The sequence below is a fragment of the Ammodytes marinus genome (genome assembly GCF_949987685.1).
Source record: "Ammodytes marinus genome assembly, chromosome: 14".
Classification (NCBI taxonomy): domain Eukaryota; kingdom Metazoa; phylum Chordata; class Actinopteri; order Uranoscopiformes; family Ammodytidae; genus Ammodytes; species Ammodytes marinus.
This window is the reverse complement of record NC_137218.1, coordinates 7,688,692-7,760,780: the sequence shown is the minus strand read 5'-3', so window position 1 is coordinate 7,760,780 and position 72,089 is coordinate 7,688,692.

The following is a 72,089-nucleotide window of genomic DNA, read 5'->3' as shown; positions in this document are numbered from 1 at the left end:
GAGTTGGTGGAAACTCTGGGTTTTCCGTTTCAGGTAGCAGGTTCAGTGCAACCGAGAGTCAGTTACTGCGGCAACATACGCCGTGGGTCTAACCTGCTGGATAGGTGGTTAGACCTACCCTGAGTTTGTTTTCACTTTACGCTGCAGCTCCGACTGAAGAAAGAGTCTCACTGTCACACGCGTCCCTGTACAGTTTGAAGCAAAATCACTCTATAGAAATCTCCATCGGGATGTTTTTATCATTTCCTGATGATTTTACGTTTGACCAATCATTTATCTGATCAGTAGCCTTGTTCTCAGCCCTCGGTCCATTCATAGGCGGCCACCTTACACATCGTGACATGCTCTACATTCAGATTAATAAACCTATTTGTAGCCTATTGTATGTTTTTTAACGTCTGTGCCACTGAACAGATTTATGTCAGGTGGATTCATGTAACGCTGCGGCTGCACGCGATCGTTGTAGTTCACTTGTGCGATCCTAAAGTCACAGACAAGCCTCGTTAAATAGCCTAATATGAATATAAAAATGATATAATAATTTAAACTGTGATCACTTGAGGAAAATGGATCTGGTAATAAATCAATCAGGCTCTTCAATGGAAACTGTCACCTAATGTGTCTTGACGTTAATGTATTTCACTCCCCATTTAAAAGAAGCGACAGTCTGTTCTGTTTACTGCACAGTAGGCTTTAGGCACTGTCAGTAATGCTGTGCCGCGCCAGCTTTATTACTTTACAGCTGATATGCGTAACTTTTTAAGATAGACTATGGCTTCTCATACGGAAGCGAAATGATTATCTTGACAAAAAATGTTTGCTCTGTTTTTTTCTGAATTGCCGAGGAGATTAGATCAGAGTTATGAGACAATATCCCGTTAATTCTTCTCCATAGGCTACTATAAGCTCATTCGTTAATATTTCTAACTCTAGTGGGAGGAGCGGAGATTTCTTTTTTTCTTTTTTGAGAAGTGGAGAAGTGGGAGGATCAATCATTTGTTTCTTCTGTTTCCATGGTGAATCATGTTATCAGCGATCCATTGACGATGGCTTTTATGCACACGCTCCACCCAGAGTGAACACGCTCAGAGTTGATTAACCCAACGCTGATCCACTGTTCTGAAACCGAAAACCCAGAGTTGCTTATCAACCCTGCGCTCTGAGTTTACCAACTCAGAGCGCAGGGTTAAACCCAGAGTATGTAAAACCAGCTACCTGAAACAGGCCCCAGATGTACGAACAGGCTCACATCTCTCAACCTCGAGAACTTTTAAAAATCTATAGCAGCAGTGTTAAAATAAACTGAATGCTGCACTGTACACCCACAAGGGATGCACCTCACCGCATTGTTCCTGCTATTCCTGAATTGAAGCACTTTAAAAATGGTTATGATAGTGGTGCAAAACAGCACTCATAGCTGGACTTAAGTGTTTTTTTTACTTTTACTTACATAGAACGGACCAACATTGTCAAAACTTGAGAAACCCCTGTACCATATGATGGAATATGAGTAGAAATAGATCCTGTTCAATACTGACTGTAAGATCAATTTCTTGATTTAAAACAGATCTGGGGCTTAACATTCTATTAAACTGCTTTATTTTAGGGGTACATCTGAAGGCAGGTCATTGTTTGACCCTCAGGATTAGGGGAGTATGCAAGAAATAAGGACTAAACAAAATTGTTAATAAAAACAGACCAATTGTAGCTTTAACAAATGTGCCAGTGTCTACTGTTTATTGTGTTTTTTTGTTTTGCATAACATGGTAAAAAGACACACCGTCTTTTTCACTGTATCACAAGAAATCTGACACCTGGACTGTTGTTGAATGTCATCCTGTCGCCCTCATACCTCCTGACAATTTCTCCTGCAAGCTATTTGATCTAACAGAAAGGTCATTGAAGTAATGTTAAAAAATGATCTTGGAAAAGAGGCTCCCTGCTCCATAGGGCCTCCACAAAGTCTTTGATGACTTTCATAGAAAGTTTTTGTTGGCAAGTGGAGGGAAACAATTAAAGTGGCGCCTGGGTGGTACGTTTAAAGGTCATGATTAGATATCAGTGCACTGCTGTGCTGAGCGGCAACAAAGTGGCAAAGAGGAACTTCAATTAAGCGTTCATCGGAGATTTCTTCTTTTTATAACTGCTAGAGACGGAAGAGGAGAAAGAGGAAATGGAGGAAAGTACGGTGGCCCTGAGAGCTCACGGCACTGTAACATCAGAAAACACATGCAAGAAGAGAAAACGCAAGCAAATTAAGAAAACATCTTCATCAATTTGACAACACTTGCGCACCATTTAGAAAACACATGCAAGAAGAGAAAACGCAAGCAAATTAAGAAACGTCCAGACAGGCTTGTTGTTTATGCAGATTTTGAAAACACAACGGAAGTGCTTCTGTAAGTGTTTCCAGAGGACACTTAAAAGTGATGCACATGTCCTACAGCAGATCACTTCAATAGGCTAATATCTGAATCATGCGATCACAATGTTAAAATAAATCAAAAACACTTTTATGTAATTTTATTTAACTTTTAAGTGTCCTCTGGAAACACTTACAGAAGCACTTCCGTTGTGTTTTCTTAATTTGCTTGCGTTTTGACTTCTTGCATGTGTTTTCCAAATGGTGCGCATGTGTTGTCAAATTGATGAAGATGTTTTCTTAATTTGCTTGCATTTTGTGTTCTTGCATGTGTTTTCTGATGTTACAGTGCCGTGAGCTCTCAGGGCCACCGTACTTTCCTCCATTTCCTCTTTCTCCTCTTCTGTCTCTAGCAGTTATAAAAAGAAGAAATCTCCGATGAAGACAGAGATTGAGATAAAACTGACAACATATTTTGGGGGTGAAAGTGAGAGACTTAGTCAATTCATTCACTGAAGCTGGTGGTGCATGAGGTTGCCATAAATATGCTAACTTTGCCTAACGAAGTAGAGTAGTTGTAAATATTCCCTTTAGGCAGAGCGGGGCAAACTGGGAAAAACCAGCAGCTGCCGAGTTATACTGTGTCTCTCCAAAGGGCTGCTGCCCATAATGAGAACTTGCATGAGTGAAGAGGTTTTTACTAAAGCAGGTTTGATTAGCCGAAAAAATAAATGCTCAGGGAAATATAAACGACGTTAGCTTCAAAACCTGTGCTGATGGATTGAGAAGGGAAAGAGAGCATTTTTAGGCATGAAAAAGCTCACGCATCTGTTCAGTGTTTTACCCACACTGGTCTTAATTAGGATTTGAGGTAGACCGAAGCAGAAGCACATTTTCCAGCTGGGGTAATACATTTATGATCGCCTATTTAACCTTTTGAACTCCAGTGTAAAACATATAATAAAAATAAGAGAAATAACTGGAGTCAATTTCCTTGTATGTGTTGACATACTTGGACATAAAGCTGATTCAGATTTTCTATTTACTTCCCATTGACGTTGTATGCCATCCCTCAACTTTCTACTCCTTCTCAAGATCTTGAAGTAGGTTGTGGAACGAAGGACACAGTATGTCAAGTGTTTCTTGTGACAAAACTACATTTCTGTGTATGTGTATGTGTGTGTGTGTGTGTGTGTGTGTGTGTGTGTGTGTGTGTGTGTGTGTGTGTGTGTGTGTGTGTGTGTTGCACCTACATTTATTTTCTTTACATTGTTCATAGAGAGCCTGTTGACTCATTCTCAAGGTTTGAATTCACATAACTTTTTGTTTTCAGTATGAGCTTTGTTTTACGGTTGTAGAAAAACTCACTCATCAAAAGATTTAGAAACAGGGTATGTGACAACGCCATCCGTATATGATGCACCTTGATCACCTTTCTTTTCTTTTATCTTTTGTTTTCTTTTGCCCTTTGATGTTTCTAAGAAAGGTCTACTCCAATGGACTCCTTCAAATGGTTTTGAAGTAGGATGTGGGACCTGCACAGCTCTGTTTGATGCAGTTAATTTACTTTTTTCTTTTGATTCTTTTTTCTACTTTTCAACATTTCTAACCATTGTGTAGAAGCCTTCTCTTCGAGACATGTTTGCAAGATTTAAAAAATGTGTTGTGGAACATTTGCTTATGTTTGTAATGCCGCTTGATTTTCTAAACGTATTAAGATTTCAGATGTGATCTGATTTAGCCCTAAGTGTCGTTGTCTGTGTTGTATCAGACAAATAAGTCTGACAACACTTTACATTGCACACGCAACGAGGCATAGAGAAAAAATTCATCAGAAAACTGAGTGCTCGACAAGTGGAGCGACTAGACTTTGCAATGACAACATCTCACGGAAACACATCCGCTCTCTGAGATGGGAGCTGGTAACTGTCGCTGCTGGATTTGATGAACATTCACAAGGTAGAATAGCTCCTTTGTTCCAATCAAATGACCATTCATAAATAATTAATTTTAACACAAATGTCTGTTCCATCTCTTCCTATTCTTTGATTATACGATCATGAATATTCATTTCCTATGAGAACCCACGCTAAATGAGGTGAAACCGGGCTCCTCGCTTTCATCTTCTCATTAAGCTACAGTGGTATCCGTTTCCCTTAACTATGAAACATTACCGCTGTTGTATCATACATGAATCATACTCCTTAATCAGAATTTTCTTCTGTCCTCACGTCTTCTCCGGGTGTATCATAATGACTGAGAGCCTTCAGGTTTTTTTCTTCTTCAGCAATATTACATCCATGCAACGAGACAGTTAATAAGTATGACTGTTATTAATCTAATTTGTTAGGTCCGGTGGCCAATTCATCTGCAGAAATCGAAATGTAATTGCTCTATTAAAATTCTGTGATCGGAATACATCAAGCAGTATTTTATTGTAATTACATTAAAACCACAAAAAAAAATGTGTGGCACGGCAGATTTTTAATTTACTTTGATGTCTATCTGCTGGCCGCCAAAGTATGATTAACGGACAGAAGCAGGAATCATTCCACAGTGTAATGCGACAGTGGATTAAAAGGTATTACATTTATGATGGCTTTGAGCACGAGGCGTATATATGTTGATGTCATTCACCACTTCATTTTTGTATCCCTTCCAGGCAACCCATTTCGTTTACATATAGCTCGGAGTCAAAGTGCAGGATTTCAAGGAACATTGAAAGAATTCAGGATCTGAGTATAATGTCCAACATTACACACACAAATACACATCCGCTGTATGCTGATGAAGAGGGATATATTTGAAAAGCACTGTATGGCTAACAGGCTAACATATTTATAGAAACACAAATGCAGTACTTACTCAGATGCACTCATTTACTACAACCCTACAAACTGCAGATATAAGCCTCCCTCCTGACTGGATTACTGACTATTTTAAATTGCAAGCCGCTGATGTATGGTGTAATCTAGTTGAGGGAGGGAGAACTTCTCATACTAAGAGGCAGAAAGACCAGAGTCGACCTTTGGTGTCCAGCTCAGCTCGTCAACAAACTATCAGCACTACCAGAAAGAGGACACCACTGAATTAGAATGAACCAAGCAGGTGAATAACAAAGTGTGGACTGATTTAATTCACTACCTGGTTAGAATGATGATGGTAGCGTGCCGTCTTCTGTCTTCTTTAAACAAATAATGAGTGAAATTTCCCATTATCATCAACAGCAGAGATCCAAAAAAATGGAAAGTGTTGAATCCTTTCTGAAACTGAATGAATTCCATGGCAGTTTCCGGGACATCTTTTGCTTAACGGTCTTGCTAGAACAAAGCAGCAACAACAACCCTGACTTGTTTTCTTGAGGGTCTACTACTATTTCTAAATCTCCTTGTTCCTGGAACTAAGTCCTTAACTTCTCCTTCCCCATAACTTCACACATGTTGTGAAACTAGCAATGATTGGACATGGACCAACTTGTAGTCAAGTCAGAGAAAGATTCCAAGACTGTAAAATCGACTCAATCCGACGCAGTGACCATACTAACAGATACTCATTGTGCTTTCTGAACCTGGCATTAGATGCTGTTTGAACATCTGATAGGTACTTTGGTAGAAGCATGATGATCCCATAAGGGGGTCCAGAATATGAATATAATCTTAATCCTCTGAGGAACGTGGATATGTTCAGCTAATTTGATGACCATCTGTCCATTGGATGTTGATGTTTCATTATTTTACCATTGGTCTTCTAGCAGCTTAATTATTTGGTGAAAATATTAGTTGGCCGTTCATTTTTGAGAAACCTTGTCTCAAATTCTGATCAGCAGTTGTTAAGATAGCATCTTGCTATAAACCAATATCTATCGAACCAAACACATTGGCAGACATATTGGGAAAAAATACAAGCACAATAAGACAAATATGACCCATATGGTCTGAAGAGGGCCTCAATATTTCAGTGTCAGTATCGAATACTTTCATGGTGTGCAAAACCAGCCTCCCTAGAGGTAAAGCCTGTCAGAAAAAATCTTCCTTTGCGTTTTGCTTCATCTTCTTTGTATACCACGGAAGAAAAATGTAATCCAACTCAATACAGAGCTCCCAAGCACGTCAGGAGACTTATATCCTCCGATTCCCATCATCACCGACTCCCATGCTCATCCACACATTGTACACTTTCACTGTAGGACACGCAGCAGCCTGATGGATGGGCCTGCTAAAACCGGAGCAATGAAACAATTATTCCTGCGCTCCATCTCTGTCAGGACTCTTTTCAAAGAGTTCACTGTTCGAAAAGAAAAGGGCCCATAACTCAAACCAGTGATGATTTTAATAACAGGGCTGTGGGTGGGTGTATGTGTGGGTGAATTTTCATATTATGAGAGCCTTCAACTATGAAAAAGAAACATGAATACTTAGTTCAGAAAAGTGAAAAAGTTCAGAGGCTATGAATAAACATCTAGGAAGAAAAAAAACAAGTGATAACACAAGTTTAGCAAAACCTTTTTGCATCAAGAACATAAATCCGATTATCATTTTAAAAACAAAACATGAAAGTTAAGATTTAGCGGTTTTGCATTAATCTGCATGTTGAGGCAAAAGAAAATGGTTCAAACGTATTTAAAATGACAGTGGTGGAAGAAAGAAGAGGATACAAACGGACAGAGGAAGAATCTGGAGGAGGGTGTGACTTAACTTGACCTTTAGATGGTAAGAAAAAGAAGAAAAATCTTGCATTTTTGACTCAGGTGAGCTGACTCAAGTCAAAAAGTTGCTTCACTGAGGCAACTGTGTTAAAGCAATTTGAATAACTGCTGATGTCACTACTTTGACCAAAAGTGGGTTCACTGCCTTTTCCTTTCAAAGATGATTGTTCAAAAGAAAGCAGAGAGCAGCATTTCATCCAAACAATGTCACTGTGAGCTTGTACGTACTGTATATGTGTCCACGGTTTTTCATAATGAACTCCAAAGCAGTTGGCTGTTACCCTCGGAAGTGTTATGTGTTAATTATGAATTACTAGCAGGTATTGTGGTCAGTGCAGCATCATTACTGCAGAATTAATAAGCCCCTTAAAACCAAAAAGGTAATTAGTGATTTGGTTGGAAAGACAGAGGAAGGCTGAGTGAGAGAGAGGGAGATAAATAAACTGCACGACTCAGAGTGTGACCTTATTTCACGCCTGGACTGCAAGTGCAATTAGAAATAAAGCAGGATTCCATCTGGTTCCAGTTAAAAGTAGTTTTTCAGTCCATATTCTATCTTCATTTCTAATTGCCTAGAGAGGATGTGCATTTCTTTCTGATAAGGGAGCTGCTCTGGATTAGTGGCCTCGTTACAGTTTGTAAATAAAAACTGTGGCATAATGATCAGTGTAAGAAGGCTAAAGCTTATTGTACTTATCGTAGAAGTACTGTAAATTATTTCCCCCAAGTTTGACAAGCACAACAGGGCGAAACAAAGTGTACTTTTAGCATACTGCCTCCAATTCTGAATAAGCGATACTCACATTTTGATTACTGTGGAGTGTCTGTTGTATAAGCTGGATAATCAAGTCTAAACTGAAGGGTATTATCCCTGATTTACAATACTGCACTCTTATCCTCGCCTCTAATCGCTGGTATAAATTCATAGGCCGTCCCCAATTTAAAAATCCATAAAAACAAAATAAAACAGTAACAAGGCCAATAAACTAATAAACAGCAATGTTTTGCTTCAGTAAGTCTTACTTCCTCCAAAATATTCAGTAAACTTGAATGCATGCTGTGGGGGCTTCTAGTCAGTGACCACAATATATTCCTTGATGTGGGGTTTCAATAGATAAGCTAATACACTGTGGCTACCTTCTATTTTACTATGTCATGTTCTTGCGTTGCAATCATTTAAAAAAGGTGCAGTCAGTGATTCTGGATAACTTTTGCTTTTAATCAGAGAACACTGATTTTAACAAAGAAGTCATTTTGACAACATGCGTGCTCCAGAATTACTGACTTCACCTTTATCTAACACCTTCTCATGAATATTTTTCTTATTTGTTTGAGACAGCAATAGCTTATACAGGTTAATGCAATACTCACATTGAGACAGTTATGGGGAACTGTAATGTATCCTTCTCTTCATGCCAGCCATAAAGGAATCCCTGTGTGCCCCGATTACACTAAAAAGAAAATGGGGAATAAACACAATTCTTGTTTAACCAAAGCAAACAGTTACACTTAACTCTCATTGTACATGTGGCATGCGAGTAGGAAACTTAAAAAAAGTATCTTTTAATTTAGGAAGCAAATACCACTGTAGCTTGGTCAAAGCTCTTTACAACCACATCATGACCATATGTGCCCACTCTAGATACATAATCTGAGGGAGTAATCATTGAAAGGGACATAAGGGAGAGAGATACATAGTTCCTGCTACTCCATCATTCATTAAATTGCAATTTTCTAAATTTAAAATTAGGTTCAATACAAAAGAACATTTCCATGTTACTTTAAAATGTTACCAGATCACTGCCTTTCACTCATGAATGCTGAAAGGCTCAGTAAAAGTAATGCATCATGATTCTCATGGGGAAGTTATGCTTCTTGAATTATGAACGACAAATGAAAACAGAGCAAAAGATAATAATTCAACATTATTCATATACAGTACTTGCAGCAGACATCAATCGCCCGAATGGTATAGAAAGGGAATGAGGTATATTTGCATGAAGACATTTACATTATTGACTTATGGTATGGATGGCACAAACCTATTGATTGCATAATATGATAGACTAGATACATGTTGTATCAATATTCATGATGTGCTAATAAGTGTCATATTCAAAATACTTCCAGAGAAGAAGGTCAAGTTGGAAGTACTGAGGCATACAGACACACCAAAGCTTCTTTTCAAGTAAACAGGATTAATGTTCAATTCTCAAACTTAGCTTCTTTAGAACACCAAATTCCCAAAAATAAAAATTTTAATTAAACTTGCACTGAAAATCCACTGCCTGACTGGAAAAAACAATCTTCCTTTGTGGATCAGGCAAAAAAAATTCACTCCGATGTGAAACTGACAAACATAATGAGTCCTCTGTCTGAAAGAACACAATCTTGTTTGTCAGTACCTTCCAAAAATGTTTCAAATGATTCATAATACTGTTGTCTGAACTGCCACTTCTGTGGGTCAAAGGAGCCATGTATGAAGCATGAGCCAGGAGATTGTTAGGTTAGCTTAACATACAATAAGTTATTGCTCCCATTCAATAGGATTTTTACCTTTCTGTTTTTGAACAGTCTCATCAAACACAATATGACATAACTAGTACGCTTTAGAGGTTATTTGGTCTTTATTACATGTTATTTTCCTTCAATTATGATTCATGTAAAAAATTGTAAAGACGATGCAACGGTTGGTGCTAATTATTTGTCGATGTCCTTTGAAAATAGAGTATTTTACTCATAGTGGGATGTTGACTCAGATGATAGTGCTACAGAAATCCCTGTTGTCATGTTACCAAACATTACAATATTTTTAACAGTAAAGTTATTTTTAAATGGGATAAGAGAGCCCTGGTGTCGGATATAAATGTCGGATCAATGTCCCTGCAAATTAGAATGAAATAGCTTAGTACCCTACACGTATGAGCTTTGGTGTAATAACCATAAAAGTACATAACAAAACACTTCATTTAAAAATGGGAGGCGGATTAAAATATTTGTTTCCCCAAAGAGGCAGAAATAGCCTTGCAAGGCAATATTGACCTCAGAAATGAGCTCTTTTGTGTTTTAATGTGCTCATTTGTGAGTGTTTTTTTAGAGAAACGACAGGAGCAGGATAATTGTATGAAGGGGCATTTTCTACAGTGGCTACAGTTGCACAAAGAAGTCTATAAATGCACAAATGAGTTTCTCTAATGGCTCCAGAAAAAAAGAAAAGGAGAAAAAAGACACAGAGACAATCTGAGAAAAAGTGATGAGACAAAGAACTAGCAGGCAGGGGGCTGTGTAACAGAACTCGTCGTACCTTTTAGGAAAATGCTGCCGATTTGTCAGCGCTAATCCAGTTAGCGGCCAGAACTGACTTTGATCCATAGAACACTATCAGCCTCTCCACACATATGGCAAAAAAATAATAATACAATTTGGTAACCAGATGTCTATTCATAAGCCCCTAAATGCACAACACCTTTTCTCTGCACATCAACCTTGTCACATTATGTGGAGGAAAATTGTGGACTGAAAAAAGTTGTTACACTGTATCTTTGTGCAGTTTAACAAAGCTGGGGGTGTTTCAAGAATCAAAGAAAATAACTATGTTGATGCTGCTTTTGTGATAAAAGTATGCTTGCAAAAGGAGATGAGTTCAACCTTTGTTGGAGTCTGAATGTTGAAAATGTGTTTGAAACATTGCATTCTCTTCATCAAGTTGTATTTGTCTGAACACCATTGTAAGGTTTGAGGGCCATTTTGTTTTAAGAATTTCCCTTGAGCCTCAAACAAAGCACACACATTACATAATCAGCTTTACGATAATGTGTGTCATCAGGTCGGCATGTGTCTCAAAAAAATTTCCATACCTTACATTTTGAAAATAAATCTGAGAATTATGTTTCATTTCCCATGTGATAGAATAACAATGCATAAATAAAAACACCTAGAACCATTTGTCTTTATTTCCATCAACCATTATTGGTGGAAAATGTATTCCTAGGTCGGGGATAACAGGATTTTCCATTTAGAACAAACTTAACTTGGGGCGGCAGTGGCGAAGTGGGTAGGGAGCTCGCCTCTGGTGTGCAGGGTCGGAGGTTCGATCCCCCGTCTCCCCGCCACATGTCGAAGTGTCCCTGGGCAAGACACTGAACCCCAAATTGCTCCCGATAGTTAGCTTAGTTAGCTTAGCACCGTAGTGCTAAAGCCTACCCTGCGTGGTAGCTGCTGCTATCGGTGTATGAATGTGTGTGTGACTGGGTGAATGTGTACAAAAAAAACAATGTGTAAAGCGCTCTGAGTCTGTGAATAACGGAGATATAGCGCTATACAAGTCCATTTACCATTTACCATAACTTGTTTATTTGAACAGTAAATCCACTTGACATTTCTAAATGCAGTCAAACTATTTGGATATTTATTTTATTTTTTTATTGTTTGGACACTATATTCCAGTATATTGGATTTGAAATAAAGACACTCAAATGAAAGAATTATTGACCAGTAAAGTCGTTCAGTTGACCTTTGATTCATCAGACCATGATGTTCCCTGAACACCATGACTGAAGCCAAACAAATTGGGTTCCATTCTGTGTAAGACAACAACATTTTCTAGAGCCACACAGTTGTATCAGGTATAGCAATATGTATCAAAGGTGTTTCAACATTAATACAGTAACTAGCCATCATCAACTTGAATTGGTTGATATGCGAATGAAGCCATGTGACCTTAATTGATTAAGTGAAGAACATGGCTGATGCTGAAATGATTAATTCACCTGCCAAACGTCACCTTACAAAAAAAACTTAAGCTCAGACTTCAATTATAAAATCCTCCCTCCCTGTTTTCTAAATGACAGTTAAAAACACACAGTTTCATCAAACCAGGCAATGCATTGCGGAAACCTTTTCCGACTAACATATTGTATACATTCGCTAGAAGGGAAGATGGAAATGCTAAATTGGATTGTCAAACTTTAGCAAAATAGCTTGGCTGCTGTAATGTATTGCAGAGCCATCTAATAACCGGTAACGTCCGTACACCGGAAAGTAAAAATGGCTGCTAAGTGGTGCAATTTATTCAACGTTGTCACATTCAATTAATCAGTTTTCACATTTTTTATGTTCTTGTCACAGTCTTAAAGGGGACATAACACGCTAATTTTCAGGTGTAAATTTGTACTTTGGGTGTCTGCTAAAAAACAGTTTCCATGGTTTATTGTTCAAAACACTCATTATTTTTCTCAGACTGCCAATTTCTTCATCAACCCCTTTTCAACCCTTTTCACTCCTTTGGAAACAAACCCTCCATGTTAGTGCTTGTCACTTTAAGGGGCCCCCTCTCCAAAAAGCACAGTCTACTCTGATTGAGTGGCCTTCAAAGACAAGAGGCTACTTACTAAAAATGGCATCATCCACTATTACCTCAAGTCTTTCCACAATATTAAAGCGATGAGGGGAAGATGTATTTAGTTACTTATTCTAACAAGTGCATTTCCAGCAGAATCCCAGTATATATTATACAGCATACAAATGTGTAAGGCCATTACATTTGTCCGTTATGTGCTACTATAGAAACATGGCGGTTCAACATGGCGGCACATCTAGTTTCCAGGCGATGATAAACTAATTAAAACTTACGTGTAAATATTATAGTCCATTTCTACAAAATATGTTGTATAAATTGTCAATACTTTTACAAACTGTAACTGTAAAGTTGGCAACTGCCTCTACATTGAGAGTGAAAATATGTAAGTCGAAGAACCCTGGCTCCTCACCTTCAAATGCTCAAAGAACACTCTTTCAAATGAAGATATATCAATGTATATCCAGCTTTTCAAAGTCAAAAGTATGTTTACTCTGAAGGGAACAAAACTCTTTCTTACTCTTAAATAAATGACAACAGGTATACAGACTATAATCCTTGTCCTGCTCTCAAGACAGAAACACTCCCAAAAATTGGTTTCTCAAAACACAAAACAAAATATAGTTACCGTTTGACTTGGAAGGGCGACTGACTCTTGTGCCAGGATGAAATTGAAGCAACAAGTTGCTACAAGATGGACAACATGCCCTTGCTGCAGTTATTTGCCTCATACAACCCACACAATTCCCTTTATCTCCACAGTATTGGAGTGGAGGCAAAAGGGAGAAATATGAGAACTTAAGCAGGTGAAAACAAAAAGAACACATCAGGTTTTCAGATCCAATGCCATTATTGACAAGACAACATTGCTCGTTCAAAAATGTATGACCTTATACTGCTTTAGTTAATGTTTGGTTCACTTAGGGCACTTTATCGCGGGTAGGACAATGTGTTTGTTCGATTTCTTTTGTGGTTTTGGTAAAACCTGCACCTTTGTCTTTACAATAAGTAATTCATTGGTCGAGGTTAGGGAAAAAAACATTGTTTTGGTTTGAAAGAAACCAAGAGTGATTGTAATTAGTTAATGAGGAACCCAGCTTTGCCCCAGTACAAAAACTATTGATGAGTATAACTAATATATTGCCTGCTGTTATAATAGGAGTGAAAGAACAGTCACGACGGGTTCAGAGACTGTAGTTCTGATTTCATGTTCCCATTAACAGCTCTCAACACCACTTTCACAAGTCGTGTTAATGGACGGAAGTGATCCAAATAATGGAAAGTCGGCTATTAAGGTTACAAGTCACTGATGGGTAAAATCACATTTTTAAAGCAGTCCTGTTGTATTATAGAACCCATCTTCTGCTGCCTCCGTAACACAGAAACAAAATGAACTATAATAGATGTAATTACTGTTCCTAGTGCACAAGGTGATGGATCTTGTTAGATACTGTAAAGTACCTGATTTAAAGTACCAGTCCAATTGAATGTTGCCTTCGTTACTTGAGTGTTACCTCCTGCAATGTAAAGTATTTAAAGCCACTACGAGTAACATTTAAATATCTTTAAAGCAGCCTAATTTTTCCTCTGATAATCATAAATTACCTTTAACAGCAAAGGAGACCATCAGTGCAAAGAAATATGTTTTGATATAGTTTTTATTACTGCATTTGGTCTGGTCGCACACCCAGTCCGATTTTCGGTTTGCGCAATGGTCTCTATGGTCACATATTCTTATTGGTCGCAGATGTCAGTGTAGCGCAGCAACGCAATTTTAGAAGCATATCCCTCCAGGTGAGGGAAGGGGAGCGGGAGCCTTGTTTGAGACAGTTATTTGTCGTCATAATGACTGATAACGGGGCTGAACCATCAAAGGAAAAAAGAAAATTCAATGAAGAAAAGCGAAAAGGGAGAGTGATAGGCGGGCGGTATGAGGGTGTTGCCAAGCAACATGTACACAATTTCACAGGAGTGAAGTCCTGCAGTGCAGACTAGGCTACTCCTAAATGAATGAGCGGTATTAAAACAAAGTTGACTTTGCTTCATCATCATCAGATGACCATTATTCATCTGAAATAGTCATTATTTACAACAACATAAACACATTACCTCATCGTGATCCATACTGGCGTTTCTCTTTCATTCACTTTCTGTGAGGACACAGAATCTTTCAGCTCCGTGAGAGTGAGTGAACCTGAATCAACTCATTGCAATCAGGTGTGTGTGGCACTGACTGGCATTAGTTTATGCAGTGTCACTAACACAGAGCCAAAAAGAGTCTGGTGCCCTCACACTTTCAACACACGGACATGCACTATACTGCGTCCCAATATTTTGACACTCGCACCGCCGGCACGTGCTAGAAAACAGCTTCACGACAGCATGGCGTCGTAAAAATACTTCCGCTTTTGTCCAAGGGGGCCGCCAAATGACAAAGTTACTCGTAGTGGCTTTAAAACAGTATAAAGTACTTTGAGCAACACATGTTGGTTAAGGAGTGACAGGACATTTTTTTTCATTTAAATTGGAATGAGATTTGATTATACATCAGAAACCAAGCAAGACGGGTGCTTTCAAAGTAGGAAGGTTATCTGACAGGCTCATTCCATTAAATAGTTTTTTTCTTCCATGTCGTCCAATGTTATTTATTTTCATAATGCTTCATTGTTTTGCTGGTTCCTTTTTGCACCTGAAGGCAGCGGGTACCCTTTAAATATTTCGAGCACTGTATACTTTTTGTTGTTGTTTTGAAGAAAAGCATTAACTCAAAGATATATGTTTACTCATGAACATGTAATTCCCAAGATGATGATTTTTTATGGATGTACTATACTTCTTACTTTAAAAGCTGCTGTGTGGTGTATATTTGAGAGCTGTTTCAAAAGATTAACTTCAGGAAGTGGACATTCTTAATGATTTGAAGTTCACAAGGTTCTACACCGCTGTCAACATGACTCCTGAGGTTACCTAAATGTTAAGATATGGAAATTATATTATGAGACAGGAACTTGGAACAAAAGCCTTGATAAATAATATCTGCTGAAAATGCAAATGTAATCCCTCTGGAAAAAGACCAACTGCTCTGCCTTGGCCACTCCCCCGCCAAACTGCAAACAGGCCAAGGGCAGCAACACAGATACTCAGGAATCTGCATAAGTCGTCCTCCAACATATGGTCTGAGCTGGTTGAGGTTATTTTCAAAAATAAAGCAGAAAGAAGAAGACCAATAACATGGTTGACTCCTAAATGAGATGTGAAACCTTCTGGGATTCTACCAACTCATTAATTGTTTTTTCTCTTCTGCTTTGGAAAAAAAATATAACTTCTCAAATTATGACACAAATTGTCAAAAACTTCTATAGTCACGTTTATTTGTCGTCTGCGACAAAAGATTGGATATTTTTATAGGAATAAAGCCACCTTCCCGTTGTTCAGTAGGAAAAGGATTATTGAGGCAGTTTTTATGTCTGTCCTTGATTACGGTGATGTGGTCTACCGGCATGCATCACATTCATGTCTAAAACTCCTAGACTCAGTTTTTCACTCTGCTTTAAGGTTCATCACAGGAGATGCTTATGACACACACCATTGTCTTTTATATGAGAAGGTTGGGTGGCCCTCCCTTAAAGAGAGACGTGATGCACATTGGCATGTTTTTATTTACAAAGCCTTGACTGGGAAGCTTCCTCGTTATTTAACAGAAATGCTGCTTGTTTCAGATGGGCTTTATCAGACCCGCTCCACTGACATGCTTATGCTTTATGTCCCACAAGCCCGGTCTGAGCTGGGAAAGACAGCTTTTAGCTTCAGTGCACCTGACTCCTGGAACAACTTACAGCTAAAAATTAAACTAAATACATTCATATCCTTTGGCCAATTTAAACAGACTATCTTGGATCTGCCAAACTCTACTTGTAACTGTTTTAATTAGACTATATTGTACTTTATGCCTTTTAATTGCTGCCACTCTTCCCCACTCTGTAAATGTTTCAATCGTTTTGTTTTTTCTTCTCTTCACTTGTTGTGTATTTGATGTTTTTGCATTGAATATTTTGTTTGTATTGTTGTTTTGAATTTGTTTTGACTCGACGTCATTGAAAATGAGGGTCACCCCTCAATTGGTCTCTCGAGGATAAATAAAAGTTAAATGAAATGAAAAATGAAAAATTTTAGTGTCTTGTTGGCTGCATTAAAGAGAAGTAACAACATCGATATAGCTGCAAAGGTAAAATACTCAAATGTTTCACACATTGTACAAAATAGATCTACTGGTAAAAGACAATGGCGTTATAATATAACTTAACTATAGATTTTTTGTAATGTTATTTGTGGTCAGATTTGAGGCAAAATGACCTGAACCACCTTATTTAAAGACACATGTTACCCACATACCTAGCAAGTAAGAAAACGTGTGTCTTTCTGAACAGCTATGTGCAAAATGTATTACAGGAAATAATTATCTAACATTACATATCTATTTATATGTAATGTATTTCATTTATATCTAGTTTGGTTTCTGTGTTCACTCATACAGTAAATGGTTGTTGAAATATTTTATTTTTGTCCGCTGCAGAACACTGTCAAAGCATGGCATTCATTTATATAAGCCAATGCAATTAGCTGCCCTCCCTGCCCACTCTTATTAAATAAAGCTTGACATTTAACTGGGGCCATTGACACTGCATGTCATATCATAATTACTAGCTTCTAGATTGTAAATAACATTTTTGTCAGCGTCTAAACTGATTTTATGAATGGGGAATTCACACAAAAATAGATCCATGTACGAAATAAGAATTTGTATTGTAATTTGAGGCATTTGTATCATTTGGTTTTGTTGTGTGACAGAAAAAAACATATTGTCTCCAGCAAAGTTATTCTAAAATGTCAGCGGAATACCTGCTGGGTATGAATGCTACATAGGCGCCGTAATTGCATTTGTGGTGTGTGTTGAAGACGGGGGGGGGGGGGGGGGGGGGGTTGTGGTCCAGCAGCGGGAGCATCATCCAAAACATCTGTCAAAAGAATAAACCTGTGTCACTGCCTGCTGTGCAGTTAATAAAGTCATACTGTGACTAAATGAGTTTCACCTTCCCTTTCTTTGACACAACAACCTGCCACAGACTGCAGAGGTCTTTTACTGCTCCAGAGCCATGATGAAACATAGATGTCTTTCTTTACAAAACTAAGGAAGAACATATCCACAGAGATGCTCGAGTGAGTGAGAGGGACTGATGAAAAGAAATACTAAGATAATCTGAACAGACAAAAAGTTAACTAAAATAATAAATATATATGTGGTTTTCTGAAATCTCAATTGATGCCGGTTGATGCATGGCTCGAAAAAACAACTACATCACATGGGGGCGAAAGAAAAATGGAAAAATACAAATCTGAAGAAGGAGTAAACAGAGGTATGAAAAATGAGAGGGAAGGAAACTAAAAATGGAAAGAGACAGGACAGCGTTTTACAAAAAATAAATAAAAATAAGGACACAGAAGGAGTGAGACGTGGTGGAGCGAGACAGGTCTTTATTTACACTGTAGGATTTATGGCGTCCTGCGTATGCTGTGTGGCATGGGAGCCATTGCATCCTGGCCGGAGGAAGCAACATCATTTCAAGCTTGAGTGCCCCCTGTGCCGTCAAGTGCTCTGCCAAAAAAAGCGCACGGCTGCAGAATACCAACAGAAATCCACTGACCTTTTCCACCAACAACTGCCGTGTTGATGGGAGTCACGGCACAGGAAGGCCTCTCTCTCTCTCGTTACACTAGCGCCTCTGTTTATCTGTTTACCCGCTGACTCCAAGCACTCACTGCCTACATGACTCTCCTATGACACCACAGCCTTTTACAGTCCAAGATGTTTGTCCACAATATGCCACTAATCTTTGTAGAGGAAATTAATGTTTTAAGAGCATTCTCTCTGCAACAAAACTCACATTGTAGAGGAAAAAAAATAGTAAGGATATGCATTTTAACTATATGTTTTAGTACTATATATTAGCATGAAGCAGAAGTGCTGTCGGTATGGCTACCTGAATTGACTATGTGACACAACTATTAGTATTTTAAATTGCTAGGGTATAAGTCTATTTAACCAATTGCTATGCAATAAAACACTTATTTTTGCATACATTTTAAACATAAATATGAAAATTTGCGCAGCTTTAAATTTCAATGTGTTATTCCAAACAAGCATACACGATAACTCCTTTTTAGTGTCCCAGTGAGCTGCACCTGTAAAAACATACGTAATATACCTGAGTTGGAACTACCACATGGAATGCAGCCATCATTAATGTTATTAGTTACACACCTGTTGTTGACAAGTCAAAATGTCCGCCATTAGAGAGGTCTAATTACGTGATTAGACTAAGCTCAGGCTTGATGGATGCACAGATTTGTGCGATAATGAGGTTGGCAGCAGCTCCATAATTGTTCTAACATAGTCAATAACATCACATCTGACAGTTTCCCTGCTTCTCTCTCTTTATCTTGTTGCATCATCTTAGCCCTCCTCTCAATCAAATAGGCAAGTAAGCATTAAAGGCATTCCTTCAGAATCCAGCCAATTCCTAAAACAAATGTTCTGTACAGAAACCTTATATTCTAAGTATTTCACCGTACGTTACTTTTAAAGTGTCCCATTAAAATGCCAAGCAAATGTAAAAATAAGTACAAAAATTGGAGACTCTATGCGCATATTTTCCATAGCATAAGTATCTATCTAGATGTGAATGTATCTTTTTTATAGTCCTCGATTGTAGCATTAATCACTGAGACACAGTTTGTGGGTGTGGAAGATTAGGTGCAGTAAAAAGCTCATCTATGGAATCATTCTTGAAATGAATGGCCACACATAAACATGCTGTATTAGTGATAGTAGTAAAATGTGTTTATGTATTGTTTGTTGCCAGTCGGTAAGCTATCAAGCTAACATTATCCAATTATTTAATGTTGAATTAAAATAAATGTAAATGACAAAGTTTGCTATACAAAACATAGTGATGTGTGAATGGAAAACTGAATAGAATAAAATATGTTAAGCTCTCTTAAGTTTGCTGTAGAGGGCTTCCTACATGGCTGCCTTTTCAGTGAACAAGCATTTTGAAAAGAGTAACTTACCAAAGGTATTCATTCATTCATTCATTCATTCAAAAACCTTAAAAATAAGAGATGGGATGACAGCCAGTTGTAAACATGTAAAATGTTCAGACATAGAATGTGCCCTGAGCCTCCTGAAGGACAGCAAATGACGGACGCACAATCCTATAACAGGTGAAGGTCGACGAAATACAGTCACATGATGCTCTAACATCCTACCACCACCTGCCTGCCCTTACTGACTTGAATCCGAGTTTGACCACTAAAACTGTGCGCAATGCCATGGCCAATGTGAAAGCATCCGCATTCTGCTCCATCAACAACCCTAACCACTGTCAAGGACATCTGTTCTCACACTATGGTTCAAAGTTGTCTGAAAGTCACGCCCAGAGAGGGAGAGAGAGTTTTGGGACCGAGGGGAAAGTTAAGAGGGCGTGATAACAGCATTAAACGCCTCAACACAACCACCACCAAGTGGCTCCACCCAGGCGTACACTAAAATGCAGCCCAGTGAGGAGGCTCTGGGCCGGGGAGGAAGGGCACAGGACCCCTGGGAAGCAGACTGGCAGCTCGCCGTAGGGCTGAGAAGGTCTTTGGTGCTGTGAGAAGTGACCAAGATTAATGCCAGCACCCATGGGTGAGCAGGTCCACAGTGGGTGATGCTGCTCTTGCAGTGTTTGCCAAGACTGCTGCAAGGCAAGCTTGCTTAAAAAGACGCTCTGTTGTCCTTGAAACAAATGATTATTCAGCATGTTGTTCCACACTGATGAGGGAAAGAGACAGACCATCTAATAGAGACTAACAATCATCGCTTGCCCAATTTTAGGCCCATAATTCATGCAGATGTGCCCTGGGAGCGTCCCTTTTGTGGAATCTTTTTGTTTTCGCTCCAGACTTTTGCTGCCCTGTAGTTTTTACAGATTGACTTTGTGTTTGACTTTGCTTGCTTTTCAACCTCGCTGGTGATTGCGTTTTGATGAATTACATCTTGTTATATGATTTCAGTTTTATTTATTTGTTTGTTTGTTTGCTGAACCGCTTGTTCATTTGTACCGGGGTAGGGAAGGGGGCCATGAGCTGAATGGACAAGCAGTTCTAAGTAGAAATCCTGATAGAAATTAGGAGAGAAGAGGACAGAGAGTTCTCCTGATGGAGAGAGAAGTAGATTAAATGGTTGTGTGGGGGAACAGAGGAAAGGAAAGAGACAGTGTAGGCAATTGGGGTGAAAAGGAATGAAGATAAAGAGGGGGGAGTGTGGTTCTAGCTTCAAATGAGGCTTTTTTTTTTAAATCCTTATTTTTCTTATTTTCTTACCATTGGCAGTTAAAGAGGACCTATGATGCTTTTTGACTTTTATGACCTATAAACGTTGTTATGATGATTCATAGTCATGCTTAACCATACTAAATTATCAAATAATGACTTACATGCATTTCGACGTATTCCCTGCTGACCGTCTGGGGTGTCTGTGCCGAGCACTAAACACTATTCTAGCCAGTCGAGAAGTCACGTCTTCAAAGCGGTCTACCCTTTGTAACTTTGTGACGTCGCATGTAACTTTGTGAAGTCACCACGCGGATGTTTCCATGTATGGTAATGCTGTCACTTCCCTGTTCGCGTCTGCCTCGCGCCCTTATAGGTCCATGCTCGCGCTTCCCGCCACTGAAAGTGTTCCGGAAGGAAGGTAACCAATCACAACGGAGTGGGGTTTGCAGGAGGGGGGGGGAGGGTAGCGGAGATGGCCGATGCACAGGCGGAGGGAGCGGAGATTGCCGAAGCACACACACTCAAGTGTTGACAGGACGTGCTGGATCGCCAAAATAAGAGAAAGAGCTTCACGAAAATCTACATAGTTTTTTGTGATGTGATTCGTGTCAGGTTGCTCCATAGCAGTGTAAAACAAGAAATTAAGACCAGAAAAGTAGTATAATAGGTCCTCTTTAAAGTTATTCCTGCCAATCACACTCAACATACTCTTAATCCAAATCCTAATGCAAAATAGAGATGTCAAATTAAAAAAAGGAATTAATTACCCTCTCCCAAAGATTCTATTTGCACACACTGAAGTGACTGGCAAAGCAGATTCAGACATCAGCAGCATATAAGCAAAGATGTACAGTGTTAAAGGTGGAGTTAGCGATTCTGAAGAATACTTGTTATTAAAATCCCTTATTGTTAAAAGCAGTGAATATCTCCTCACAATCTGCTACCTGAAAGTATTGTGTGTGCACTGAAAATAAATCTGTTGTTAATACACAGCCTTGGCTCAATAAACTGGTTATGTAAACGAAGGCGATGTAAACAAAGGGAGCCCAAGGTAGAAACATAACCCTTTACAGAGCCTATGTTGGATTGTGAAGAGAAATTCCAAGATTTTCACAAAAAGTTAATTTAAACAAGCATTCTCAAGAATTGCTGACTCCATCTTAAAGAGAAGAGAGTTGAGAGGAACATAACATAGAGCATGAGGAGAACCTGAATGCAGGAGAGGGTGTTAAGAAAAGAATAGAAGAAGAAGGTGTAGAATATAAAGTGATGAGGCAGAGGACAGTCTTAGAAAAGGAAGAGAGCACAATGACAAGATGGAAAGGGAAAGAGCAAGCTGGAGGAGGAAGACGAAAGGCAAGATATCAGTAGAAAGCATAATGCAACACACACACACACACACATTTTTTTTTTAAATCTTAAACACCATGCAGAAATAGAGCAGCCCTCTCATTACTAGTCACAAAGTCCTATCTGCAAAAAGATTATCGTTTTTCCTGCCTAATGCTAAAAAGACAACGGTTTCCTCGCAGTAATTGAAGCCGATAGAATAGTGAATACCTGCTCACATTTGAATGCAGAATCCATGGATTACACCATTTCAGTAATGAAATAGGGTCAGCTTCAGCTACTTCTACGTTCCTTTGATGATTTGATGGCACTTGCCTACCTTAAACTTGCATGGATTTATTAAAGGTCTCATATTGTGCTAATTTTCAGGTTCAAAATCGTCTCTTTAAAAAATCCCAGACTGCTTTGATTGGTCAGAGCCACATGGGGGCACATGCACTGCCCGCCAATGCGGACTGTCATTTAGATCCAGGGGTTTATGGGGATTACAGGTAGAGCTAAATCAGGGTGATCCAAGCTGGAAATGAATATCCATGGTTTCATGTTTTAGGCTTTAATGACGTAAATTTTGTCTTTTTTCTTTGCCGTTTTCTTTTGGTGGAGCCAGCCATCTTCATGCCTCTCCCTACATGAATGGCTCAAACAGTGATGAAACAAAGGTATGGTGTTCTGACCTGGTATTCCGTGGGTTAGTTACAATTTGAAGTTTGTCCTCAGACATTTTCAAAGCATTTAAAAAAATTCTGAAATTGATAATCAACTCTGAAAAAAAACTGATGGATGGGATTCATTTTGGGGTACAAAAAAGTTATCTGTATTGTAATGTAATTGGTTTAAAGGTGAACAAAACCTTACCATGTCTCTACCCTTTTCTTCCCAAATATTATGCTTGAATTCCACCAGACAGCTGGGAACTCCTGTTTAATATGAGACTTGTGTTTCGCAGTATGAACGTTTGAAAACATGGTGTAACTTTTATGAAAGAACAGTGTTCCGCTGTAATCCAGTAGAGCAGCAGGATGAATACATTAGCAAATGACTGGTACAATGTCTCCCACTGCTTAACCTTGTGTCAGGAGTGATGTAGTGATTTCTATCCCTTCAAAGGCAGCAGTGTAAGCCCGTGGATTTATCAGGGTCCCCAACAGGGTCTTAGCTGCCGATCCTGTAGGATTCCAGTGTAGCGGTGGTCCAGCAGGACAGAATGCCATTACAAGCAGCCAGGTGCAATAATCCACTCCCTATGTGAGCCCATTGTAATAAATATAAAAGCCCCATTACAAGGTGTCACCAAGGCAAAGCCTCCCTTTGCTCCCATTCTCATTCCCAAACAGAAAATAACACACACTCTGTGGCGGTTTGCGAAATTACTAAACATTAAATTAGCATATTGTAACACCAAAGCAACTGGATACAACAACACTCTTTGCAGTGCAGAAATGTGCTATTAGGAACAGTCTGTTTTGGAAGACTGGACAAGTTAAAGCTCATATACAGTATCAGTTCACGTTGTTGAGTTATGAGCATCAGCTACAACCTAGACAGCATGAAGGGATTATAGATAAGGATTACAACTTCACAAACTTATTTCAAGTGTCCATTTCACTCAAGTGTAACATAAGAAGATATAGCAGCTGTGGAGAATTCCTGTAATTCCTCAAGAATGATCAATCTAAGCTCACCAGCCTTCTAGAGCCTGTACGGATAGATGGCTGTACAGTCGCTGTCCCTGGTGCTGAAATGTTTGAAAGGAAGACAGCTATGGCAATACAGTTTTAAACCACTTTAACATAGCAATACTAAATCAATAAATGTGTTTATTTTCTGCTTGCAGATTAGTTTTCACATAGCTACACAGTGCAGGAGGACACGTCGCTCAAGTTTGCCCCCACACCACCCTTGGCTTAATTTGTTGATAAGATTTATGGAAGTTACTCATTGGTACAGATATTTATGTTGTTTTATAAACGTTTGATCACTTGCATACATGAATTTGCCTTCTTAAATCAGGACCCCAACAAAAAAGCCACTTACAGAGTTCCAATACCGTATTCAATCATAACTGTATAAAGCATACTCTAGTTTCTACAGTATTAACCCACTGATCATCACATACTTGATGTGGTTTTAGGGGCTTGACTGTTACCTGACCAGATGCTATGGCTGGCTAGTCCAAAATCATTCAGATTCATATAGGTTTTGTAATAATACTCAAGCCAAATCATTAGGATAATATACTGATTAGAAAGCCCCTGCTTACATGGATCAAGATTAATGTCTCAGTAAATAATGCTATTGAATGCTACTGGCTGTTTACAAATGCTCTCCATTCCTCTTGACTCAGAGTGAGCCATTTGTCACAAACCAATATGCTGAGGATTACAGAAGGAGCAGGCTACTGATTTCAGGCACGAAAAAAAAACACAACACCGCATATTTGTGTGGTGCATGTCTGTGCAATACATTTTGAAGGAGATTGCATTGTCACAAACTGTATTGGATTCAAATACGCTTGGCAATATTAACATTAATATCCATCGGATACTAAATATATATTTTCCTCCCCATAATACGGAACTAAGGGAATTAAATTATTCATTAGGCCTACTCGCAGACCGGATGAGAAATGCATGGCTAAGGAGAGAGAGAAAAAAAAGAATAGAATAGGAAGCAAATACACCTAAAAATCTTCTCTTATTTATTTCCCATATGACACATGTGCAACTTAACAAACAGCAAGTTTGGCGAATGGCTGATGAAACTCAAAGCACATTAAAGAGGACCTATGATGCTTTTTGACTTTTATGACCTATAAACGTTGTTATGATGATTCATAGTCATGCTTAACCATACTAAATTATCAAATAATGACTTACATGCATTTCGACGTATTCCCTGCTGACCGTCTGGGGTGTCTGTGCAGAGCACTAAACACTATTCTAGCCAGTCGAGAAGTCACGTGTTCAAAGCGGTCTACCCTTCCGTAACTTTGTGACGTCGCATGTAACTTGGTGTCGTCACCACGCGGATGTTTCCATGTATAGTAATGCTGTCACTTCCCTGTTCGCGTCTGCCTCGCGCCCGTATAGGTCCATGCTCGCGCTTCCCGCCACTGAAAGTGTTCCGGAAGGAAGGTAACCAATCACAACGGAGTGGGGTTTGCAGGAGGGGGGAGGGGAGCGGAGATTGCCGAAGCACAGGCGGAGGGAGCGGAGATGGCCGAAGCACACACACTCAAGTGTTGACAGGACGTGCTGGATCGCCAAAATAAGAGAAAGAGCTTCCCGAAAATCTACATAGTTTTTTGTGATGTGATTCGTGTCAGGTTGCTCTATAGCAGTGTAAAACAAGAAATTAAGACCAGAAAAGTAGTATAATAGGTCCTCTTTAAGTCATTTTTCTCTACTCAGTTTTCCCTAAGCCTCTTCACATACAAAATCCTCTAAAATACCCAGCCATTGATTAAGTTCTTCCAATATGCTTAGCTTCAGAACATAATTTCGGCTCATTATTGAACCTTATCATAAACTTAAAGCAAGTACTGATCCAGGTAAAGCACGGCTTACTTCTAAACTTATGTAAATTAGTTGTTTTTATTAAAGTTGTGTGGACGTATTTTATTTATGAGATTTAAAATGGCCAAATAGCTATATAATAGAACCATACACAAACAGAACTTGGTACATGGTACACATGAAAGATATAATAGCACAAATCCACCATTTTCCTTCAACCATTTTGCAGTCCCACTGTTGAAAATGAACAACACAACACTAAGCAAACACAACTCCACACCCTGCAAACATCCGTCTGTGTCTCAGTGTTTTCTCTCTAACATACCGACCATTTCTTTTTTTGTTGAAACAGAGAATTACATCGACCTTCAAAAGTGGAGTGTTAAGTCCCATGGTTCACACAAAGAAAAACCTAAGTCATCAAAGAAATGTATTATACCAGGAATGTATTATGTCTCCTATGTAAGAATTTAAACGCTGGCTTATGCAACTGGTTTAAGCACATATTGTAAGGTTCAAAACCAGACAATTAGATAAAAATGCACTCATTTAAGTTTTTTGTAAATAAGTCATCTGTCTTATACTCATCAGCATGGCATGCAAAAAAAAAACTTTTCCGATATTCCGAGATGTGTCCCAAATCTACCCTAACTTCAAAGTTATATTTTAAAACTGGGAAAAACCTCTGAAATTGAACGAAAAAAATTGTGATTTTCAAGGCACACATTCAAAACAATTAGGAAAATACAGAACATAGTGCATCTGGTTGCATCATCAGGCAGCTGAAGCTTTCTGGGTTTCTTTAAGAGATATTTTATGTTTCTATGCAAGTATTTAGAACATCAGAGTGTGGCCATGGGCTATACACTGTGCACTTAAGTGTGTTGAAGCCCACATTAAATGTGCAATGCTGTCAGAGATCAAACACTCATGAAACTGTTCAAAGAATGTGCCTTAGCACTTCAATAAAAGTTTGATCGTAAGAGGCGGAAAAAAGAAAAAGAAAATCCAGTTAAAACGGGATGGAAATTTTTTTGAAGTACACTATCATACAATGAGTTTGCCACATGCCATGCATACTTAAAGTCACAGCCAACCATATTGTAAACCATGCCAATGGTATTCTGAATTTGAATGTAATGTGCCAGGCATGGTTTGGTCTCTATTAATTTTATAGTGTTTTTAAAATGTTTGTTTAGTTCCATTATCAATTTTATTTCTGGAATTCATTAATGGAATTCATTATTTTCAAAAATGCATTTAAACTGATTTACCATGCAATGATGACTGGAAACAATGGTTGCATGGAATGGTGCAAATAAATAGACATAACAGAAGAAAAAACAACAAGCTAAAAGCTAGGAGAGCTGCAGGATGAAAGCAGGATGAGAATGTTTGCACACAAAGGCCCAGTCTAAAGCTGCTCCAGCTGATGTGTGTGGGTTCTTCTCTCTTCACTGTGAAGCTGAGATCAATCTAAAAGGCCTGCAGCTGCTCATGCAGAGGGAGAGGCAGTGTCATGACTGTAAGCATCAATCGCAAAGTTCAGACTGAAACAATCTCAGAACGAGAGGGGAACTGGTCAGCTACACACAACTGTTAGCTAGGAATCAGTCAGGTTCAGGGCACTATCACTGAACTGAGGATATTCCTCATCGATTTGATCACTGAAGTTGGAAAGCCTATTATTGTTATCCTGAAATAAAGATGCAGATATTGTTCACAGTGTTTCTGTACCTCTGTTTTGTTGGTTCTGCTGAATAGAAGCAGTTCCAAATTCTGACAATATTGTGTCAAAAGGAATGTTTACTCAAGTGGCTAATTACAGTATTATAGGATGGATTTTTCACTCATAGAAATATATGAAAACTGCTCTGACAACATCTTATTATTGTACTCTATTCATTGCCAAGGGCATGCAGTTATACACTTTAGTCTTATCAAGATGAAAAAATTGTAGAATGATGAAAAGTGTGCTTTTGCTTTCTTACATTTCCATATTATTTTCCCAGAAGCGTTCAGGTATAAAGTAGGCTCAGGTGGGTTTGCGATAGCCCCAATGCTCACAAACCCATGTCGAGCTAAATAATTCCATTAACTCTGTTCAAATTTAATTTTAAGGCATTATAATCAAAGCTTTCCCACTAAGTTAATATGATTTGAGCCAAGTCAAGCAGCTCATTGTGTTTTCAGACAAGGCTTTGCTTGACATTTTCCAATAATCAGTATGCCCCAGGATTTGCTGGAATATAAATAGGTACCATGATGATAATTTCTCATTTAAATGAAAATGACGCAATTACATTAAGATCTAATCGGAATTTGGAGATGACAGAACCACAAAAAAAGGTTGATTTAGGTTGTGGGTGGCAGTAGCCAGTGGAACACTGTTGCGGGTTAGAGGTTTGGGTTTGGATGGCATTTGGCAAAAAACCTAAACATTTCCGAAAGAGAGTGTTAAGGGTCTAACATATTATTGTCTTTCTTTCTGTACATCTCCACATCTAACTATGCAGGTGCAAGGCTGCTGGAATCGGCCCCATGCAAGCTAACAGAACTTTCAATAAATAATGTATAATACATTTTAGTCTGTAATGAGTAAAATGTTGTGTTTTCAGCATAATAAACCTGTATGAAGCCGGAAAGGTAAAGCAACTCCAACTGTAGCTGGGGGCTTGGAGACAAACGACCAGTGGGAGATGGGAATCCATAGTGTTGCACCGAGCTCTCGGTGTTAGAAAATAAAACGTCCCGGGAGAAACCTCTCACCACAGCGCACAGTCATTAATTCTGCATCATGACCTGCCTGTCTTGCTGGCAGCAGCCGGGCAATGTGTATCCTGTGGCATCATTATATTAGAAGTCAGGACAGCAACAAATAACAGGAGGGGGGTTGTGTTGTGGGATGGGGTCAAAAGTGTTGGTGTGTTGTCAGGATTAACATGTTCAATTCTGTAATCATAAAAATAAAAAACAGAAAAATCGTGCAATCTCTAAAGTGATTTCATTATCTAATGGGAAGAGAAATCCACAGTGAGGCTTAACCGTCTCCAAAAAAATGTATCCTTACTTCATGGGAGGTGACCAACAGCATTATTTCACACAACGTGGTCCCCTGAAATGAGAACAGGATGAAAGCTGCAGCTTTTACAAGAATATCTTCCTTGGTTCAAAGCATTTCCCAAAGATGAACCCAAAAGATACAAGCCTACGTTAAGGATTAACCAAAACCACGTACAATAGGCAGCCAGGTGAGTCGGACCAACATCAAGGTAACTAACAGCATAAGAACAGAAATGGCCTTAAACAGTTGCATTAGATGATTGCAGGTAAAAAGTTGAAAACATGTCCAAGTTAAAACTGGCTTTATCTGAACCATTATTCAATATGAAGCTGTTAAGCAACATATGTAATACAATAAGCATATGACCTTTGAAGTGGAACATTGTTCTCATGCTGACATTCCTTCTCCTGTGTTAACTGTGCTATAATCAATTCAGGCAGCGATTCTTTAAGTAAAAATTATTAAAGCCGCTATACAATTGAGTCGTATGAAGTTAAATACCAATTAGCATTTACAAAAATATATATTAAAAAAAATGGTCTTGTCGTCAAAAGTACAACTGATATCAGAAATGCCAACACAAATATTGGTCTGTCAAATGGAAAGACAGTTTTCAACAATGTGCCCACAGTGAAACCTTAATGGTCTTGTTTTTTTAACAGGGACAATGCACTGTCCATTTATTGCTCCAGATAGTAGCTTAACACTCCGCCCATATTTTGTGGTCCCTAGCAACTGATAGTTGCTGCAGTAAAACATTTCACAGTGGCAGTCAGAGCTGTCTTTATCTTTGTCTTATGGGGTTACTCCAAGTCCAGACTCAAGTCTTCATGAGCAAATTGCAGGTACATGGCAAGTCCTACAGTTTCTGAATGCTGACCTTTAAAATGATTTGCAATGGCAGGACGTTTTCCCTTAAAAGTTTTGATTAGTGCTTTTAATCAGCTGAAACCAAGTCCTGTCAATACATCTAGACCTAATAATGACAAGTTCAATATATAAGCTGTAGACCAGACCAGCCCATTGTTGTCTTTCATTGCATTATTAAGGGAGTGTCTTCAGTTGGTCAAGTCTGGGATCAATATCTCAAGTCTCAAGTCTTAATAACAGATGCAGAAAAGTAAACATTCACATTCCCCAGAGAGTGTGTCCTCTGTACGTTGTATCCTATTAGCGCAGCAGCATCAGACACTGAAACCTATTACTTCTCAAAATGTTGCAAAGCTCAAGCCTTTCAAACCACTGGTTGCCCGTTCATTGCCTCAGTGCCTTCTGGCAATTGGCAGAGCACACAAGGATTAGATCAGCTCCTGGGAGCTAAGAAACTGTGCAGCAGCAGTGAAAATCTAAACCTTTCTTACACAGCCTCACGAGCTATGTTATTTCCCATAAGGTATGTCTGAGCATTGCTATCAGCTCATTGGGGTAAACACTGTTTTATCTATAAAGCTGCTACTTAAACTGGGCAAATCCCATCCATGTGTTTGGCATATACTCACATTTTAAGAAAAGATTGCCACCGATTCTTCAACATGGAAAATTACATGGATCAATTTTTTTACTCTCGTTCGCCAACCTTTTTTCTCACTCCAGCCTGGGGCGAAACGAAGCAAAACAGGATTTTCATGGGAGCTATACGATTTGCAAATGTAAGCATCACATATTGGTTTCTGAGTTCATTTGGGTATGCATTCAAGAGCAATGACATTTACATTTCCAATTCCAGTGTGAGAGGTATTTTATGTTTCCTGATATTAGCAGTTACTGAATAATCCCAGAGGCTACTTAATACCAACCGGGAATTAGCTTGTTGTGCTTAAAAGGGCATTCAAACTATTTTACACATTGAAAAAGGTCACTTTACTGGTTATGAGGAGTACTACATATAATATAATTTATTCTGTGGCTCTCGAGGAGCTTTGCCGTCACTTCATATAATTTAGACCGTAATTATGAACATTCATGTGGCAAAAACCATCCATGTCAGATGTTTAGATGTGATCAGAGTCTGACGTCTTTGTACCTCACTTAGCATGTTCAGAACATGGTGGCAAAATGGCTGCAAATGACATAGCAGGCAGTCACTTATACATAATAAACAACATATAATGTTCAGACTTTGGCCAATTAAAAAGGAACTATCTGGTCTCACTTGTTTACAAACCAATTATAATGGCTAATAGGCATTGATGAAGGCAATGAGTGCAATGGCATAACACATGAAAAGCTCCCAAGTCTAAATAATTTGAGATCCTATTCTTTCTATTCTCCGAACATTGCATTGCAGTATCATTAAAAAGTTACCACTGGTTGCATAAGGTGAAATGTAGGCTCTAGCATATTTGGAGCCTAACTCACAGTGATTTTTGTTTTTCACCATCCTTTATTTTGTTTTATCTGTGTCTCATTAAATTGATGAATTTCTTCAAACACAATGCTTAACGTGTATGTTTTCCTTCCTTAGTGTGCAGTACCCTTTTGAACTTTGATCATATCACCAATCCATAGAATGTTTTTTTATAGTCCATGAAGAAAAAGCCCAGGGATGAAAATAAATAGCTTTGATGCTGAAAAGTGTGTCCATTGACAAGCAGCATTATGATAATAAACTGACCCCACAAACTGTGCTGTGCGTCAATACCTTCCCTTTCACAGAATACAACAGTGTTTATTGTTACTTTCAAAGAAGGTCCAGAGGTCTCCACTCAGGAGGAAGACAAACTGACAGTCACAATGATGTGACGAAAGGACAGGTAAAACAAACTGAGACTGGCAAACAGCAATAACTAAACAAAAAAGAGGCTTTCACTCCCTGTTAACAGAATATCTGACAAATAACATGAGCGAGGTCGTATCCGTTAGAAGGAAAATGTATTTTGAGAAGGACGATTATAATAAAAAAAAGGTATGCCGTTATGGCGTCTATGGTTTATTTTTGGGATGTTTAAACACACATTTTAAGTTAAAAACACTTATGAAATGCTAATCTGTCTTTAAAAAATCCCAAAAAGTTTGATAAACAGTACTCAAGGAATGGGTGCATCATAGAAAAGTGCAGTGTCAAGCCCTGAGGAAATAAGATGAAACTTCAATGAAAGTGGCTTAGTTTGGTTCTAAAATACAGTACCCTGAGATCAGCTCCAAGACAATGCACACTCATCCACTGAACAACTCCCAGACGTTATCCCTTTACCTTCACCAGCATTTTTTCCTCTTTTTATATCAATTTAATGAGTTTGTGTTCGGTTTTGCTTGAGTCAGGGCCTTCAGATGTTAGTCAAAACTGATATTTGGCCCGTCATACTTTGGTCAAAAATAAGAAAGCTCAGCCTCCGACTGTCCATACATACAATTGCAATTTTGTTGGCAACCTTGCCACTGTTTGAGTAGCTGCTTCTCAAACCTAGTAGTTCACACACCTGTTTTTCTTGCATTTTTTATTATTTGTGTGAGCTGTGCTTTTGCTTTCAGTTTTGTTAGATGTTAAATAATGTTAGTGTTTTTTAGTATTTCCATTCCAAAAAATCAACTCGCACTGCAAACTGTGGGGTAGAAGAAAACTTCTGTATACATCAATGACTTTACTTACAAAACATTTGTTTTAATAATAGAAAATTACTTGAATGTTTCACTTGAGTCAGATACAGTCATATGAAAAAGTTTGGGAACCCCTCTCAGCCGGCATTATAATTGACTCTGCTTTCACACAAAAAAGATAAAAGTGGTATGTCTTTAATTTACCAGGAACAGCTAAGTACTGGGATGTTTTCCAAACAAAGATTTTTTGAAAAGCAGTATTTAGTTTTATGAAATTAAATAAAATGTGAAAAACTGGCTGTGCAAAAATATGGGAACCCTTGTGGTCTTGCTGATTTTAATGCATGTAACAGCATGTAAAACTGAGGACTTTAAACACAAAATTGGTTGGATTATGTTGTTAAAGGCCTACTTCACCGGTTTGAATATGAAGGTGTATTGAATTCTGAGATCCTATGTAGTATAAATGTGCAAAAAAAATTAAAATCGGTTCATCCTAGCCTGAGAAAAGGCAGAAAGAGTGTTTTTTTAACCCTATATTTCTCCTTCTCGTGACATCACAGAAAGAGAAATATAGGGTTAAAAAAAACGTACTTTGTAAATATTACTGTGATGTCTTTTACTGTGACATCACAGTAATATTTACAAAGTACGTATTTTTTTTGCACATCTATACTACATAGGATCTCAGAATTCAATACACCTTCATATTCAAACTGGTGAAGTAGGCCTTTAAGCCTTGAACCTCATATAAAGGTCTGTTTAATCATGATAAAAGGTATTTTAGGTGCCTAAATGCAAGTTCCACTTCTCTTTGACTCTCTGCAGAAGTGAGACAGAATGCGATCATCAAAACAGCTCCCAAAAGATCTTAAAAACAAGGATTATTCATTGTCATGGTTTAGGGGAAGGCTACAAGAAGCTTTCCCAAAGGTTTCAATTGTCAATTTCTACTGTAAGGAACGTTGTCAGGGAATGGAAGGACACAGGCACAGTTGCAGTTAAACCCAGGTCTAGCAGACCAAGAAAAGTACAAGAGCGGCATATGCGGCGGATTGTGAGAATGGTTGCAACAACCCAAAGATCACCTCCAAAGACCTGCAAGAACATCTGGCTGCAGATTGTGTATCTGTACATGGTTCTACAATTCAGTGCAATTTGCACCAAAACATCTGTATGGCCGGGTGATGAGAAGGAAGCCCTTTCTGCGCCCACGCCACAGATACAGTTGCATGGAGTATGCAAAAGCTCATTTAAACAAGCCAGCTTCATATTGAAAGAAAATGCTTTGGACTGATGAGATAAAAATTAAGTTATTTGGTCTTTATAAAAAGCAGATGTTTTGGTGCAAATTGCGCTGAATTGTTGAACGATGTACAGATACACAATCTGCAGCCAGATGTTCTTGCAGGCCTTTGGAGGTGATCTGTGGGTTGTGTGCAACCATTCTCACAATCCTCCACCTATGCCGCTCCTGTTTTTTTCTTGGTCTGCCATGCCTGGGTTTAACTGCCACTATGCCTGTGTCCTTCCATTTCCTGACAACGTTCCCTACAGTCGAAATTGACAATTGAAATCTTTGGGAAAGCTTCTTGTAGCCTTCCCCTAAACCATGACAATGAACAATCTTTGTTTTTCAGATCTTTTGGGAGCTGTTTTGATGATCCCATTCTGTCTCACTTCAGCAGAGAGTCAAAGAGAAGTGCAACTTGCATTTAGGCACCTAAAATACATTTTCTCATGATTAAACAGACATTTCTATGAGGTTCAAGGCTTAACAACATAATCCAACCAACTTGGTGTTTAAAGTCATCAGTTTTACATGCTGTTACAGGCATTAAAATCAACAAAACCACAAGGGTTCCCATATTTTTGCACAGCCAGTTTTTCACATTTTATTTTATTTCATACAACCAAATACTGCTTTTCAAAAAATCTTTGTTTGGAAAACATCCCAGTACTTAGCTGTTCCTGGTAAATTAAAGACATACCACTTTTATATTTTTTTTGTGAAAGCAGAGTCAATTATAATGCCGGCTGAGAGGGGTTCCCAAACTTTTTCATATGACTGTAAGAGATTCTTAGGAACTGGGAATGCCATGAGTCTTGAAACGTCCTTATCGGTCTATTTATGCAGGGCTTTGAATGAAACAGCCTGAGATAATTTAATTCTCCAAAATATTACACTGTTTAGCATTCAACAAGGCCAGCGCAATCAGATAACTCCCACTTATCACTGGACCGGTTTGTAAAAGAGTTGAACTGTATTAAATTATTCCGCCTTTTTTTGCCCTGAGAAAATATTAACATTTTAGATAAATTAATGAACCTAAGCTTTTATCTCTATATTTTAACATAATGTATTATTCCACACACTGCTTATCAGTTTGGGGACAGAACGAAGCAACCATAATAGATAGTGCTTTATATTTCATCGTGAGAGTTGTACAACAAGTTTATGACATGGGGCTCTCCTTTCCAACGACCATCAGGCGCCAAAGTGTTAGAGGTCTTTAATCAAAATTTACTGGAGTGTCCAGTTATACGAGCAATTTAACTGATGTATTAGCAGAAAGAAGAATGTCTTCATTCAAACTGATTTAAAGGATGTATGGAGTGACCCTGTCTAAGAGGCCTGTATTTAGAGGAAAATAACAGATGCTAGAGCAAGGAGGATAGCATTTTAATGCGATACATCTTGATCAGACACATCAATGGTTCTTGGGCAAAAGGGTAATCAATCCAGAATGCTGTATGTGAAGTGAATGTATGATGCTAAAGAGAGGTATTTATTTTCAATAAATATGGCTCTCAGTCTCACACAACAATGAACAATGTGTTGCAGCTTAGGGTGTTCTGAAACAGTGGTTGCTTTACTTTTTCTCTTTGTCTTCTTGCAAGCACTAATGTATTATGCCAATTAAATGGGCTGTGAGCATGTCTGAATCTGTAAGAAAGACCTGAAGAGAAATAATTTGAAGAAAAGAGCAAATGTTTATGGAGATAATGCACTAAATCAGACCTCCAACATAAAGCAAACTCTTTGTGAGCCCCAAGACATTGGACAAGATATGTTTCAATTACCTCAGCTGCAGCTCAGTTGTTTGGGAGTGAAGGACATTTTTAAGAGTGTTCAATTATGGTGGGTCAGACAGGAAGCCTCTGACACCCTGCTATGTCTGCCCTCACCCCATCCACCTGGACATTCTGATCTTACATGATCCCACATGATAGGATACAATTAAATAAACCGACACTCTTCCACTGGTATCAACCAGAGCCCCAAAAACTACACAACACCCCGAGTGCCTGCGGTAATGGCTTTCGAACGCAGCCCGCTTTTCTGGTCCGTAATGACCCATGAAGGAACCCTTCTGTGAGCCAGCAGTTATATCTAGCCGATGGCTTTTGGTCTGCTCATCAAATGTGCTCTGACACTGACAGAGTGGGACAGGTGGCAGAGGCTGAAATGGATGCCAAGGCTGACGCCGCTCAGTGCTGCTGTGGCAGCCGAGCGTCTAGCGCTCTGTGATGGAGAGTCAAGAGCTGCTGAGAGACCGCCAGAGTTCCTCTAGGTCACCTGCCGATGCCGCTGACTAACGGGAGCAACAGAGCCGAAACTTGGTGTCTGGGAGTTAAATGCCATTTATCTGTACTGAAGGGAGTTTGATCGTTAGTTGTAGCAGAGCAAGAAGAGCTACACAACTGTGGAGTGGCTGCATATGTTCCTGCAGATCATGTTTGCCGGTCAATTCATCAAAACATTCCTCTATACACTAAGCAGCCAGCTGCCAAGCACAGAGGCTGCACAGCTGTGTCATATAAATCTGTTGTACTAAATTGCTGCCCAGAATTAATTGTATGCAAATGCTACAGTGTAACAGCAGCAGTGCATACGATATATTATATCCTTCTATTCCACCACGCTACAAACAACAGGTACCTGAACTATGTATATTGAGGTATGGGGGAAGATCCATACAGTTTAAATGGAATAATGAGAAAATATATTGATTTGTTATGATTAATGTTAGACAATTTTGATAAGAGGGATTCCGACAGTAATTCAATTTAATGTAACTCAATTAAAACAACACTAGCATTTTCCTTTATTATCCTTTGTCCCTGTTCTCTCTTCACTTTTACCTGGTGTAATAAAGGCAATTCAAATTAGCATGTCTTGCTCAAGAGAGAAACGTCCAATTAGGCAAATCATTCCGCGTTGTCTTTGACAATAGTGAAATGCCTGCAAGATACATAGTTTTTTAACTAAAACTGCTGTATTATCCAGGTGTATTCATATCATTTGTTTATTGAATCTTTTCCTTTCATTTTTGCTCAACATAACAATTTATCTCTTATGAATGATTCATCCACTAGTCAAAGTTCCTATGTCAAGCTGATGTCAAACTGATCTATTTACTTGATGATGACTAATTTGGTTGTAGACAAGTCTGCAAATCGTCCCACATCTGCACAATGAGTCAAAGTGGGTGGAAGCTAATAAGCAAAGTCATCTAGCGAGGGATGAGGGGAAGAGGTCAAGGATGGCGGTATTCAGCAGATACTAAACTGCGAACGAGCCTGCGCCAGACACCGTGGAGTGCCAGTAAACAGAACGTGTTGACTCTGGGGACAGGGTTTATCAATAATGCAGAAGAAGTCTATAACAGACGACTCGGCGTGGGAAATAAATGGAAGGGAAAACAAGAGAGGAAGGAAGGAAGCCGCGCGTCATTGTTTCTCTTCTGCATTCAGACAACAGAAACATGTCCGCCCCCCTTGTGTGAATCCCATGTCAGACAGAGGGTATGACAGGTCTTCTCACAGAGAAGCTGGCACTGCTGCGAGCATGCATGATGTTTTTTTTTTCTTATGATTCACATTGTTTCTACTATGTTAAAAAAAGGAATAAAACAAGCCTCATGCTTTTGCTCAAGCTTGAATCCAGTTGTTACCATGAGCGACAGAAGACAGACATGAATGGCTGGCAATTTCAACCATGTCATGCGGCCCAGATTTTTTAATTACTTCATGACGTATATGATAAACAAAGAAATGAAGACACATGCCAGCGTTTGTGACAGCCCCATGTAAAATTGATGCCATGCCTGTCTCAGAGAAGCAGATTATAGCACAGCTAATTAATATTTCAGCTATAAGCAGCGTGAGAGTGTTGAGAAAGTTGTGATGAATTTATAAATTCAATCAAAGTCCTCTTGCATTTTGTTTTAAGCTCATTGTTATTCTGCCCACACTTCATCCTCTTTTGCAGATACTTTTACTACACAAAACTACAAGAAAAGATATATGGGAAAAAAGAGTTGCTGATTTGTTTGGTTTTTATGCTCTTAGCTAATTAAGAACTCCGATTTGACAAGCAGTCACTTTGATTTTTGATTTGTTTCTAACATGTATAATTAAAGTCCAACCCCTTCCAGGCTAACTAAAGCAGGAATTGAACCAGACTCTGGAGCGCAGTACATTATTAGGTATTCAGACTACATCATTTTGTAAAACAAGCATATGTATCATTCCCAACGGGCGAGAGCAAAACAAAACTATTGGGAAACGACTTTCCCTCAAACCTTGGAGACTGAGCTGGGCGCCGATACGCTCTGCAGTTTTGAATCTGAAACTCATTTGCCCATCGGGGTAACTGTACGGTTTTGTGGATTTTTCTCTGTAACAATGATGACAAAACAAACACGCAAAATCACACCAGACGGCGGCTTAACCATGTTCTTTTTTGAAAAATGAAATGTTGCTTCATCTCCCGAGCAAGCCATGCTGGAGATTTAAAAATACAAATTCAACATGATGAGTAAATCCTGATGCACTAACTTGTGTTAGCCAGGGATGAAATGGCAAAGAGGCCATCTTTACAGGCTAACATACAGATCATATTCTTTCCACAGGACAGTTTGACAGTCATCTCTAACCTTTGGGGAGTTGACACCACTCTCACATATCTTTCCTGACACTGAGAAATTAGGCACAACAACTGCAGATTGTCCCATTGGAAAGACAGAGGGACTGAAAAAGACAGCTGAGTGTTTGAGACGGTGCGCTTTCTGTCACAGCAGAGGAGAGCCGGTCCTTCAGTCCGTCAGGGAGGCTGTGTCAGCGCCAGCTAATGTCGGATAGCTTGTCCACTCTGCGGGGGCAGAGAGGCGCCTGCCAAGTGGAAGCTCGACCTCGTCTAAAGGGGAACTTGTAGGGTCATTAGCTGAAATTATTGATTATTTATAGTCAGATGGGAGATGCCCTTGATAGCCAGCGCCGGGGTGGACAATTGCTCAGCTGGCCTGTGTATAAATCAAACCGTGTTTTCTTTTTCTTTTTTTTCTTTTAATCAGGGAAGGGGTACCAAGCAGAATTGAGAAGTAGGAGGTGATGCTAATGATTCCAACAGATGTGGGTTAAGCGTAGAGGGCGGATGCATTTGCTGCTGCTCATCAGAAATACAAATTTGCCACAGCAGGCACCTACACACAAATTGCTACATAGAAAACAAATTTAACAAAATAATTTGTGATGGATCTACCCTCTAATGTTTGCCCTAACAGGTCAAATGAAAGAAGAAAATAAAGCAAGACAGCCAGAAAGAAGCTTCAGAAATGGGGGTTGTGAACCCACTGATTACGCTGCAGTACAGTAACACACAAAACCAAATCCATGAAGAAAAATATTTTTCAGTTTAAGATTTTGATCTAACCCCTATCTAACACCTTTGGAATGGATTAAAATGTGGACCGCACACAAGGCCCCAACATCCAACAACAGCTGCCAATCTCGCCAATGCTTTTTTGGCAGAACTGGAGCAAATACCTGCATCCAGGTTCTTGTGAAAAAGGCAGTGATGGCAGTACAACCGCGCCCAGTGCTTTTGGAAGGACACATCACACATGGCTGTACTGTTCAGGTGACCACATACTTCTGGCCAGCCTGGGTGACCTCTACCTGTCCCTCCATTATTTTCTGTCACATTCCACTATCCAAAAAGAGACAAAAGAAAATCCATTAAAATAATCTTTAAAATCCACCATTCATGGCCCTTCCGGCAACAGTCTGCAGTGTATGCGTCTGTCCTCCTGGCTTCACCCAGCTCATCACCATCTTGCCCAAGACCAGGAGAAAAAAAAAAGAAAAGGGAAAAAAAGACAGAGTGGACGGGAGGCACCATGCTATCTCAGGCCTCAGCATGATTTTAAACGACATCATTAAACGAGGTCGTAATTCTCATTTTATCTGGGCCCGCATGCACACCAAATGACGACCTCCCGGAGCGTTCACGAGGCCGGACGCTCGGACTAAGCGAAGAGAGCCAGCGGGGGCGGGCAGAAAATGGATGCAGATAGCTATAGAGGACGGCATTATTAGGAAGCAGAGACAGCCTTTTTCCGACCCCATAGTAGGTGAGGAGCAGTACATCACCCCAAACAGCAGGATGTAGTTTGATGTCGGGTCGGGTTATTTCACGAGAATTCAGACAATATGCATAAAATATCAGCTGGGTTCCATTGCGGGGCCAAGTTGGAGCCGGTCAGGCCGGAGCCAAATCCAATGTCAAATAATGTCAGTAACAGAGTCAACTGCAGCGCTCACTGGTGCCAAAGCTACAATCCTGCTGACCACTCACTGCTAATGGCAAGTTCTTTATAACTGTCAGTGAGTGTCAGTCCATCTGTCAGTCCATAGCTGCAATGATTACATTGGGGTTTTTTTTTCAATTAACTGATGCATCACTAAATAGTGACGCGTTTCCAGAGCTCAAAATGCTGGTCCTCTCCAGTCCGAAACCCTTAAACCAAAGTGTGAAACAATAAAAAGGCCTGACTAAGTGATTATTTGACCTGTCATTTCATGTTATTCCAATCAACTGATTTAATAACTATCATTTTCTTCAACATGTGGTCATTGCTAAGTGATTTAATATGACTCAAACATGTTCAAGTATAAACTTGCAGCAGCCCTAAAACTACATCATGAGTAGTCTGTTTCTATTATTAACAATTGATCACTTTTGAATTGTTCAAAAGTCACAGGGGACTGGGTCTAATTAATGCAAACTATGAAAGAAGGTACACCCTTAGATGAGTGATGCCACTATTTATCCATTGCGCCTTAGCGAACACTAGGAGACTTTACTGTTTGTTCTTGTGTGTTCTTACTTCTTCTCTTTGTACAGCTACACAATATGCAATGTTGTACCCCATAGGTGTTTATGTAAAAGCCTCTGCAATAAGCATTGTGTTACAGAAATGAAATAATAAGACAATAGCATAGGCTACTTTATCACCAAGGCAACGAATGAAGGACTACAACTGATAACTCAACAGAGTGCGGCAACAAACACACACACACACACACACACACACACACACACACACACACACACACACACACACACACACACACACACACACAGGTCAGAGCTAAATAAGAGACTGCAGTTTTTACACGCCGCACAGAAAACACCCGTAGAGTGTGTTGTTGTTCTCACCTGTCTGATATCAGTCCGTGAGCCCGAAGTCCTCAACATTCTGCTCCTCCAGGTCCAACTTATCTGCTCGTTCTTCCTCCTCAAACTGTTAAAAAAAAATCTCCGCGGTCATAACGTGACAGAAACCGTCCCAAACACATCAGAAAGTCCTCCTCACTTAAAGTCCCAAAGGTAAAAATCCCGCCTGGAGCATCCCCGCGTGCAGTCTGAGCCAGCACGCACCTGTTGGTCAGGTGACATCTCGGGAGTGTTTGATTGGCGGCACTCCGCGTGCTTGCTGGGTGCTGAAATAGGCTAAATCAGTGAATAATTCATTTAGCCAAGTTCTTTTTTATTTTTTTAGATAGTCTACAATAAAGTTAACCATAGGATTTGTGTGTGTCTGCAACGGCTGCGAGAAAAAAACGAAATATAAAAAGAAGGCTAGTACTTGAATAAAAGTAATAGTTCCAAATATTTTAACAAATAATTTGTTACCTCCACCCCCGAAGAAAAGAAAAGTTGGACAGGAGGCAGTTTTGCACAAATTTAATGAGCCCAGTGTCTATCCATAAACAGCGCATACGCCTATACCCAGTTATGATGATGTGTGAGATGTGAATAGTTAGTAACTCAAACTAAACACGGTGGACAGCGTGCATAATGACATTGTTCTCTGGCGTTACACTTCCGAAATTAGAGGCTGCGGACGTATCAGCACATCTGTCCTGCTGCCTTCAGGTGGCTGCAGGGATTTAATGGACTGAAGGAGAAGCTTGTCCTATTAACAGCTGTTGACACTTTAAGAACCACTCATATTTATGTAGCCTAAAGATAAACGAAGAGTGCTTTATACCTTTTAGATACAGATTTGGATGTATCCGCTAGTTGGAGAGAGTTTAATTAATAACCTTAGTTCATTTACATTTCAAGCATTTTTTCTGTAACTGCTGCAAGTGTTGACATTGAGTGTGTTGATAAACTCAACACATCAGATCAGAAATACATGTTTCTCAAAGTCCCCCAAAAATACAAATAACTTGATTTTCTGCTGCTTCATTTGAATGAACCAAAGGTGGAAACGGCATTTTCAAGTTCCGGGAAGTATCTTACTTTCGGAGAACTGCTTGCACTGGTCATTGTACCAGCACCCAAATGTGACCTTATGCTTGCTATGGTATAACTATGACGAATAATTGATTTTAATTGGCCATATAACTGCAGTGCTCTGACATTCTGACATAACTGGCTTGTGTAAGCTAGACTTCTGTATCTTATTTTGGAGACAAAGGTTTGTTTTGAAAAATTTATTTTTTTAGCTTTATTTATTCCGAGATCTTTAAGTGAGAGACATTGTTGCAGACACTACCAGACCACATTCACACCTGTAAACTGCCTAGTTCAACCATGGTCTGAACTGTTCACTCCACAAGGGTTAGGTGCCTTGTGCAGTGCTTCAAGGTGGTGGAAATGAGGGAAGGGCAAGTGCTGCCTTTTCAATTTCCCCACCCAGAATGATCATGCAGGTCAATCATACGAAACCGGTGACTTTCTATTCACAATATTTACACCACCACTGTGTTAGTGTTGCCTCTGTACTGTATTGAATGCCATTGTTCTTTGAAGTGGACACCCACCCTTAGTGCATCTTGACAGAGACAGCAGTGGTCGAGTTACTGCAGATAATTAAACTGTGACCTTTCACAGCAGACAAACTGCTGGTCTCTCTGATGTAAGGATGCTACATGAAAACACACACACACACACACACACACACACACACACACACACACACACAAGTTCCCAAGTAAGTTTGTGGGTTAATGCAAAAACACGGACACATTTTACCCATGAACACAGGGTTGTGCACACGCATACCCACTGCAGCCCTCTCCTAGTCTTCTTGCTATTGTCTCCAGAGACCATTTGTTCTTTCTTTTTTTATATACCACTGTCTAACCTGTCAAGCCCTGCCAAAATATGTTTTCTGTCTCCCTGTGGCTCTGTGCGCACAGACGCTACCTTCCAATTATCTGAAGGGAAAGCCAGACAGAAAGCTGGTTTGATAAATCTGAAGAGCGTTTGACAGTGACATGTTTCACAAGGTGATTCTGTGTCTTTTTTCCTATTTCTCTCTCTTCCTTGCTTTTACTCATGTCATTTTTCCTGATCCTTCCATATGTCACATAACTCAGCCCTTAGTTACCCAACTGCCCTGTTTTTCCTGTGAGTGTCCCCGAAAAAAGATAGGCCCATGGCTTAAATCTGAGTCTGACTGTGTCAAAAAGACTATTTGGTTCTTATCACCAAGGTTGCTGCAAAGTTGTTTGTGTGTGCATGTACATAACTCTGTAGGGATGCACTGGTTGGGGGTCTGATGTATGCATGCTTACACATCATGAGCTGTGTGTGTGTGTGTGTGTGTGTGTGTGTGTGTGTGTGTGTGTGTGTGTGTGTGTGTGTGTGTGTGTGTGTGTGTGTGTGCAAATATCTAGGGTCTACTAGCCATATGCCATTCCTCAGGATTGTGCAGGTTGACAATGCCCTGGTGAAATGAACACAGTAATTCAAATGGAGCCATCTCTGACTGTTTGAAGAAAAAGAGGCAACAATAACGAGCAGAAATAATCATGTGCTGAAGTAAATTAATGCTAACAATTTAAATCCACAGACAAAAAGACAAAAAAAATGTAATAAAAACCAAAGAAAAGTTTAAAAAATATTCAAAATAGCAAATAATTCTTGCAGATCTACATTGCTGATGTTAATATATTAACAATTATTCAAGCATTAAAGTTACGTCTATTAACCTTTTCCCCAAACAAATTAACATCAACATATTAACATACATCAGCAAAACCCAAGAGACAAAACGTGAATAATTTTCTCAGCTATATTAAGACAATCACAAAACAAGAATGTCTGGACCGCAGCTGTGCAGGGATTATGAATATTGATGTGATGTTTTGTATATTCGCTAAAACTTACATGTCTCCTTAGAGGCTAAGCTAATAGCGGAAAGCATTTACAGGGTTTCAAATGATACCACAAGGGCCATGCTATCGTTTTCAAACCAATTGGGAAAGGTGCCAAAACACCAGCAGCGAAGGTGCACTTTTCTCGCTGGCTAATGACCATAAAGTGAATATACATCTTCTCACAGGCCCAACCACTAAATCTGCAGGGAAAAAAAGCTTGTTCTCCATCATGGCGCTAACCCACAGCGGAGATGATATAATGTCATCGTAAAAATGTGGTCTGGGCCAAGGTGGAAACTCAGCTTTTTACCATCAGTGATAATTTGTTTTCCCCAGGAGGTCCCCAGGCCCGGGTTTTACCCGCCACCTCGCCTGCTTGGCTCCCAGCATGCAGCAGGGTGCGATGAGAGCGCCACTCTTGTTCATATCCGTCATTGTAATGGTTTCTGTCCTCACTTGGAGGCCTGTGGCCACTGATGAATAGGAAAGGAGTAAGTTATTTACATCGCTTCCATTATCATATATTCTTAGTCCGGTCCTGTCTATACTGAATACTGATTTCTTGTTCCACATGCTGCTGCCTTAAGGCTCCATTTTTACATATTTGTAGCCTCAGGTTTAGTCTGATCGTACAGCCCGTACTGCTTAAATATTAATTTATGAGGTAAAAGGTGTTGCTGAAAATGTATGATGAGGTTGTTCATTTCTGAGCTGTACATTTAAGCTGTTGGATTGTCTTGGGTAATGAAATATGTCCAGAGTGTGAAGAATATTATTTACTCTTAAGCCCCAAATAATAATTTAAGGGATCCAAGCAGCAACTGTACACCAAAGCAGAAAAAATATAAATGCATAACTAAAGAAGCATCATTAATGGTAACACATTAAAAACACGTTTCTATTAAAAATATATAAAAAAAAAACATTTTGTGGATAACACATCTAGCTTAGTTTTCAGCCCACTAGTTGGTACAACACACTTTTCAGTGTTGACTCAGAGGTCCGGAACCAGCCAAGAGCACAACATAATTTTTCTGAAGACTCTATTCCTGACTAGTTGTTTCACACACATGCAACCTTGGTAGGGTTTTGGTGAAATGAGAAAAGTTGTGTTATGTAAAGTTATAAATGACTATGACACCTGCATTTACAAGGACAACTGTTAGGGAGGAACACATAACAGCCTCACCACCATCTTTTTTACTAACGGATAAATAGTTTTCTGAAAGTCATGGCAGTTCGGTGTGTAAATACATTTTGGCACAAGTTAACTGTGACCTTAAGATGCAAACTTAAACGTTTGCCTGCCCACGCACACACAGACACACATATCAAGTCATGGCCTTGCTTATGCCATCCAAGAGTGACAGAACGCAGTTCACCGACCATTGAACCTCAACCTCCTACCTACAGTACGTTTTGTGTAACATCATCCCGCTACTTCTACACCCACCAATAGGTGGATCAGGCTGAGAACATGAATGGAAAACTTGGTTCTTATCATTGCTATACTTTAAACACATTTAAAAGGTTCACAATTCTGCAGTTCTAGAAAGTGATTTCACCTTGGAAGAGACTGGATTCATCCGAAAGAATCATCAAGATGTTCTCCTAATTTCCGCCCAATCCTTTGCCACACTGGTGATTATATGTTGACGTAAACTGAGCTGAAATATAGACATAAAAAAATAGCTGCCAACAAAAAACCTCTAAAACTAGATGCAAGAGTAGCTAAGGTTACTGTAGAAAGGCCACATTCAACAGCACTGAACAACTGCTTTGTTGTTTCTTGCAGACTGGCTGGTTACCTCAGCTGCGGGCGACGTGCTTTGAAGGCCGACAACTCATCAAGGTGACTGACACATCAAATACTTTACAAATTGAAGCAGAACAGGGCGGGACCTGTGTTATACTACTTCCTTTCTTCAGGCGAAAGTGTTTCCTTTCTTTTTTTGCTACTTCAAAATGTACTGTAGATTATTTTAGACATACATTTGAAGTAACGGCCAACAGCGTGGACAGGAAGACAGAGAGACAGGGGAGAAAGATGGAGAGAAATTCAATGGACTTTTGGCCCGGGAGCAAGCGGAGGAAATATGGCGGACAGCAGAGAGAGAGAGAGAGAGGCAGAGATGTATGTGTGGAAATGTGAAAGCTGGATAAGGAAGGACTATCTTCTATCATAAGTGACGTACTAGTTAGTAAAAGGCTCTTTGTAGCCCTCTGGGAGAAAGACAAAACATAAAAAATAAATGTATTTTCTGCCAGGTATCCATAGAATTAAGAAGAAACACGACTAACAAACTACCACTCAGGTCCAGAAATACAAAATTCATGATCCACTTTGGTTGATTTTATTTTCTTGCAAGGTCATTTGTTAGGTTCAGAAACGGGCCGTGGTTTTAACCAAATTGACACAAATCAGCTCTAGCCAGAAGACAAATGCAATTCAGGTGCCATACAACTCTGAACATGTACTGTGCCCAACAAAGTGCCACCATCATTGATACTCTCTTCTTTTCTTCTATTACAAAACACAGAGTTTTTGAAGGACCAAAGCACTTGAACACAGCGATGTAGGGGACACTCGTATCCTCTTCACTACAATTCTGCCTGATGAATATCTTTCACAAGGACTTTTGTCCAATTCAATTCAAACAAGTTCAAGAAATCAATCATTAGCGCACACTCTCAATCTCTCTTTGTGTGTGTATGTATGTTTTTTTCTATGTTATAACTGCTAGGGACAACATTATATTATTTGTTTCAGGTGTTTCAGTAGTAACTGAAGGTTATCACAGTGCACAATTGTAAAAGTGAGTTGGTTTGTTTTGTGTGAAATTGAATGGTTTGATGACGTGTAATTTGAAATCCAGTGGTCACATATATGTGTCTCTAGCGTACCAATACTAATTCCATTTAGCATATATGGAAAATGTTGATTTAATGCCTTGTCTTTACTTTCTTGCCAACTGAATACATGTTTGCTTATTTTTTATGTAAAAAAACCCCATCCAATCTTATACCACTGCATCAAAGTCATACACGCTGTTCACACATCCATCCCACATATACTGAAAATCTACATACTTACATTCACAACACAGAAGAATAAAGCTTTGGGTGCAGGTGACAGATAACACAGTATGTGTCTTATCCATTGTGCGCCTACATTTTGTAAATACTCTATACAAATGTAGAACATCTAATCTTTTTGTTTTGTTTTGTGAGAATGTTTACTCCAAGAACATTTTGCTGACTTGGTCACATAGAGCACTGATGGCATATACAGTACTGTCTAGAAGCAGCTCAAAGGAGCTAACACAGCGTGGTGTCACCCACGCCATAATCCCAACATGTTTGACAACACCTCATGTAAATACAATCCTACGCGGATACCTAGGTCTGAAAAAAATATCCAATGCAGGGCAAAAAGCGCGAAGATAGCATTATGTAACCATTTAATGTGTTGTAATGGATGATTCACAACCTTTTCCCATGGTTGAATTTGCTTTCTTGCACGACATACCTGCTGGGAGCATGGAAATCCACGGTGAAAGTAAAATAAAACATCAAACAGCCATCAGAGCAAACCCACTGGAAGTACATAAAAGCCGGTGAGGGTTTCTCTAATCTGTGATGGATGGTCAAATCAGTTGTAACTGCAAATGCACACTTTGGTGCAATATGTTTTGTCCTAATGGACTTTTGAGAACAGTACTGATGTGTATTTTATAACAAACTAATCAGTATGCTCTTTTACACTAAGGGTGTATTCACACATGCCGTGTTTAGTTCGGTTGAAACGAACTCAGATGCACTTCTGCCTTCGGTGCGCATCTTTCAGGCAGATGTGAATACAGCAATCGCACTCGGGGGCGGACCAAACAAACGCACCGAGACCCAGCTGAAGAGGTAGTCTCGGTACGTTTCCAAACGCACTCTGCTGCAGTTCGTTTGTGGTGTGAATTTGTCCGAACTCGATCCGACCCAAATGCAGGACGCACTGTGCCTTTTCTTTCTTTTCTTTTTTAATAAATTGCAGTCAGCTTCACATTATGGGAAAGTGTTGTTGTCGCCATTGTTAGGACGATAAATTGTGGTTTGACCAGGAGCCCAGAACAATATATTACATTTGATCGAGAGGACGCGTAAAAATGCTGAATGAGTTCAGCGATCAGATGCAGGAGAGGGGAGCGTCTCCCGCACAGTGCCAACAGGTTCACGCTGCGCAAGAAGTGTGTGTTTTTATTTTGCTTCCCATGTACGGGACCGTCAATACTGTCCCCGTGTCAGTTTGGAGCTGAACTGCGCCGACCCAGCTGATACACAGTTTAATCAGCTGAGTGTCAGCTTGAGCCTATTCTTCTCGCGAGCCGCGCGTCCAGCACCAAAAATACAGTAAAAATGATGTTTCATATCGTAGGCTACAAGCCACATAACGTGGCATTGACATAGGGCTACATATTATAACCATATGAAACAACTATAATTTGATGTTTTTCCTCTTTATTTATAGGTTAGATGTAGGCCTTTTTATTATTTTTAACCCCATATTATATCAATAGTATTTTTCGCAGTTTTAACTTCGTGCTTCCTGCTTCTCTCCACCCCAGAATGTCTGTCCAATGAATGAATGACCTCAGATCACGTGTGGTTTTGCTTCGTAATGCTGGTCCACTTGCAAAAGGGGCAATATGAAAGTGGACCACACCAAACAAAAAAAATCAGAACTCAATTTGGTCTGGACCAAAGCAAGTGAACTAGCGGACTTTCCCAGTGTGAATACACCCTAAGTGTTAGAAAACTATATTGCTCTGTTTATGTTGTCTTTGGTAAGATATGTACACTATTCTCATTTGGATGATCTTCGAGGCAAGTCGTATATTTTTTTTTATGATTTGAAATTCAAACTTCAAAATTGCTCAGAAGCTACAGTTCAAGACTCCAGAAAAGCGATAACAATCACTGTCCAAACCTAGAGTCTTCCTCAGGAAAGTCTATTGGAATAGCCACTGGCAATGGATTTGCTCACAATACAAAAAGGTTTATCTATAAACACAAGTTTTGGGTTTATGGTTAAAAGTACTTATTGTAAATACATGCAATCTGTAGCATTTCAAATAACACATACTGGAGCTATTTTGCCCGGATACGATATGGGAGCCCGGGTGAACAGTAAAATTGATATCACACACAAATCATAATTCAAAACTTGTTAGTTGGAGTCTTAATAGTATCTTGTATTGTAGCAAGAAACTTTGACTGTGCTGTTACTGAGTTGGAGCCAATCAATCCGAGATGCCCAGGGCATCATTTATAGCCTGCATTGTCTTCCAGATGGGGGATGTGGTACGTGGGAGCGGTGTATTACCTTATGCCATGCTTGTTAAAAGCTTTTTATTCTCCATAATCATTTCTCACCAGGACACACAAAACTCCCTTAATTAGAATCCAAGAATTTATTTTCACTCCCTCAGTCTTTTTTATTCCATGTCGTAAAAATTCAAAGCAGGATCCTTGAGTCAAAAATTAGCTTCTTCTTTTTTTTTGGCAAGACAGTTTGAGCGGAGCACCTGCACAGGTCAGAGGAGGCAGCTTACAGGCGCTGGTGTTATGGCTGCAGGCGAAAAGGCCACGAGGAAGGAAATGAGGGCTGGAGTATTTAATGAGGGTTCTTCTCGGAGCACTTCTGCTTGCTTCAGTCCCCTGTAGTGGGAAAGTGGGATGGATCAACCCATCTGGAGGAGAGTTTGCCCTCTAGAGAAGGTGAGGAGTAAAGTGTTTGTGTGAGAGTGTCGCAATTTCTTTTCCAACTGAATGAAAGCTTCATGTACTGTTCCTGTGAATTACGTGCCTGCCACTGCTGCTATTTTGCTCCTGAAGCTATTATCTGTACTTTTCATTATCCGTGCTTTTATCCAGATGGTCCTGCAGAAGTCTGAGTAGAAACATGTTTTCGTCATTAAATAACCCATTCTTATATTTGTTCACATCCTATTTGTGCTGTTCCATGTCCCTAGAAGGATCACTAAAAATGTTAACCAGACAATGCTTATGTAAATTTGCATAACAAAAATGCACACGCACGTACACACGCACACACACGCGCACACACGCGCACACACACACACGTATAGAAACATTGTTTGCCTCCTGAAATGCAACTGCAGCTATAGTTTGGATTTACCCATCAGAAGTTACAAGGAAATAATGTGTGGCATTAAATGCTAAATTTGCTCAATATGCAAAATTCAAGAGCATACTCTTGGTGGCACTAATATGTTATAAATGCATTAAGAGGGATTATACACACACTTTGCTACCGTCAAGAGATGTAGCCTACCCACACGCACTCAACATAGAACCAATTTCAGCAAGACAAGACTTTTAGTCTTGTTGTGATTAGCGGAGAACAAAAGCAGCTCTTCAGCCCACAACGGATTTGTATAAATACATTTAAAAAACTGGAGGATTGTGGGAAATCTTCTTCTGCAGAGCTGGAAAGTTTGCAGACTCACAGGAATAGAGAAACCCTGCTTGTTTTAAGTGCGGGGACAAGGTGGATGTTCACCCATACCCCAATGTGTCTGATGGCATGTGACAGGAAGCTGCCGCGCCACTGCAAATATAGTACAGCTCATTGGACAACAGACTGACATAATGTATCACCACTAACTGGGACGGTAAGACTGGTCAATGTATATGTTAAATATATATAAAAAAACAATGCTGTGTTTTATACATGCAGATACATTCAAGAATGAGGTTATTATTTTTTCTTAATTTGTTCTGTATTCTGTAGCAGCTTTTTTATTTATTTTATTTTATGTTCATTTAATTAACTGTCTAGCAGCACTCATTGTAGAATCACATTTCACCAAATATGCATAATATTTGGATTTTCAGCGCTTCTTTACCTTATTTTTACTTCTCCAGCTATGCATTCAGTAACCCTGAAATGGTTATAATAAGCAGTCTACATACATGTTCACTGGGCGATTTGCTGGAGGGGCTCGAGGCGGCCTACCTCTTTATATAACCTTCATAACGTGGATTCATTCAGTTGGAATTATATTTGTTTGTATATACGATTCCATCACCTATGTGGTATCAGCCCTGCTTCCTGACAGGTAGAATAAAGAGGGCTAGGTACACAAACCCCCCCTGGAGTGCTGGTATAAATCATTCCTGAACAAACAAAGCCACCACTGGGGGGATGTTTGATGATGTATAAGCACCCTCCCTGTTGTATAGTTTAAAGGTAATAGAAACAGTGGGAAGAAATGCTCAAATGTCACTTTTGCCACATTACCTGACAAAAGCATATATGTGCATACAGGCTGGGCAGCAGGGATTAAACACAAAGAAAAACCTTGCTATACCCAGAGCTTGCAACCTTATATGTTCACAATGCCAGTGTAAAGGGACTTGGACAATGATAGAAGAGCCCGCCTCCCCCTCTTGTCAAAGCGTGTTTTAGAGGATGAAGCGGAACTATCCTTTATGTCACGACAAGATAAAAATAATTATAAAACAAACAACAGCGTAACGTAAATTGCGGGAACAGCAGTTGGGTAAACTTGAGTTTGATGTCTTCAAATATAATTAACGTTAAAATGCTTCATACATTGCATCTCTGTAGTTTTTCGTGCTAACTTATCTGGGCTGTGCGTCTCTTGAGTATCTGTCTGTGTCTCTCTGTCTTCTGTGAGTTCCATGACACAGTGTTTGCAAACTTCAGCTCATAAAAGATTACCGCGTTGCATTCATGAACACGCAAGAAATGGTACTTGCACTTTTCAGCAGCCTCTGTGGGGACCTGTCCAGACAATATATGGGTGTGATGGCACTCCTCCTCATAGGCACATATCATTTTAATACAAGGCAATAATTAGTAGGCCCCTCAGTCAATGTTCAATTACAACTCGGGACGAATACAAGATTGGAAAGCCATGAATCGATTGACTATTGCTTGAATAATGAATTTAAAATGTTTGAGTAACCGGGCATCCAGGTCAATACGGATACACTACACTGAGTACATAATAACCGTAACATATTTATCCAAGCCTATTTACAGTTAAAACAAGGGTAATGTATAGACACACTGAGGCCCTTCGGGAGGTCTGGTCCAGCGCTGGCTATTTTGGCCTCCTGAGCTATTTTTGTGCCGCCTACTCAGGTAGCTAATGCCTCACTGCAACACATTACACACAAATGTATTCAAATGAATTCGCAAGGCTTTAGCATTTAGTCAGACCTCAGGGGATTCATATTTTACCATGCGCTTGTTCCGTATAATAGGTAAATATTGTATAACATTGACATGCTAGTTCACTCTCTCTCTCAAAGTCAACAAAAACATATTCAACCAACACAGGTTTAAAAATATACTGTATAGTGAGTGAGAGATGTCGAGAAATGCGAGGAACACACCAGAACAAATCTTGAATGAGCAAGACTCTTTACACAGAACCAGCTGTGGCCAGGAGACCGCTGACATCAGGGATAGTGCTGCTGCATTCCTGTCATGTCTGACTTTGGGTAAACTGTAAATCCCCCGGCATGTCAGGAAAGATGACAGCTGAGAAGACAGTTCCAGTTAATTACACTCCAAAATTTGTATCAATCAGAGACTGTACTTGTATAAGGGGGTTTATTTCTGTTGGAGTTTATTTGAGGTTTATTTTAAAAGCAATTAAAGTTGCAGCAGATGGACTTATTTTATGAAGCCAACATGTTGTCTGACTAGTTTTTATTTCCTGGTGGCATTGAGCGTGATGCCAGCAGTATCTGATAGATGCATTTGTTCGTAAGAAAAAGCTACAAAATAAACTCAATGACTACTTATTAGAAAATGTTTTTGTCTGCAACCTGAACATTTAAAAACAGAAGACAAAAGCTTGTAACACATTTGAACACACAATTCCAAATACTACAAAAGTAATGGCTGCTTTAAAGATAATATATTGGGCTAATTTCCAGGGTCAAAATGATCACTTGGGTTTCTGAAACTGTTCTCATGGTGTGGGTCCAAAATACCCTGTATGTTTCTCAGTGCCATTACTGAATCTCCTTTTTTCACCCTGTCAGAAATGCTCTGTTTTAGCTAAGCCCCGCCTTCTAAAAAGCCCAGTCTGCTGTGATTGGCCAGACACCTGTAAGCATAGGCATCGTGCGGCAACCCAATATGGCGGACTGCAGGTTAAATACAGAGGTAGCTGGGGGAGTGATTATCACAGGTTGAGGTAATGCTAAGTTAGGTTGGTAATGGGGGTGCGGGGAGGGTTTCTTAAGAAAGATGGAGGTGGATAAAAAGAGAGAGGATGTTTTTTTCTCAAGCTTCTGGAGGCTCTAGACACACCGGGGACCCATATTAATGTTAAGAAAAACATGATGAATGCATTTTGCATAATTACTGACCTGTAATATAGTAGATTTTAAAGGGGGCCAGTAAAAAACTTTTAATTGGGCTGAATTAAGACTTTGAGGGGGAACAATAGTGGCCCTAATACATCACAAACCATGTGAATCGGTACACCTCTGGACATGTTGTTTTCTTCTTTTCAGATTCATTCATTATGAATATGTTATTTAGTTCAGGATTATGGAAAATGATGTAAATATCATTTCCATCCTGGCACACAACAGTAAGGCTAATGGGCTCTCTTGGGTAGCTTCCCAAAAAGCCTTCAGTGTTAAAATGGGACATTAGCAAAAACATCAGTTCTGAATATGATATTATCATTCTGAGCTCATTCTTTTATAAGTCCCTCGCACATACCTTCCAAACATTGATCCAAGCCAAATCCTCTCTCACAATTACTTTCGCCTGTCCTATTAGACTGTTGGTTTGCAACTGGGTAAACTAAAAGGCGCAGTCAGTGATTCCGGAGAAAGTTTTTTGTCAAAACCATTATTATGTCCTCACGATCCACTACCTTTGCGTACTGTGTGTGCACTGAAGACACAGATTCAAGCGACACCTCATTCTTTTGTACTATCTAGCATACACACAGCACAGATATGAGTGAGCAGCCAGTGACTGACTGGATGCTGGAGATTAAACTGACAAGAGCGTGGTACAGCAAACAAGCTGGGCATGGAGCGTGAGAGGGGTATTTTTTACTTTCACTATACTTCACCAGGAGAACACAAGGATTTGCTGTTAAGACACACCCGTGCCGTACACTTGAATTATGCTCGGCAAGGATTTGTGGATGTTTTCAATAATTAAGCATTTTTCATCTGTGCTCGCCTCCTCCTCCTCCCTCCACCTCGGTATCGTTTAATTTACGCCAACCATCCTTTGCAAAATCGGGAGTTAAGAAAATGAAAAATCAGTCAGTCATTAGTCAAAGCAGCCATCCATTCAACAGGTAAATATGACCATCACTCATACATTCAATATTAGCTCGCAACCTGCTTGGGTCGGCAATTCAAGCTTTGGATGCTCCTACAGATTATTCTGCCCTCCAGTAAAGAATAAACCAATCAGAAACACACAAGAGACATACGGGGACAAAACTGTACATTTACACACAGCCATCCATCACATGTGTATGCACAGTACCAACCCAGTCTCACAGTGAAATGTAAAATAGGTACATTGGTCCACAGCGCAAAATGTAGAGATTTCACAATACAGGCCTTGAAATTGTGAATTACCTACATTTGTTCCCCCTATTCATTTCTAATGGCCAGCGTACATGTCACGTGACTTTCAAATCCTCCCGGCCGAAACGAAACCCAAACTGTGACCGCCATTGCCCCAGTTTTTATTCTGTAGATTTTTAAGATGTATAAGCTATTAAATGGATTTTTGATAACATTGTTAGTGAGAAATGTGTGTCTTACTCTCACAATCTTCACTCAGTGAATGTATACGATGTAGTTTGATGGTTATCACGAATATTATTCTGGACATCGCCAAGAAAATGTAGAAATACAACATTTCTTTCAGGTCGTTATACTGGTTGCTATGCTGTTGCTATGACGCTCCTGGCGCTGCCTCAAACCGGAAACAGGAAGCGTTTGAATTAATATTATTTCTTTGCTGTAAATGCTTAATTTGTTGTTCTCTCATTTAAAAAACACATGTTTATTACAGAGGAGGGATGACGTCTACAGAGTCGCCTGCTAACAGCTCCCGTGACAGTTATGAACGTTTTATATTTTCGTTGTCACGAGGAAAGCCAATCAAGAGAGCAGAGCTCAGTCATCCTCCACGGTCAGACAGGAAGTGAAGCGATAAATTACAAAGTAAAATCAGTTTGACACTTCCGGTTTCACCATATGTAATGAATTTAGCTTTCTTGATATGTCATTTAGAGCGATCTGATGATTCTGATCACTCGATATTGCGGACTTTACAGTTAAAATAGCAGGAGAGATCACTTTGCTTGCTTTTTAACCTCTGCATAATCTTGTGGATTAAATTACTTTTTATTTTATTCATTATTTTACATGAAATTACCTTTGAGGGATATCCTTGACACCTATTTTTTTTCTCACCTGCACACTTTGTTACCTTTTACCTTTTACTTTGTATCTTATTTTCTATTGTCTATATCTTTTTAGTTTTTTTATTGTGCAAATAAATTAAATCAAATCAAAAGCATTACACCGGAAACAGGAAGCGTTTTGAATACTTTCGTTTTTTATTTTTATTTTATTCTTTGCTGTAAAAGCTTAATGTAACTGCTAAATTGTGTTCTCTAATTTTTTAAAACATGTTTATTTAAGAGCAGGGATTACGTCTCCAGAGTTGCCCGCTTACACCTCCTTTTTTTTATCTCGCAAATAAATTAAATCAAACTTACATTCATCATAAAGAGAGAGAAGAGAAGAAATATATATCATGAGTTACTCTCTTCATTGCATTTCCTTTAGACGGACATGCCCTTGAGTGGTGGTGTCTTCTACTTATAGAGCGTTTTAAAATAGAAGGGTATGAAACCTGCAAAATATATGTATATTATTTAAAATAGCAAGTGCTAACAAAAAGCACTTTCCTTGCTTTTTAACCTCTGTATAATTTTTATTTTATTCATTATTTGACATTAAATTACCTTTGAGGTGAGATATCCTTCACCCATTTTTTTTCTCACCTGCACAAGTTACCTTTTACCTTTTACTTTATATCTTATTTTTCTGTGGCCTATTTTTTTATTGTGCAAATAAATTAAATCAAATAATAAGCATGATGGTGAATTGTAGGTGTGTTTAAATGTAGAGTCGTAGAATCTTTACACTGACAACATTAAGACCTTTCCAGCGATGTATTCAGTTGGTGTTCTTATGGCAAGGTTTTGATCTTCTGGGCCCTATTTCAGGTAGCTGGTTTTACATACTCTGAGTTTAATCCTGCACTCTGAGTTGGTCAACTCAGAGCGCAGGGTTGATGAGTAACTCTGGGTTTTCGGTTACAGAACAGTGGATCAGCGTTGGGTCAATCAACTCTGAGCGTGTTCACTCTGGGTGGAGCGTGTGCATAAAAGCCATCGTCAATGGATCGCTGATAACATGATTCACCATGGAAACAGAAGAAACAAATGCGTGATCCTCCCACTTCTCCACTTCTCACTCCCACTGGAGTTAGAAATATTAACGAATGAGTTTATGGTAGCCTATGGAGAAGAATTAACGGGGATATTGTCACATAACTCTGATCTAATCTCCTCGGCAATTCAGAAAAAAACAGAGCAATCATTTCGCTTCCGTATGAGAAGCCATAGGCTATTTTAAAAAGTTACGCATATCAGCAGTAAAGTAATAAAGCTGGCGCGGCACAGCATTTCTGACAGTGTTTTATATTCGCTGTATAATATGTTGGGAAGCTATAGCCTAGCCCACTGTGCAGTAAACAGACTGTCGCTTCTTTAAAATGGGGAGTGAAAGACAATTAAGTCCAGTTAAAAACAATACAAATAGGTTTATTAATCTGAATGTAGAGCATGTCACGATGTGTAAGGTGGCCGCCTATATGAACGGACTGAGAACAAGGCTACTGATCAGATAAATGATCGGTCAAACGTAAAATCATCAGGAAATGATAAAAACATCCCGATGGAGATTTCTATGGAGTGATTTTGCTTCAAACTGTACAGGGACGCGTGTGACAGTGACACTCTTTCTTCAGTCGGAGCTGCAGCGTAAAGTGAAAACAAACTCAGGGTAGGTCTAACCACCTATCCAGCAGGTTAGACCCACGGCGTATGTTGCCGCAGTAACTGACTCTCGGTTGCGCTGAACCTGCTACCTGAAACGGAAAACCCTGAGTTTCCACTAACTCAGAGCGAACAAACTCTGGGTTGACTCAAAACCAGCTACCTGAAATAGGCCCCTGATCACTTTTAAAGCCCAATAATGAAAATGAAGCTTTTTGTTTGCTCATTTGTTTTCTTTTGGAAATAATAATCCAAAGGATGTCACTTTCAGAGATTATAATGCAGAACGCTATGCATAATCTAAAATACAGGCCTAAATCAAATATACCTGCATAGATGGATGGATGGATTTGTAGATGGATAATGTAGGCCTACTTTATTTATTGCCATAGGGAAATTGTAGCATTGAAGCAGCAGTTATTGTGGATTGTATTGCAGTTGGCAGGAATGACTTTCTGTAGTGGTTGAATAGCTGAAGGAGCAGTGCTGTCCATTATCTTCAGCAGCTTGTGAATTATCATTCTCTCCACAACCAACTATGGGCCCAAATAGGTAAATAATGATTTGCTCATGAAGTACAGTCTGCTCTGTCCCTCCATGCACAACCCCCATGTTACATTTGCAGTCTGTTGTAGAAGTAAATGCAGGTCTCTGTAGCCCTCCACCATCTCATCCTCTTCCCCCAGGATTCGAGTAGGCAGGCATCCTATTGTTTTCGGCCTAGTGCTCCATTTCATCCAAAAATCCACAACCATCTCGATCATCTTCCTCCCACAACATGCATGGCACAAAACTGTGTCATGCATGGTGCATGCCATGCATGCACCACCCTCAACTGCTGAATATTCTGAATATCGCATTAAAATAGGCCTGAAGAGAGTGCAGGGATTAAATGAGGGGCATGCAATGAAACATTTCTTAACAGTCTTTAGTCAATTTGGCCATGCTTTCTCTCTCTCTCTCTCTCTCTCTCTCACTCACACTCACTCACTCACTCACTCACTCACTGTTAACATAGTCTTCAGTCTGATTGACCATGCTCTCTCTCTCTCTCTCTCTCTCTCTCTCTCTCTCTCTCTCTCTCTCTCTCTCACTATCACTCAAACACACACACACACACACACACACACACACACACACACACACACACACACACACACACACACACACACAGTAGGGCTTTAGTGGATGATTTGGTTCAATAGGCCTATTAACTGATATAATATATGTTTTTAATATATTTTATTTCATAATGAATATAATCAGCCACATGAAATTACATTAAAATCAATATCAGGCTATAAAACAAACATAGTGACCTTTTGATTCAGCTTGGTGCAGACATGAAAATGGAATGCGCCCATTCAGATGACGTCACAAGCTGAAAGAATGCGGCTCATCACCGGCGGACAGCTCGGAACTCTTTATATGTCCATGCCATGAACTCATAGGCATCGCTTCCATGCTTCATGGGAGCTGCTCGTGAAAAAAAAACGTTCCTAACTGTCACGGGAGGTGTAAGCGGGCAACTCTGGAGACGTAATCCCTGCTCTTAAATAAACATGTTTTTAAAAAATTAGAGAACACAATTTAGCAGTTACATTAAGCTTTTACAGCAAAGAATAAAATAAAAATAAAAAACGAAAGTCATCAAAACGCTTCCTTCCGGTGTAATGCTTTTGATTTGATTTAATTTATTTGCACAATAAAAAAACTAAAAAGATATAGACAATAGAAAATGAGATACAACGTAAAAGGTAAAAGGTAACAAAGTGTGCAGGTGAGGAAAAAAAATAGGTGTCAAGGATATCCCTCAAAGGTAATTTCATGTAAAATAATGAATAAAATAAAAAGTAATTTAATCCACAAGATTATGCAGAGGTTAAAAAGCAAGCAAAGTGATCTCTCCTGCTATTTTAACTGTAAAGTCCGCAATATCGAGTGATCAGAATCATCAGATCGCTCTAAATGACATATCAAGAAAGCTAAATTCATTACATATGGTGAAACCGGAAGTGTCAAACTGATTTTACTTTGTAATTTATCGCTTCACTTCCTGTCTGACCGTGGAGGATGACTGAGCTCTGCTCTCTTGATTGGCTTTCCTCGTGACAACGAAAATATAAAACGTTCATAACTGTCACGGGAGCTGTTAGCAGGCGACTCTGTAGACGTCATCCCTCCTCTGTAATAAACATGTGTTTTTTTAATGAGAGAACAACAAATTAAGCATTTACAGCAAATAAATAATAATAATTCAAACGCTTCCTGTTTCCGGTTTGAGGCAGCGCCAGGAGCGTCATAGCAACAGCATAGCAACCAGTATAACGACCTGAAAGAAATGTTGTATTTCTACATTTTCTTGGCGATGTCCAGAATAATATTCGTGATAACCATCAAACTACATCGTATACATTCACTGAGTGAAGATTGTGAGAGTAAGACACACATTTCTCACTAACAATGTTATCAAAAACCCATTTAATAGCTTATACATCTTAAAAATCTGCAGAATAAAAACTGGGGCAATGGCGGTCACAGCTTGGGTTTCGTTTCGGCCGGGAGGATTTGAAAGTCACGTGACATGTACGCTGGCCATTAGAAATGAATAGGGGGAGCAAATGTAGGTAATTCACAATTTCAAGGCCTGTATTGTGAAATCTCTACATTTTGCGCTGTGGACCAATGTACCTATTTTACATTTCACTGTGAGACTGGGTTGACAGTACACATACACACAAAGATGTTCACTGAACCATTGCAAAATGCACATTAGCGTTCCAGTAAGTAAACACAATTTATTATCTGATGGTTATGATTTAAATGAAACAAGAAACAATACAGCTCTGACTGAAATTCGATTCTGTTTCTGGCCGACACCAAAGCGGGCTTCAGCCTGGAACATCTGCATTATAATGATACGCCTGCACTGTGCACTTACAGCCATGCACCAGAGGCACTCGCACTGAGCCTGACTTATAGCGGGGTGTGGGGATTCAGTAGCCGCCTTCAGGAGATGGAAATCGAATAATGAATACATTTTACATCCTTACTCATTTAATTTTCTCTGAGGCTCAGGGAGAAGTCTTGTCAGGAAGCCAGCAGTGATTTCCTCTTGCATGTAAGCTCCACCAAACGTGGAATTGCTAGAGTGCAAATCATGCATAGATACACACGTAGATGCTCAGATGCTTATACAAATTCATATTCACCTGCAAACAATGGTGTGCAAATCAGCATATCAGCTCACACTTTTGATATAGATTAGTCCCTCCTCTGAATATGGTGTTTTCGCAGGGATTCAAGAGCAAACAAACACCCACAAGTACATTGGGAAGTGTTTATAGACCTAAATCATACATGTTGACTGTATGTAAATACAGATTAGGTATTATGTTTCTCTATTGATCATAGATAGACCACTTTTCTACTCCATATATTAATATAATTCAACATAAAGTCGGACTATTCCAACAGCAGCAACATTGGTTTGTTTGAGATAGAACAAAACTCAGCAGGGTAGCATGAGCAGCAATAGTCAACATAGATCAAAGACATTCCCTTAACCACTAAACCACCAAAGGGCACCTAACCGAAAGCTTGGTACATTCACAATTTTTTTTTAGTTTTTTCTTTGTTTGTGTTTTTAGATGAATGAGGCTGTGCTTTTCGTAGCAGAGACAAAATGTAACCTGACAGAAGAAACAAGTCAGGAGAGAGTGGGGAGGGAGGGAGAGGAGAGGAGATGTGGCTGTCACGTAATACCCTGAATGACCCTGCACTACTTATGCACATTAAAACATCTGGTGAGCTGATGATGCTGCAACAGCAAACAAAGAGCAGAAATCAGCGGGCATGACACGCAGGGCAGAAAGGCTATCAAGGGAGAAGCGAAAGAAATATCAGAAAGATCAGAAATGCCACCATGCATGTATAGAACACTACAGAACAACTGCCATAGCAGGATTTGACTGTTGACTTGAGGGAGAGGCCGCAAGCGCAGATGGTCTGACGGGCTTTCTTTTTTTCCATCCAGAGCCATAGGACATGGCCGACACATATGATGAGACAATTTGGCCGCTTGAAGCCAAATATAATTGGATTCTCCCTCTTTCTCTTCACTTTGGCCATCAGTCGACTTCATTATCCGCCTCTCATTCTCTAACTTGCTTCATTTCACTTTGACTCAGTCATCCTCGCGTTATCTGCTAGCTCTCCTCTCGTTCTCTGTCATTTTCTCTCTCTCTCTCTCTCTCTCTCTCCTTCTGTCTCTCTCTCTCTTTTACTTCCTCTCTTTCTTTAAACCAGATGTTCTGTTTGGTTTCCTTGTCGCTTTCAAGCTTCTGCCTCCTTTATTTTACTGCCTTTTGAACTCCTCATTCGCCCTCTCCTCTTGTTCCCGCCCACACTCCGTCTCTTTCTGAAACAATAGCCATCCTTCACGAGCCGCTGGCTTTCAAACAGTCAACTACTCATGGCAAGCTGATTACGCAATACACCCTCCCCTGTCTGAAAACAAAGTCTGTTTCACTGTAGCGTCCTAAAGCCAACAATGCACAATGTCAGCATGTGAAATCATAAAAATTTACTTTCAGCCCTTTTCGTTTGTGTTCAGCAATTGTGTTCCCCGTGAGCTTGTCAATACAATCCCTCAGTGAATGATGCCTTTTAAACAGCCAGTCAGCAAAGTAGTCATTTTTCAATGCCTTGTTTCCTAGATTCAATAATCATATATACATCATACCATCCATCCAGGGCCCGCCTCTGCCTTTAACCAAGGTGACTTATATCTTGATTTACAGCAATCAATACCTCATCAGAATTATTCACCCCCTTTGACAAACAAATCAATGCATGTTCTTTAGCCGAGCACCAGCGGACTGAGCTGTCCGTAAGAGCTGGCTGTAATTCAATGCCAAAGAAGGGGGCTTGTGTTACGAAGGACAGCTCCCTGGACTCACATTCAGCTCATTGCTTCACTTGAAGGAGTAACGGCAGGAAAACCTCAACCTTTAAACAGTACAGCAGCAATTTGTGAAATGAAGTATCCCAGGGATGATGTCTTCCCAAGGTAGAATTACAGTGGAGGTTCTTCATTGAGTTGATTGAGTGATTTTACAAAAATGGCGCCATGTCTTTGCTGTGATGTATTGCATTTCTATATTGCCTTTTCTGTTAACTGGGCTGCCACCTTAATGAGCAGACTCGGACTATCCTGGTATAAGAAAAATGTAATTAAGATAAATATTAAGATAAATATTATATATATATATAATTTAAAAAAATCTAACTCAAACACAATCATCTTAATGGCAGTAGTTGTTACTCTTGTCTCTATGCCATTGGTTTGGACTCAATCTCAACACAGGCTGATGGAATGCCCTTGGAAAACTGGTGGATTCTATACATACAGGCAAATAATATGGAATAAAACAATTCATACACCACAAAGGTGCATATTTAAGTCCATAGAAGAGGTTCACTGGGTTACATCTTTCATCTAATTGGAAAAAGTAGGTCTTCTTTGGGGATAACCAGGTGCCATTAGAAAAACAAGCGATGACTTCCCTGCAAAGAATTCAACAATTGTTGTGGTTTGAGTCACCTTTTCTATTCATCTATTGTCTCTGGAGATGACAACAGTCAGCTTGAGAGGGGTGTTTACTTCTACAAATATCCCTGAAAGCCTTCCCAGTAAGTATCATTGCTTGATCTAAAATTCAAAAGACCCATAGATGTCTAGTTTAAAGCTGGGCTACATTAGATCGAAAATGTATTTTTCTTAAGGCATTTAAGTTACAAATAACCAATTCAGCAATAGTTTAATGACTACAATTAAACAATGGTTATATGCAACTTAGGTGTTGTTAAGGTTTCAATTACAGCAACAATTATATTGTAGACATCTAAATGGGTTTTGATTCATGCAAATCACCAAATCAATCTATACTGAGAACTTTCAATTCTTCCGAGAAAAGGGAACACCTTTTAAGAAAAAGCTGGAGGTCTCCTTTAACAGGACACTACATCACACGTGTTTAGCATGTTCGCCCTGCGGAATCTTTGTCGAGCTATCAGGCATTACAGATTCCCCTTGGCACCCCACCCCCTTGTGCATATATGTATGTGATGTTGCTCATTATTAAATCTTTTGCTCTACCTGTGTCATCAAAAGCCCCTCAGCTCACCTTGAAACATTGCCTGTCTGTCTGTCTGTCTGTCTGTCTGTCTGTCTCTCTGTCTGTCTGTCTGTCTCTCTGCTCAGCTGTCTGTCCGTGATAGTTTTCTTACCTTCGGATTGTGTTGCTTTCCTTTCTTTCCCTCCTAGACAAATCAGTGTCTCAAAGGACTCAAACTCTTTAAGTGAAATCAGTTGCAGGTTGCTAATGCAGCCTGTCAGTATCGCTCAGTGGCAGGGGGAGATAAAGCTATTTATGGAGACGACAAGAGATAGGAGAGCACTTGATTTGTTCTTTTTTTTCTCTCTCTTCTCCTGCCTGGCCCTCTCTAAGTGACCTGAGATCGCCATGTTACTTAGAAACTAATCTGAGGACACGCACGTATAAAGACCTCGGGGTAAATACAACAATCAAGCCCCATCTGTCACCAGTCAACATAAAATCAATGCCATTATAACTTGAAGGCCTTTCTTTTTTCCTTTTTTCCCCCCTCAGACATTAAATATTCATATTAAACTGGATTTGCCTGTTTGCTTTATAATGTTTGGCTTTAGGAATCCAGTTTTTCAGTGCTGCTGTACTCAAACATGAAAGTCCTGTTTGATGGATTTGCCTGGTCTGCATTAGTAGTGTAAACAGCAGCAGACATTGTAGGCCTCCAGTCTTTTATCCAGCTTCCTTTCCCACTGCAGAGATTTGGTCCGAAAAATATTGCAGTCATTGTTCTTGGAAATAAAACAGCGGGTAGTTATTTTGTGTTTTATTGTTTTGCAGGTTTAAATACACCACAGATTGTCTCCTCCTGTGTACTGTAAGCTATTTTTCCACCATCTTATTTGAGTTGCTGATCAGAGATCTGGGAGTAAGAAGTTATATCAACTTTGGTTGTGTGGATAGGGTCACTTTTGTAAATTGGATTTACTTCCTTTTTTTTTTTTTTTTTTTTTTTTTTTGATATTTGGATCCAAGTTGAGAATTTTAAGAGCAGTAGCTTTCTATTAAAATGCAGAGCATTGGATTATATTTCACATCTGTCTCTTCTGCTGACTGACTGGTCGATTCCTAGCTCTGTGAAACACTTTTGGAACTGCATCACAATCAATACATCCATCTGCATACCAGGAGCTTTATATAGACGATTACATTGTTATTGTTCTATGCCAGTTTTGAGTGACGACATTACTATGGTCACCACAATATCTCAGCCCCATTAACTTAAGTGTGCCATTCCTGCGGTCGGACAAAGCAGCGTTCGATTCTTTCCCTTTTTCAGCCTGTCATTCTGCTGACGCGCCTGACTTGTCCCTTTCAGCAGAAAGCTGAAGGGTGTTTTAGCACATGAGGGTCTTTTACTTTGAGGAAATGATTGGGTTGTCACATTTTCCACAAAAGACTAATAGGGGAATAGTTTTTAAGTGCAATGATCATGCGGCACCCAATAAATGTAGGCGGATTGCTACACAGCAGGTGATCATGGGACTCTACTATGTATGTCGCACATGAGAAAGACAAGTTAATTAACAAATCCAATGAGATTGTCATTATCACAATTACAAAATTGTCATGTGGGGATTTAGTCATAATGAAATAGAAATGGTCACAACATAATTAAAATGTGAATGTGGCGTTATCCAATAGAACAGACCTGCATATTGCTGCTGTCTATGTACTTACTTTGATATGAAGTTTATATTGAGATTGCATCAAAAAACTTTGAAATCAAATATGGTGTTTTTTTTCTTTGGAAAACATTGGAAAACACTGTTGGTTTAATGAACCACTGCCGAAGCCATTTTGTAGCTGGTTCTATTTAAACGTATAAGACACCCTTTATCCTTATATTTCTTTAACCTTTAAGCCTTTGAAAAACACATTTACCGAAATCAACCAGCACGCAGCTTCTTAATAAAGCTCATTTAATTCACCAGTTTGCCTTGAAGTGAGCAGAACAGGTGGGGAAAAAGTTAACAACACACTCCAAAACTTCAACCAGCTGGGACGAAATCCACAAGTAGCATGAGGTCCAAACTTCACCAGATGGCTGACTTTTTACCATTCTCTGCAGGTATCGAATGTTCAGTCAAGAACACAGTGTAACCAGCAAGATAACAGCAATATGAATCTCCCATGGATGTAGAAACTGGTGTTCTTATTAGCTTCCGCCAGAACATCCAGCTGGCTAAAATCCTCAATATGATGAAATAAACTGCGCTCTAGAATGTGATTGGTTTGTTAGAAATGTTTTGATAGCTATTAGTAACTAGGTCATGTAAGCTCCTGTTAGAGAATGCTTGTATTAATTTGTACCATATACTGTATAGGCCTACTTGAGTTTTTTCAACAAAGAAATATTGCAGCAGTTTTTAAATGTAATATCATGGGGAATGGGTTATGTGAGGAAAAGCTGATCTACTATAAGCACCAATCAAAAGTTGAACCCGATGTGCTCAGCCACTTCCTGCAAAGATGTTTTGTGCGTTTACAGATCTTGCAGGATAACCCTTCATATTAGCAAAAACCAGCAACCATTTAACAAAAACTTCACAGTTGTTGTTTTTATATACAAATCCTTGCATTGGATTTCACTAGAGAAGATTACACATTATTATGTCCATTCACTTTCCAATTTAAATATATATATATATATATTGCAGGGGGCAGGTAGCCATGAGTCAACTCAGTTTTTTTTGTAATGCCACAGTACATTTCCTCAGCATTGACATTGAAATGTTTCACACAGTAACTTTTATGTTGATGTTTGAATGCATAACTTGCACTGCCTCCTCCCTTCTAATGAGCAGAGATACAAGCTCCAGCAGTTATTCTGCAGGTTATGGGTTGTTCTCAACTTCAAAGCAGATCCCCTGACCTGCTTTGTTCTGCCCTTTCCTCCCTCTCTCGCCTTTTTCCCCCGCTCCGTTTGACTGGCTCCATGCTGCTGGATATTTAAAGACATCAAATGCATGCAAGGCCCTGACAATTAGTGAGGGACTGTTGCTGGGTAATTAGTGGAAAGGAAGTAAGCTACCAATTTACCCTGCCCCCCAGCAAGCAGCCTCGCTCTCTCTCACACACTCACAAACACACACACACACACACACACACACACACACACACACACACACACACACACACACACACACACACACACACACACACACACACACACACACACACAAACAAACGTGCAAACATACATCTCTCACTTAGAGCAGCACAAAAACATGAATATTAAAAAACATCGATTCATTGAGCAGTACACAACTGACAAAGAATAAGAAGAGGTCTCCAACAGGTCTCTCTTTGAAAATGAGACCATGTGTCTCAATCAGATAACCTGTATAAATAAATGTTAAATAAATACAATTAAATATTCAGAGGGACTTCAGAGAAGCTGTTTTTATCCCTGTACTGTTGCTTGTGAGATAGAAGAGAATAAATACAATGTTGCTTGTGTGGTTAATTAGGCAGGAAAGTGGACCTGGAGGCAAGGCGCAACCAGAAACGTAAATCCTGGTATATATCCACATAAAGCAAATTAACACTGTGGCAGAAGGGAATAAATGAAGAACGGGCAGGAGGGAATAAATCAAAGGGACACGACAAAACGGAAGTAAGTAGGAAAGGAAGAAAAACAAATGAAACCACAGTCAATTTGACACGCAAGAGGCAAACAAACTAAGCAAAAAACAACACACTCTTCTTGAGGTAGATATGTTGACAGATGCACAACTAATAACAATAAAAAAGTCAGCAAATTGATTCAGCCATGAGAAGTCAAAATATCTGCTGTGAGAAATAGTTATTTAAGGGCACTTTCACACCTGCTTTGTTTAGTTTTGATTGAATCAAACTCTGGTTGGTTTTCAACATTTGCTGTGGTTCGTTTGTGCAGGCGAGAACACAGCAATCGCATTCTGGTGCACACCAAATGGAGACTAAACAAGCATACCGTGAACTTGTCTCGGTACGCTCCAAACAAACTCTGGTGCGTTCCGCTTGTGGTGAGAACATGATCTGATTGTGTCTGAGTATTTTTTGGACAACACAAGCTCCCTGTAGTTCCTTTCTGTGGTTACCCCAGACAGATCTGACCAATGAGGAACAAGAGCCTTCTCACATGGCTTATGCCGCTGCCTTTTGGTTCGCTTCACCAAATCAGCTGACCAGAGGAGACGATAGCTGTGAAAGAGAACCGCAACCTGTTGAAAAAACTAAAGAGTGTATCATTTTAGCATCTTATGCGAAACAAGGACTGGAACTAGAAGCGGACTATCAGGGGTGAAACCACTAGTGGTAGTGAGAACAGGTGTGCTTAATCGACCTGGTGACTTACAAAAGTACTTGGGTCCCACAACTGTAAAAAGAGCACTTTAGAAACTGTGTTTTGTTACCTTCTCCCTTTCAAATTTACTGATCTGAGTCTTCAAATATACTGTACATTACCCAGAGACACCGGCTGTATACAAGCACACATAAAAAACACATTATCTATCCATCTGTCTACACACACATATTAAAGTGAGTATCCCAAGGCTAAACAAGGACAGTGAAGGCTGTCAAAAGACCACTAAAATGAGGTGATTTGTTTAAGGTGCTTAGGTACTGGAGGACGCAGCAGCTCGTCCTCTGGCTCCAAATCAACTTTACTGACTCTAGGTGACGCCCTCTGGGGTTTAATGTAGTTATGGATCATGGGTGTATGTGTAAGTGTGTGTGTGTTTATAATTGAAGAGTGTCAAGCCAGTTCTTAGCATAAGTAATTCATGAGTGCAAGGGTGGGGTAGGGTTTGGGGGGTTGTGGAGAGACATACCACAACACCCTGCTGCAGTATTCATCGCTACACCTTTCCTATAATTCATTATTCATGTTCAGTACAGGCTGTCTTGTCCAAGTTGTTGCGGCCGGCGCTGGGATCCGACGGGGGCTTTTGTTCTCAGCAACATTTGATCAACACCTGCCGTCTCCCACTCTTTCCGTCTCTACATCACTTTATCGCCCCCTGCTGAGTCCCATGTTTTCCTTCCTTGTCATGTCTTGCTTCCAAGTCCTCTGGTGCCAGGTTCAAGTCTGGTCATTTTCTGACTTTGTCTCTGTAACTGTGTCATTTATCTTGTTCCATGCATGTCGTGTTGCAAGCAAGTGTCATCATCAGCTAACATTTTCAAGTAGACCAATTATTTGGTCTATAGTCAAGTATAACTATAAATACTTTGAGTACTGCCTTGGTTTCTACTTTGTAATTGCATGCTAACAAAGCTAACTCAGGTGACCAACATTAACTTTTAAACATGCTGAACATCGGCATTTTAACCCGGTTACTAAGGCATTAAGTAAGGAGTCTCGACCACATTATTCGGTCCTAACCAAACTTAATTGTCAATTGACAGCAAATAATATATGATTCTGATTTCCAATTTATCTTTTAAATAGCATCTAGCTACTAGCTAGCTATTTATTACAATCTCCTATTGAATTATTAGTACATTTCTAATGTATTCATTCTTGATCATTCAATGAGAGAAAGCAATCAAATGGAAAATAAATAAAAAATACATGCAGGCAGTTACTGTTGTTAAAGCTGTAAGTGTGAGTCAACTATTTATATGAGACATACTCTTGTGCCGTATTGTTGAGTGGCATATCAGGCCAGAATGGACATACTTTAAGTGTAAGGGGAACTATCCCTTTGAAAACTCCATCCCATTACTGTTTGAAGTTCATTGAAGCTTCATTGGTTGATCATGCAGCTGAAAGCCAGGATAAAGTGTGTGTAATGTTGTAATAGGTTGCCATAATCAATTTTAGCATTTGAACATTAGAAATACCAGAACTGCCAAAGGGAAGAAGGGAGAATGTAAACACATTTAACAGCGATAACGCAGATCTGTTCATCAAACAATGATATGTTATTTTGTTATTTTTTCAAAGCAACATGAGACACTGACAGTACTCCTGAGAGGAGAAAAAATCTGGCGCCAGCAGCATATGACATAAAACTGTTAAATCACAATGAAAAGTAAATCATAGGGACCATGAGCATAAAATTGCGTATGGACGGTGTGGACGTGTCCATACCAATATTCAAATGTGCTGAAATTGTCCACACCAATATAAGAACAATTTGACAACGACGAGAAAGGGTTAATGCGTTGCCTCTTTATAGTCCCGCCTTATGTATTTTGTGATTGGCTTTGCCTCCTGTTGGTTGTCGTGGGTTGTGTTTCGGTTAGCGGTGATTGGTGATTGGTTGCTTAATTTGAGAGCGGTAAAACAGCTTCTGCTGTCATTTCGGAATCAATCAGCTCAGCTGCTGCGCTATGAATGCGGCTGAAGTTAGACGTCAACTGAGGAAGAATGTCGGGGAAAAAAGGGAAAGGAGAAGACATTCGGAACTATTTTCACCAAACAACGGTAAATTAAGTTAGTAATCAAACATCTCATTGTAACACTGACAATGACGTACTGTATGTAGGCCTAGTCTAATCAAGCGTCGTTGGAAAATAAGATCTGACAGGACATGTCTCTCTGGACAAAGTGCAGATGGTGGCTGTTACGCGCTCCCACCGTTCTGCTCCTATCTCCTCTTGCCTCCTCAACTCTCTCCCTCTCTCGTGTCTCGTGGCCTGTGCCGGTCTTGCTCTCTCACTCACGGCGGACTGCTCTCGGCTGCTGTCCTGCGTTCCTCCTGCTGTTATTTTGTGTTCTATGATTTAGTAAATGGAGGGGCTGTAGTTTCGTGTTTTCTTTATTTTCGTTATAGTTAGAGGGGTCGGGGCATAGGTTGAGGGGGGTAAGTCCTGGGCCCAAGTGGTCCAACTGCGGCTGCTCCAGGCTTCCTCCACGTTCGCTTTTACTTTCACAGCCCTCCGAGGACGAACATTTAAGGGATTGATTTAATAAACATTATATTATGGTTTAAGCGTTAACCTTGGTTTCTTTGTCTGGTTTATTCAATGCTTATTGGCCGATTAACGAGCCTGGGATGGTCAACACGTAACAGTGGCATAATACTCAGGTCTTGAAAGAATAATATAATGTAAACAATTGATGTTTCAATGAAAAAGTAGTGTCTGTGAAACACAAGCAGCCAAGGATGTATGACTATAATAAGTGTTTTAGTGCAGAACGATTGATAGCCGCTCAACTCTTGACTAAACTGTACATAGATAGATGATAAAACTGGTTTGGTTAATGAACTAGTGAGCGGTTGGATGCTGGGGCGAGGGCGAGGGCGAGGGCGAGGGCGAGGGCGAGGGCGTTTCGCCAAATTGTGTCCCCACACCAATATGAACATCAAAGTTACGCCACTGATAGGGACATCTGCCAAACGTACAAACTGTCTCTACAAAGGTACAAAGTTATACAGTAAAAGGATGAAGATATTTGCTCTCTGGGATGGATCTGATACAGGTAACCTTTGTGACATTGTATGCTCTGATTAATAATTGGAGATATATTTGCAGTCTTTATACTAGCACCCACCAGCGCCCCACATTCCCTGAGAGCTTTCTACTTTTTTCGTCTTTATTAATTCATCCTAAAACTCTAAACCATTATGCCATGAACTGCTTTATGCATTTACAAACTTGCGACAAAAGAATAGAAAACACTATTTTTGCAAATTATCGGGCCACAGTTGATTTTAGAACACAACCAGAGGGTTAACCACTATTCTTGCAACAGAAATTCCATTATTCCATCATGGTTTTTATCATGGTGGTGCAGAGCGCTCTAATTTCACCTCTCAGTTTCTCAAGCTTTCCATTAATATGTCACCAGTCAGAACCAAGTATATACTGTAGATCTTTTTAGCTGCCATCATTACGATATGCTTTAAGAAACACTTCACTTTGCCTCAACCCCTTAGGAAACTGAGTGTCATCTGAGCAAGGATGACCTTCTTAATGTAAGCAATCTGTCAACACCTATTTTTTTTTAGTGTGCACATTTTGATCACGATCAAGATCCCATGACAGTCAAAACAAGTGAGCTACAACATCATTTCTCACAAGTCATTTTGTTAATAGTATTGTAGTGATATTCCTCATTGCGCCATTTCAATATATTGACACTGATTTTATCCAAAAATAATAAGAGAGCAAACTGCATTGCCAACAACCTGTGTTGTCCAAATGCCTATGACCAGAATACCTATTAAGTTGGATCTTTTTTTTTTACAGTGTAGAGGATAACTGATGCTTCATTGTTTCCTCTGGTTCAAAGTCCCCAATCCATTCATTGCTTGTGGCAGGAAAGATAGACCTACAAGTGCATCGGTGAGCAATTTGAGTACAGTTGAATCCAAGCAGGAAGTTACTCCATTGAGTCTCAAAATCCACTGACTTTAACAAATGCACAACAGTGATGATCCAGAAACTGCTTTAGTTACTGTATTGTACTCGAAATGAAAACAACCTTACAATTGAATTTCCTTTCACAGACACGATACCAGTCACAGTACCTGATGAATGAATGTCTTAGTGACAAATGACTTCGGACACACAATGTGACATCCTCTCTCAGTCATTTGTGCTGCTTAATTCTGAAGAAGTCGCTCGTTGGCACAGAATCTGACACTGAACAGACCACACAGTGACCCCCCCTCTTCCCCCCCTGAATGCGATTACCCCACATCTGGATCTCTCCACACGGACAGCGTGAAGTTATTCTATCTGACAGGGAATAAGCCACGCATCAATTGATCTACAGTGTAGCAGACGTTCAAATCCAATGCGCAATCTGGATGCAAAGCAGATCTATGCATGAGGAGGGTCCATATCAATTACTGGTTGAGTTCATCGACAATGAGCATGATGAAATGGACCCTGAATAGGTAGATGAATGCAGTTGGGGCAATCCATTTTGTTATAACATTTTCTCAGGAATAAACCATCACATAAAAGAATAACATATTTTTCTTTAGGGAAAATGAAAACCCTCTGTACCTTCAAAGTTAAACAGAATGAGTTGTCAGGATTTAAGACACAGAAAATAATTCAATAATGAACT